Source organism: Cynocephalus volans, chromosome 8 (assembly GCF_027409185.1).
Source record: "Cynocephalus volans isolate mCynVol1 chromosome 8, mCynVol1.pri, whole genome shotgun sequence".
Lineage (NCBI taxonomy): Eukaryota > Metazoa > Chordata > Mammalia > Dermoptera > Cynocephalidae > Cynocephalus > Cynocephalus volans.
The window spans coordinates 20,410,746-20,481,332 of record NC_084467.1 but is presented as its reverse complement, the minus strand read 5'-3'; the positions used below and the strand labels follow the sequence as shown (position 1 = coordinate 20,481,332).

Below are 70,587 nucleotides of genomic sequence, written 5' to 3'. Positions count from 1 at the left end.
ACCCTGTCCCCACTACTGCCCCGCTGGCATGGGGCCGAGCATGCAGTTAACGTCTCTCCACTTATCTATTTGTCAAATATTTGCGGCGCACCTGCCAGGCCCTCCGCGGCTCACAGGCTGGTGTGACGGCGGACAAACTGCCAGGCAGCGTGAACAGGCCGGGACTGAGACAAACCCTGGGCTGCGAGAGCGGAAGGGAGTCTGAACTCATCGGGGGCGGGGACGAAGGTCGGGCAAGTCCCTGGAGGAGGCGAGGATCTTAAAGACAAGTAGAAGTTAGCTCCGTGGAGGAACAGAGCCCCACACTCCAGGTCAGGGGGTCGGCCCACGCACAGGCGCAACCAGCTCTGCGCAGGCGGCCCCTCCTACAGCTGCCGGGGGCGGGGACGGGGTGCGGCCCCGCCCCCCCAGGCAGCCACGGCTGTGATTGGCCAATCGGGATTTGACGTGTTGGCCGACTGCTGCCATGATTGGTTGTCCGATGTTCCCCGGAGGGGCTGAGCCCGCCGGCAGGTGCAGCGCGCCCCCTGGGAGCGGGGCTGGCATCTCCGCGGGTCCCTGCTAGGGCTTCTCCAGGCTGCGGTACTTCTTGCGCTGCACCGACACCGGGTCCTTGAACAGCACCGGATCCAGACGCAGGCGAGAAGACACTAGGGGCATGTGGCCAAACCCTGCCGCCAACTGGTTGATACAGTCCTGAGTTGCCGGCTGCGGCTCTGGCCCTCTCCCGGGGACCTCAGGAGGCTAAGGAGAGGAGAAATGCGTTAATGGACTTCTCTGTCCTTCCGAACCTCCACCCCACCCCTCTGCAGCAAGAAGGATCTGGATTAGACAGTGAGAGGAAATACCCCCTCCCTTCCTCCTCCAGCCAGTGCCCTCCTAGTACCAACCCGCCCCCCTTGGCCCCTCACCAGTGGAGCGGCCTCCTGGTGCCGCTTGCCATAGGGCACCTTGATAGGGGGCAGCTTGGTGACTGCCGCTACTAGGAAGTTCATCAGGATGTCAACACAGGTGGGTGCCTCATCTGCCAGGGTCCTCAGAGCCTTGGGCAGGGCATGGGTGAAGAGAGTGTGGTAATACCTGGGCAAGGGGGGAGGACAGGGAGAGGCTGCAGCCAAGCTGCCCCCACCCCCCCACCCCATTCTCCTTCCTGATCTCACCTCTCCCTTTGACCCCAATCCGCAAGCCTCTTGCAAAAACCCTGTTCCCCTCTGAGCCCTGCCGGCCTCAGAGAGCTCCCCTCCCTAGTATGAACAGCTTTCCACTGTTTTGTGCCTTGTGGCTCTTCTGCAGCCACTCCCTGCCCATTCTCTCACGGCTCCTTATGGCCCCCACTGCTGGGCTCTGAGCTCTGAACTCAAGACAGCGCCACATTTCAGGGGGGTAAGGGGTGGGATCAGCTGGTTCCAAAGCCATCAAACATGGTAGCCCAAAGACTAGCTTCAGGAAGGCTGTGGATTAACCTGCTCCAGGTGAGCCACACTTCACATGGCTCACCCTTACAGGACAACCTGAGCCCACCCTGCAGACATTAGGGTTATTCTTCACTTCTTATTCACTGAGAATTCCCTGCAGAGCTCTTGGGTAAATCTACAAGAGGTTCCATGTTACACATATTTGATTTAAACACGTTTAAAGAACCCCTCTAAAGAAGGCCTCCAGAATTCAGTGCCTGCCCCAAGACTGGGGTGCTTCAGGCAGCTTCTGGAAGGTCTGAGATGGCCCCCAACCCCTCATACCACATTTATAAAGCATCAGGACCATTCCCTTGTCACACCACCACCACCATCAAACCCAAAAACTGTCCTTACCCACTGTATGGCTCTGCTTAAAATAACACTAGCTACCCTTTGATGAACATCTGTGTGCCAGAGACTTCCTCTGATGATCACACCAGCCCTGTGAGGTGAATACATCCCATTTTACAGATGAGGAAACTGAAACTCAGAGAAGTGAGGTGACTTGCCCAGAACTACACAACTGGGAAGTGACAGATCTGGGCCTCGAGCTTGGACCTCTGGGATCTAGGCCACCCTGCTCCTGGTTCAGGGAGGGGGTCTCTGTCCCTGTAATTCCCATGTCAGGGCAGGCATCTGTACCTATGGTAGAAGGCAGCTGTGGTGAGAACCATGGAGAATTCATTGGCCCTCTCAGCAGTGTAGCCCCAGCTACCCTGGGCCTCGTCCCAGAAGTGGCTCCAAGTCAGAAAGCCCACCATCCGCTCTGGGAAGCTCTGCCACACCACAAAGGCAAAGTCCACCTGGGGAGGGATACAAGTGAGCTGTGAGAAAGGACTTCCTGACCAACCAAGAACATCCAGAGATGTGGAGGCAAGGCTGTCTTGGCCGAGGGGCTGGACTCAGGGGATAGCCTCGGGGGGGGGGGGGAGGGGAGCCATTACTTGGAACTGGCTAGAAGGGTAGCATGAAAGTTGCGCAGAGATGCTTAGGGAAACTTTTTCAGCTGGGAGCCACAAAAACAATGTTCTCAAAAGAGTCTGTGGAAAGCCCGTTAGATTTCTAAAGATGAGGTTGACTGGCTTGCTGGGGTGGTTTTGAAAGCGAGAGCTGGACCTCCCAGCTCCGGCAGCCCCTCAGACAGAGCTCCTCCATTCCCACTCCCACTGGGCTCCTGCTGGGCCCAGCTCTCACCTCACTTGTGGAAAGACTGCTCTGGGCATCGAGGCTGAGGACGGCATCAGTGCTGATGGTGCTGTACGGGAAGAAGCGATCACTGACCTGCAGTGGAGGGTGAGGGTGGCTCAGCTGTGGGACCCCCCCCATATACAATAAGCAGGAGCCCTTCAGGAATGGTGTAGAAGGAAAGGCCATGAATATAGCCAGCCTGCCCAGAACTTGCTCTGGGACCTGGGCAACTCATTTTACCTCTCTGGATTTGTTTGCCCTTTGCTAAAATGGGGCAGTAGTCTCCAGGGTCCCTTCCAGTTTTAACATCTTGAGATTCCTCTATTGCCACATTAGATACTCACGTCAACCCTGGGAGGGGTTGTCAAACATCCTTCACTTGAAAGAAACAGGTCCAGAGAGATGAAGGGACTTGCCCAGAACCACACAGCAAGCAGGTGGCTCAAACCAACCCAGGTTCTCAGAAGCCACCCCTCCCTGTCTCAATTTGCTGTCCTCTGCCCATATTTCTTCAAGATCCCAGGTTTCTCTCCTGTCCCTCATCTGAGACACTGATGTACCTCTCTATCTTCCCTCAACACGTAAACCCCTATGCTCTGGAAGCACAATTCACAAGGCCCAGGGAGGAAAAAGAATCATTACTATTAGACCTTCAGCTGAAACCTACTATGTCATTTCTTCAGGTTCAACTTGAAGTCCAGCTTTTGCTCAGGCCCAAGTAAAACACTCCGCGTGTGCCCTCCCCAGTTCCCAGCATGAGCCCCCTCCTTCCATGCCCCTCCCCATCCCTCACCTTCCTGTGCCCCTCAATGACTGCCAAGGGCACTGCTGTCTCTGGCCATGTGGATGGGAGTGGCCTCTCGCTGCTCCAGAGAACCAAGATCTAGGAGGAAAGGGGGGTGTTCCTGATGTCTGGGGTCTGGGGCAGAATGGGGGTTCCCAGGAGTGATTTTTCTCAGGGTAAAAGAAGTGTGGGAGAGCAGCTGGATATGTGCATATGGGAGGATGGCTTAGTTGGATCCAAGGTCCTTTCACCACTGCCCTGCCCTTGCCCTGGGCTTCTTGAAGGCAAGTATGCTGGTGACACAAATGTAGCTACCTGTGGCGTTAGAACTGAAGAGTCGGTTGTGGTAGCTGCTGGCCTGACTCCAAGCCCCATCCCCATCTTCTCTCTAAGGTTTTCATGCTCCTCCTCCAGTTCCTTTATCATTCCCAGCCCAGCTCCACTGTCTCCTCTGTGACACTGTTCCTTCTGTGCCCTGGCTGAGCTCACTGCTTCTTTCCTCTGCAAGTACTCTCAAGAGTCTACCTGGCTTCTCTGGAAGTGAGATTTGACATCTGTGTGCCAGGGAATCCTGAGTGAATCTGAATCTTGGGACGGAATCTTTCCTGCTTTTTCTTTGCATCCTCACCATCGAGCCCAGGGCCTAGCCTCAGAAGATGACTGCCGAGTGAGTGAATGCATGAATTAATGAATGCTTACTTCTCCTGTCTCCCCAAGAGGCACTTGCCTTTTAGATGGTTCCATCAATTTCCATGGGAGTGGGGAAAAAGAACAAAAAACAAAGGCCCTTCCCTGTCCCTTGAGTCCACCCTGGATCCCCAGACTCCAGCTGGCAAGGGGGCAGACCTGGGCACAATGCTGAGAGCCTGCCACCGCCTGGATGAGCTTCAGGGGGGGCTGGCCTGGGGCCCCCACCCAGATCAAAGCGCTGAATCTGCCCTCGGGGCAGGAGCCTGGGAGAAGGAGACACAGGCTATTAGGGTGGGAGGGGACAGAACCCCATGGAGTGACCCGAGTGGGGGTCCCCAGGAGCCAGGAGAGATGTTGGGGGTTCCGGGAGAGTCTTGGTGGGGCTCAATGGATGAGGCTGGGGCAGACTTGGGGAGAGTTGAGGGGACTTCAAGTTGTCCCCTCCCCAAGGCATACCCTGTTGCAGGTGGTAGAAGGGGAAGTCGTGGAGGCTCCTGGAAAAAGTGGGCAAGGCCAGGAGTGCCCCTGGTGGGCTGTTCCACAGCAGTGAGGGGCGAGCAGATGCTCCAAAGACTCGGTCCTGAATAATCTGTGAAATGAGAGAAGGGCTTTCAGAGGGGGTGGCCAGTGTGGCCATGGCCACGCTTCCCCTTTCAGGCTCTGGGGAGGGTGGCAGACTCCTGGGGGCAGAAGGGTTCAGAAGCTGCAGCTCAGAGTAGAGGGCACTCTGTGTTGGGGCTCCAGAGGTGGCAGGTGGTGGTGGGCTTTCTGCCTCCCTTTCCTTCCCCACTCAGGGCAGACATCACTAACAGGTCATGACTTTCTTTCTGGACTCCGAATCCCTCCCAAAACAGAGCCCCAGGCAGGCACTGTGGATCAACTGGAGTTGGCATGTGCTTTGAAATCTATTTGCCACAGCTGTCCCCTCTACCGATGGGGAAACTGAGGCCAATATTGGAGAAGAAACTTGTCCAAGATCTCACAGCCATGTCTCAGATTCATCCCAGAAGCATCTTCAAGGGAGAACCCAAACACTGGAGCAGTAGAGGTGTTTGGAGAGAGGAGTATGGAGGAGGGACAGGTCAAAGCAGGAGTCAAGGGCCAGGGCCCCCATCAGGTGAGTCCCCTCACCTCCAGAGTGGTATGGATGACCTTCTCCACTGAGGAGAAGTAGGCATCCCACAGAAACTGGGTCTGCTGACGCAGGGCGAGGACCCGTGCAGGGGGCATCTCCTGGAGGGCAGCCAGGACCTGAGGCACAGAGGAAGAAAAGGAGGAAGTCTGGGACCTTGTCAGGCCCTGACTGACCCTAGGAGGAGGAAACCTGGGGCCAGAGACCTGGGAACCAGAGCCCTTTCCCCATGGTTGTCCCAGTGGCTAGGGAGCAGCCACCCTTGGCCAAGTCCCAGGTAATATAGTAATCAAGCGTTCAGGGGTCACACAGAGCTGGGTTTAAACGCCACTTAGTAACCATGTAACTATGATCAAACCTCTCTGAGTCTCAGTTTCCTCTTATGTAAAATGGGGATAATAATAGTACCTCCCTCATAGGATGGTCATAAGGATGAAATCAGATGACAAGCGTTGAGTGCTTAGTACATTGTAGATGCTCAGTAAATAAATGGTGGCTGTCATTACCCCCTACACGGTTCTCACCTCTCAGGGGATTCAAGGCAGGCTTGCACATATGTTTTTCAGAACTGGGAAAAATTAGTTTCATCAGATTGAAAAGTCATCACACATTTTACTTTCCCATGTCAATCCCCACGGAGGTACTCTGATTTTGGATTTTTTTGTAGCTTTCTTTTAAATTGAATATTTAAGTAGTCATGGGCCACTGGAGCTAGGCCCATGGAGATCATTTGGTCTAACTTATCCCATTGTAGAGATGGGGAAACAAGAGTTGTTCTCAGAACACTTAGGAGTATCTACCTCTGTCTGATCCTATGGGAGCCCCAGAGGGAAGGTTTGGTGGTGGGGGAGAAATTCATCAGTATGCATAGATGGGGGATAGGAATGAGGACTGAGGCCAGCTTGGGGGCCAGGATTCTAGAGTCCCACCCATGTCCTGGGTCCAGTCCCCAGCCTGCAGGCAGGGCTCTGAGCTACCTGAAGTCGGAGCCTCTCATCAGCTACAATGGCCGCCTTGGTCCAGTCGATGACCTCGGAGAAGGGCAACTCCCAGCGGGGACTGAGAAGCACAGGGATGCAGCCAGCCTGGGGGGCAGAGGAGTCAGTGGGGAGCCCAATGCCCCCCTGCAATACCCCCTTCCAGTTCAAGTCAGCATCTGCTGTTGGTGGGGGCAAGTGGGAAAGAAAAAGGAAAATGTGTTTTTGGGGGTGGGGCGTGGGAGATGTTGTTTGCAGAGGATGCAGTAAACGTGGCCACAGGCACACCCGAGTTGCAGAGTAAAGAAGTGGGCAGCCCCCTGGCCTGGCCCAGAGTACCCTGCCCGCTCAGGAGTGTGGGGGGACAGGCTGGGGCATGCCCAAATTGGGGTTGTACCTGCAGGGCTTGCAGAAAGCGTGAGGCATCAGGAAGGTGGCCAGGGATGAGGCAGAAGGTGGCATTGGGCAGCGTTTCCCTGGAGTGAGTCCTAAGGGGGCACATGAAGAGGTCCCCGCACACAAGAGCCTGAGACAGCTGCCCCTCACCCCACTGGCTCCCTCAATGGCCCCCCCCACATCCCACACCAACGTTCCCAGATTCACAAGGTACAAACCCATCCTGGTTTTCTCATATGTTAATAAACACGCATACACATATACAGCCACACACTGACAAAAACAAAGCCTCACACTGGCCCCATATGTACAGTCGGACTAAGAGGCAGAAGCCCTGGGTTCTAGTTCTGCCTCTGCCATTGGTGGCCTTAGACACTTCCCTTCCCTTCTCTGGGCCTCGGTTTCCCCATCTACAAAATGGGAGGCGATGGGACCTGATGTTTCCAAGGCCCTGTCTGACTTGGATGTGCATGAGTTTGCCCTCCCTTTACCCTGCCACACGCAGACCTTTGGGCATCCTCTCCTGAGTGGTCTCCATGCTCAGCCTTCCCCTAAGCCCATGAAAGCCCAGGCCCATGAAAGCCTTCTCTGTCACGAGGTGGGCTGGGCCCCCAGCCTGAAACCACACAAGAAGCTGTTGCCCAGAAGCCTCCTGCCCAGAGGACAAGTCTCCTCTGTTCCTACACCTCCTCCCCCCAGCCCCAGGGCCACACTCAGGCTGTGCATGCCTGTGGGGGAGGGGCAGGACCCACAGCCTCCTCAGAGCCACCTCCCTGGGATTGCTCACCCAGGGAACCATTGTCCATGACCCAGTAGCTGGGAGGAGGCTGGGGAGGAGAAGCACCAGGATCCCTGGGCTCACAGGCCTGCTTAGAGTAGGACTGATCAATAGGGCCCAGCAGGTCCCAGGACCCTCAGCTACAGCCCATCTGGTTCTGAGCCAGGGGCTGGCCAGTTAGCTCATTTGGTTAGAGCATGGTGCTGTAACACCAAGGTCAAGGGTTTGGATCCCCATACTGGCCAGCCACAAAAAAATAAAATAAAAAGAAGAAGTAGACCTGGGAGTACGCAGGCAGTCTCTGGACCAATCCCCATGGAACAGATGGGGAGACTGAGTCCCAGAGAGACCCAAGGACTGACTCAGGGTGACAGAAAGGGTTGGGGCAGAGCTGGGACTAGAACTGACATGTGCCAACTCCTGATCCCAAGTCATTTGAACCACTCTAGAGCTACTGCTTAGGGGTCTCTGGAGGACCCCAGCCTTCTTTATCCTCCACTAGATGCTCAGATGTCCACCAGGCTCCTCCTGGAAGTAGCTATAGGTTAAACATCAGGACACCTTCACCTCATTAGGCCAACAGCCAACAAGCACCAGCCAACAAGGTGCAGCACCCCTCACCCCCAATAAAGCTCTAAGGGACTGAAAACCCCTAGGTTAAGGCTTCAAGGAATCCAGAGAGACAAAGCACCTACTGAATAAACTAATCCCCCATTCATTCACTCCCCCATTCCCTTTTCTGTGCCTTTGCGTATTCTTTTCCCTCACCCTTGACTGCCTCTCCCTGCCTGGCCAGCCTGAGGAATTCCTGCTACTCTTCCTTAATGTCTCAGCTCAAACATCATCTCCTCTGGGAAACCCTCCTTGGTCTCTCCAGAGAAGGTGCTCTCTCTCTGTTCCCACGCCTTGCATGCTGTAGTAGTAAAGATCCAAGCTAACCTCCACTGAGCACGTACTTGGCTCCAGGCACTGTTCATTCTCATAGCAGCTCTGTGAGATGGGAGGTATGTGCTGTTATTATCCTCTTTTACAGATGAGGAAGCCAAGGCCCAAAGAGATCACACAGCTTTTAAGTAAGGAGCCAGGCAGGCAGCTGGTGCAGCTTCTCTGCTTAACAATGTGTGTCAGACCATTGATTTGTCTGTCTCTCCTACAAGACTGAGCTACTGGAGGACAGAGGCCGTGCCTCCCTCATCTCAGTACCCCCAGGGCCTAGAAGAGCACCTCAGTGTGTGCTAAATGAATGAATGCTCAGTGTGGTGCTAGAGGGTAGATCGAGGACCAAGGGACCAAGTGTCTGGGAGGTCAATTTCAGCATAAATTCTAGTAATGGAGCTGGCTGAGAGTGCAGCTAGTGGGTGGCCTTGGGAGGTGGTGAGTTCCCCATTAGTAGAGGTAAGTAAACAGAGGCTGAATGAACACCTGTGTGGGGGGTAGAGGAGACTTATAGAGAGAACTTGGGCATCTGTGTAGTGACCCCTGATGATGTCTTAGATTTCTGTGACTCTATTAGGTGTCTGCCATAGTCTCGGAGCCTCAGTGCCCAAGGGTAGTCAATGTGGCTCTACCCAGGGCCACAGGGCTCTACTGGGGCCTGGCCATAGGCAGAGCTGCATTGTGACTCCCATGTTACTTCCTAGGCACTTTGGCCTTTGCAGCCCCTCCTGCTCCTGCCATAAAAAATATTAAAAATTGTAACTGTGTTGGTATTAAAAACAAACACTATTATATATTAAAACATTTTCTTCTCCCTAAAAGTTCATTTTTTTCCTGCCAATTTTCAAAGAAATGAAGACATTTTCATGGGCCCCTAAAAGTATCATGGACCCTAGACCCTTCTCTTCCTGTGCCCAGTGGATACAGGCTGGGCAACTTTAAAACGCACATTGAGTTTATGTTAAAAAAAAAAATGAGGAAGAAACTATATACATATTATTTGTACACGCACACAGTCTCTCAGAAAAGACACACAAGAAACTGGAAACTGTGGCTCCAGGAAGGAAAGCTCAGTGGACAGGAGACAGAGTGGGAGACTTTTACTGTATACCCTTTTGTACCTTTGGAATTCTGTACCATGTGAATGAATTACCTATTCATAAAAATAAATAAATAACAATTTAAATGGGTGGGGACTTATTCCAAAGCAACAGGAGACTGTTCAACCAAGGTGGAAAAACATGGGCTTTGGAGCCAGAAGTACAGGGTTTAATCCCAACTCCACTGCTTCCAGGCGCCTGATCAGAAAAGCGAGGGGGGCTGTGGTGAACAGAGAGCCTTGTCACCAAAGGCCCTTGGCTAGCTCGCTCACCTTTCTGAGCCTTGGTTTCCTGTTCTCTGAAATGGGGATAATAAAACCTCCCTTGAAGGGATTGGCAATGATTTAGGTAAAGTGTCTGCACAGCACAGCACTTGGCCCAAGGTGGGCACTCCCTAAATGTTAGCTTCCTCCCCTCCCCCTCTCCCACCTTCCTGCCGGGGCGGGCGAGTGTGGGACAATGGCAGCCACTGTGAATTGCCTCTTTCTCTGGCCAGGCTTGTGTACTCAGGCTACCTTCTGCGCCCCCAGTGGTTGTAGGCCTCCCTCTCTCACTCCATCCCTATACTGTGTGCTTGGCCAGGCAACTGCCTGGCACTTCTGAGAAACTGAGGCTCAAGCTACCCCAGAGATTACAAGTCCTGTCACCTGCAAGCCAAAGACAAAACTCCTTGAAGTTGAGAGGACAATGAAAGTCTGCCAAGCTTCACACCCTGGAAATAAACTTACCAAAAATGCTACTTAGAGAGGGGTGACCCACACTGATGAGAAAACCATGGCCCATTCCAGCCAATTTTAGATCCATCAGTAAATATTTAGTGAGCATCTACCTAGTGAGTGCAGCTCCCTAACTTTTAGCTTCTCGGAGAAGTTCACACTGAAATAGCTTTCAGACTCACCAACCACCGACTGCACTTAGTGTACCTAAAGTCAGCCAAAAGAGGAACTTTCTGCAAGCAAGAATAGCTGAGTGCCTTATCAGAAATGTGATTGAGGGTACGATGAATGGAGAACCTTGTCAACAAAGGTGACCTCTGTCTGAGCTCTGAGCTTGAGAAGCCTGGGGGAGATCCCTGACTTTTCAGGTTATTGCCAAGGATGCCCACTAGGGATGGGTCCCAGCAGAATGGCCCTGGGGCTGACAGGGCAATTCCATTCTTACCCCTGGCTGTGAGGGCTCCCTGGAGGCCTCCAGGTGCCTTCAGTAGGTTGAGGGATTCCATTCCCACAGGAGCCCTTTGACTGAGAGAAGCCCCAGAGCCCCAAGCAGAGGCAAAAACAGAGCTTGGCAACGGTGAAGAATTCCTGGGAGGGAAGCAGAGCTCAGAATAGCCCATGTTGTCCTAGCAGAGAACAGGGAGATATACCGAGTGGCAATTTCCAACTCTGGTCGCCCCTGGGAGGATGGAGAGGGAACCTTTTGCAATAGGGTCCCTGGACAGCCTTTGGAGACTGCTAGCCTCCTGGGGATGCACAGGGGTTAGGGTGCTTAGGGGCTAACTGCTTTATCACCTGAGGTGTGTCACCCATCCAACCGGCACAGGTGGAGAGAAGTTTCTGCACAAACTCACCATGTCCCACAGGCCCACATCCCCATCTCCTCTTATTGGCAGGAAGTTCTTTAAATCTGATCTAAATCAAATTTGCTATAAATAAAGGCTGTTTCCTTGAGAGGTTAATCCCCAGAATTAGACACAAGAACAGCTTCCAGCTGTGACCACTTACTAATCTCCATAGCTCCTTGGAGGCGTTTGACAGGGGATGATCATAGCTCTTCCTTAAAACTCAGAACTCTCATATTGAAAGCTTTGGAGACAGGCAATTCTGGATTAAAATACTCCTGTGCTCTTTCTGGCTGGGTGGCCTCAGATAAGTTATTTAATCTCTCTGAAGTTTAGTGTCTGGTACACAAACACTGAAATGATAGCAATTAGGGCCGGCCCGTGGCTCACTCTGGAGAGTGTGGGGCTAATAACACCAAGGCCACGGGTTCGGATCCCTATATAGGGATGGCCGGTTGGCTCACTTGGGAGAGCGTGGTGCTGACAACACCAAGTCAAGGGTTAAGATCCCCTTACCGGTCATCTTTAAAAAAAAAAAAAAATGATAGCAATTAGTATTATTTTATTATAATCATTATTTATATAAAAGTGCTTAGCACAGAGTAAGCACTATACAAGTGTATGTTAAAGAAAATATTAGGGTAGGAAGATTGGAATAAGGGAGAGGGAGTAAGTAAGAGTAAGTGATGTTTTATGATTTTTAAAGACCCCCAAGGGAGAACTGTAAAGTCTGGATGCTCCTTGTGGCAAATCATCATCCTGGTGGAAATGCTCTCTGCTGTCTAACCTGACTCTCTCCTGCTGCAGCTGAGGACTAAGTTTGCCAGAACTAGCTGTTTTCCCATCTCAATCTCATCCTCAACCCTGGTCTCTGGGCTTGATCCTATCACGGTCCCACTCCCATCCAGCCCCCAAGGGGAAAGGCTCACTTACTGCTCGGGTCCAGGGTCTTGCTCACAGCGCCCATCCCAGGGGCAGGCAGAGGAGTTGGTGCCTGCTGTGCGCCACCCACCCCTCTCTTCTGCCAGGGCTAGCAGGGCTACCCCAGGATGGGGGCTGTGCTGCCGCAGCTGGCCAGAAGCCCCACCTCGCAACGGGTGGGCTTTAGGAAGAAGCGGGAGGGCCACATCAAAGCCGGGTCGAAAGATGTCCACCGTGGGGCTGGCCTCAGCCACCATAGCTTGTCCCAACTGGAAGGTCCGGAGGCAGGTGGCTGGGTGGAGACCGAGGACCAGGTGGTTCCTGCCTCTATTCCATTGCAGAGGCACCGAGCTGCACTCGCCAGTGGAGGTGTCCGAGATAAGGAGCAGGAGGAGGCAGGCCTCAGCAGGGCTGAATGTGTGGTAGCGGGAGCCTTCAAGAGAAGCCAGGATCCTGCGATGAGTCTCAGAGATTGGTCCAGCTTCTGGGTACACGAACACCTTGAGGCCATCACCCCTGCACTTTGAGGTGTCAAAGCAGGCTCCCCAGTTGCAGCTGCCACCATGGGGGGCTTGAGGAGGTTGAGGGGCATCTTCCAGGAGCTCCCCAGGCTGGGAGAAACTCTGCAGGAGATCTGCATCCAGCCAGCGGGGCCAGCCTTGGGGGACCCCTGGCCGAGATCTGGGGGGCACTGCCAGGCGAAGAAGGGGGAAGATTCCCAGGAAGCTGAGGAGGAGCCAGGAAGCTGACAGTGCCAACCAAAGGGACTTTCTTCTCCACGACTGCATGTGGCCACCCACAGCCAGGGCTGGGGAAAGCTGGGAGGCCTCTGCTGGCAAGCTGGAAGAGCGAAGACCTGAGGGTGGGAGACTCAGTCTTCTAGCCCAGCCCTCTCATGGTACAGATGGGAAGATTGAGGCCCCTCGAGAACAGGCTGCCTGCCTAAGGTCAAATAGCAAGTCACCAGCCAGGCATGAGCAGACCAGATAGGACCCAGCTTTCTGGACCTGCCTTCCTGTGCTCAGGACTTTGCTTCCTCTGCCTTTGGACAACCCAGCCAGGCTTTGCCCAACCAGCAGGGCCCCCTGCCCTTGGGTACTGCTCAGGCTGATGCAACCCCTGTCCAGACCGCAAGGCCGTGTCCCTCTGCCCTCCTGGCTGCATCCCCTGACCTTGCCCTTGACCAAGAGGAAGGCTGTCTGCCAGGCCATGGGGGACCAGTCAGGGCTCCCATGGGAGGCAGCTTGGCCAGGAAGCGGGGCTGGAAGGAAGCAGGACTTGTCTCCCCACTTGTCCCCCTGTCTGAGCAGCCCCAGCTGCCCCTGTGCCCGCTGGCAGCCACTCCTGGGCTGTCAGCCCTGTGGCTGGAGCTAAAATTAGACCCTGTGCCCCATGTGGACCAGCAGTGTCAGCTGAGGTCAGGGCTTGGGTGCAGCTAGTGTCCCCCACCTAGAGGGCTGGGAGAGCTTAGAGTCCTGGTCCTCTCCCACTCTGCTTCCGCCCCCAGCTCAGGCACCTCAGTCCCTCCTTCCCCCAACCCAGCAGCTGGCCTGCACCCTCTGGCTTGGGGCTATCCTGGTGCAGAGGCCAGGGCCCTGGGGCCAACCCTCTGCCCCAAGCCTTGCCGACAGGTCATCTCCTGTTCCCTCCCCAGGAAGCATCTGGCCGGTCTAGGTCTCTTTCCTAGCTGCATCCTGGCTCCTCCCTGGCCAGCCCTGATTTGCTCCTAGCTGGGAGGCTGGGTCTCCACTTAACCCCTTCCAAGCCAGTTTCCTCTATTGCTAATAATGATAACCAGCAGGTACCAGCCTCACAGTGGGTCATGAACTATCACAGCCTCTGTCTCTCTGAATCCTTCAGCAACCTGCCAGGGCAGAGGTTTGTCTGTCATTTTTTACAGATGAGAACAGTGAAGCTCAGAGAGGGGATGCCCCAGCTAAGAAGAGGCAAAGCAGGGATGTGAACCCCGAGCTCCTGACTGTTGGTGCCCCAGTTGGCTGTGTGAACGTGGGGAGTTTACACATCAGCAGGTGAGAAAGTCAACAGACGAGATAAGTGCAGAGTTATGGGGTGGAGGAGCGAGTTGGGTAAGGTGTCCTCGACTGTCCCCAGGATTGGTCCCCTCTTCCTTCAGCACCCCCACCCCCAATCTCATCCAGCTCAGCCTTTTGTTCTGGTCCATATGGGAAATTCTTCCTGAACTTGGCTCTCCATTAGTCCATGCTCCATGGAGGTATTCCCCTGGGCAGTTCCTTGGTCTGGTCTGTGCTTCGTAAGGGAAGTTCAAATGGGTGATGTCATCCACTGAGGAATTGCTGAGGTGAGAGGGGAGACACAGACTCTGGCCACCAGGACCCCAGTCTGATGAGAGAGGGCACAGGGAATCAGAGGACCTGGAGCAGAACACTGCCTCTGCCCCTGTTGGGCTGGGTGGTGTTGAGCCTCTGTCTCCTTATCTCTAGAATGGAGATAATCTCCACCAGGAGACAGTTGCCAGGTTAAATCCAGGCCTCTCCCACGGGGGCCCTCAACAGTGGTGGCCTCCTTTCCCTGCTCACCTTCCCCTGATCTCAGAGGGCTGCTGATCTGATGAGGGAGCCACCATGGAAACCTTTTGCCCTCGGTGAGCAGCCAGTCTGAGGGTGGCGCACAGTTCGTACACCCAAGAATGTCCTCAAAATGGCCAACAAAGGGGAAACTGGCCTCTTGGCACTAATGGGTAGTCACTCAGTGCTAGACTGCGTTCCAGCACTCATGGGGCTCGCTCGTGCTAAAAGAGGCCCTGGCACAGCTGTCTGCTGCTCCTGCTCTGCACGCCTCCTCTGTTCCCTCGCCTGGCCAGCCCCTTCTCAGACTGCAGGAAGCCTCCCCAATCTCCTCAGGCTGGGCTAGGGACCCCCTCTAGGTTCTCATGCCATTTCTTCATCCCTCTATCCCCACACTCATTCATCTAACTTATGAGTATTCAATATGGGCCAGGTTTTGTGCTAGGCTCTGGGGATACAACATTAAGAGGAACAGCTAACATTCACATTACACTTACTATGTGCCAAGCACACTCCGAGTGCTAAAGTGTTATTAGCTCATTTAATCCTCTCCCCACCCCTGTGAAAGAGATACCACTTTTATCCCCATTTTACAGATGAGGAAACTGAGGCCCAGGTAGCTCAAGTAACTTGCCTAATTTCCCACAGATTAGCCCGGATTTGGACCCACACAGTCCGTTCTTTTAACCACTGCACCATCCTACCTCTTGAGTGAGACAGACATGCCCCGCCTTTGCCAAGCTCGTTGTCCAGGGAAAAAAGAGACCAGTAACCAGGGGGTCTGTGGGAGTGCGCAGAGGGGCTGCCTAACCCAGGGGCCATGAAGACTTCTGAGGAGTGATACCCACCCTAAGATTTGAAGGACAGCTATGGGAACAGACAGGAAATGGCAGGAGTAGTGGCAGGGGCAGCTTTTTTTACTGGCCTGTCACCCCATGAGTCACTCACTCATTCAACAGCTATTTAATGAGCCACTGCTGTGGGCCAGGCAGGTGCTAAGGGCTGTGAACAAAGGAGACAAAATCTTGCCCTCATGGAGCTTACCTTCCAGGGAGGGGAAATAGGCAAGAAGCAAAAGAAACAAACAAAATATCTCATGTGCTATTTGGCAGTAAGGGCTGCAGAGAAGCAGGGGGTGGGGTTTGCAATGTTTAGTGGAGTTAGTGCAGGCCTTGCGGAAAAGCTGGCATTTGAGCAAAATCCTGAGGAGGTGAGGGAGGGAGTTGAGGGTACTTCGGGGGAAAGATCATTCCAGGCAGGGGGAACAGCCAGGGCACGGGTCCTGAGGCCGGAGTGTGTCTGCTGTGTGAGAGGCAGGAACTGACCTTGCTTTCACAGCCCAGCTCGGACTCCAGGGAAGAGGGAGGGACAGGAACCCCAGCCAGGAGCCCTGTTGAGCCAGCTGTGGTGTAAGTGAGCCACGATGGTGGCTCGGACCTGGGTGGCAGGGGTGGAAAGAGTGAGAAGTAGTTGGATTCTGGATATATTTTGAGTCAGGGCAAAATGACAGATTTGCTGATGGATTGGATGTGTGGTTTGGCTGAGCCACCAGGCAGGATGGAGTTGTCATCAACTGAGATGGGGAAGACTGAGGGGGAAGTTTTGGGGAAGAAGATCAGGAGTTGGTTCTGAGGCTCTCATTCATACTTCTCATCCCCAGCTTGCTGCATGACTGAAGAAGTAGATGGATGGACAACATCGGGATGGAAAGGAGGCCAAGGCCAGCTGGTTAGGGGACTGGGGGGACACCTGATCCTGCTCCAGCTCGCCGTCCCCAGTCTACCCTGTCTACCCAGTCTACCCTGGTTGGCTCGTGTCCATGCACATCTGTGGACACACACAGGCCTCCTCCTACCTTCTTCCCTGCAGGGAGGCTCTCAGGCCAGCTAGAACCCGGGCTTGTCTGGACTGCGATTCACATGGGGAATTGCAGCTGACCCGGGGAAGAGAAGGTGGGACATCCTGGCAGGCAGGGATGAGCTGCGCTCATCCTAAAAATAAATCTCGGGGATCTGCCAAGGACTCTGGGCGTCTATTAGGCTCTCCAGTGCTCATGAAAGCCATCAGAATTCTCCATCTTGTAGTTGGACTCTGATCAATGGGACAGAAACCAACACTTCGGGGAAATAGGAGTGGGCCAGGGCAGGAAGGAGAGGACAGAAGTGAGGAGGAAGAGAAGGCCTGGACTCTGGTTCAGTGCAAGAGCCTTCCTGGAGGAGGCAGAAGACTTGTTTCCTGCAGGGCAAGGGTTGAAGCGGGCCTTTGCTGGATTTGAGGACAAGGAGGTGCTCCGGATGGCATCCCGGAGCTCTGAGCACTGCAGTGTTTGTTTCATAGCTGTGGTGGTGTCACACCTGCCTGGCAGCTGCCTGGGCATGAAGTTGCTTCCTGCCTGAGACACCAGGTATCATTATTAGCGCCCGGGCAGAAAATGAGGGCTAACAGCATCATGTCTGATCTGAAGTGTTCCCTCTCTGCCCCCTGCTTGGGCTTCCTTCTCTCCTTTCATTCTTTTCAGGCTAGACCTGAAATCTCTAGAAGGAATGGCTCTAGTCTTCAGAGGGGAAGGGACCTGGATCACTATATAGTGTGGTTAAGAGCACAGCTCAAGTGCTGTTAACAAGCTGTGTGTTCCTGTGCAAGTTACTTCACCTCTTTGTGCTTCTGTTTCCTCACATGTAAAATGGGGATGCTAATAATAGCTCCTTCCTTAAGGGCTTGCTGGGAAGAAGATTAAATGAGATAATGAACGTATAGCATTCAGCACATCATGCCTGGCGCAGAGTAGGTATCTGACAAATGGTATCCTCTGTCCCTCTCCAGACCCAGGGAGGGGAGATGACTTGCCCAAGGGGCACTAAGCTGTCCATCTGGGGTAGATCAGGATCAGGACTTGAGTTTCCCCCTCTTATCCCCTATTCTTTTTGCTTCATCTCCACCTCCCTACAGGGAGAAAGAAGACACTTGGACTCCAGGCGATGATCACCGTGGAAACCCATCTGCTGCTTCTTGCCTGCTGCCGTTTGTGCCTCCAGCTCTGGGTGTCTCACTGCAGAATTATCAAGTGTGGCGGGTGGAGGTTTTGGGAGGCTCTGAGGTCTCAGCTCTCCCTTGCTTGAGCACAAAAAACTCCAAACCACAGGGCTCCACCAGCCTCTGCGTAATCAATCAATCAGCCCCAGCTGGAGTGAGTCTGCCCGGCAGGCCCCCTCAGGATGCAGAGCAGTCCCTGCTCATAGTGGGGAACACATACCTGGGCCCTGCCTGGTGCAGGACTGGGGAAGCAGCCCAGGGGACCCAGGGAGCGGGGGTGGGAAAAGCAGGCTCTGGCTCTGCTCCTCTCCCAGGCACAGCTGTATGACTTTTTTCTGGGCCTTCACTTTCTTATCATCAGCCTAAATGGGTAGCAGGATGAGGCTATCCAGAGCAAAAATATGTGGAATTCTTACAAGTAATCTTGATCTAGGTTGGAAGGTCATGCCTTCCATTTCCCATCCTGTCAACACTTGACTTTGTTAAGGAGAATTACACACAACTTGGAAGTGAGGCAATGAGGAGACTGTGTGACTGTCATTGTCCCTCTGGGGCATGTCTAACAGCCCCCAAGTGCCATGTGACTCCCTAGGGGAGGGCCACTGTGTTTGACTTTTTACCCCATATGCATGGGGGCCCAGTCATTTCATAAGTCTGAGAACTAAGATAGTAATTTATAGAAAACAAATAAGATACAAATGGTTTCTGACCTGTAGACATCATCCCTAAGGTTATAGGCCATGCACTGTAGAGCATTTGCCAGTTTAGAATCCATTAGCAATTGTGTTCCAGCATTCTCTGTGCTTCATTCACTGTCATCAACGAGTCCTCGGTACCAGCTTCAGCGTCCTGAGAGTTTCCTCATGAATGAGTGAAATACAGCTGTGACACCTGCTCACTATGTATTTGTATGAGTTGTTTTTTTAACATTTGGAGGATTATAATTTGGAAGCTCACTGAGCTGCATTTTCCTCTTCTATAAAAAGGGGAATTCAAGGGATGGGCTGAGACATTTGCTGACCACGTGCCAGGCACTATTGAGCTCCTTAAATCTGTCATTTCACTTAAGCCTCACAGCAAACCTGGCGGGGCAGGTGGCTATTCCCCCCATTTTACAGATGAGGCAAGTGAGGTTCAGAGAGGTGAATTGATGGCCCCAAGATTACACAGCCAGTGAGCAGCAGAGCCTGGATTTGAGCCGCTGCATCACAGGGGGCTAATTCCCTCTTCCCAGGTGTACTGTGGGACTCTGGATGAGACACCATGTGTGACAGTGCTTGGCAAATTGTGCAGGTGTGTATATATGTGAATAACTACAGTCGGCCCAAGCCTATCTTCCAACCAGCCACACCTAGACATGGCCAAGGGTCTGGGCTCCCCTACCCTGGGAGGTGAGTCTCTGCTTCCTCTAAGGTGGGTTTCTGTTACCCAGAGAAAGCCCGAGGGGGTTGAGATGAGCAGCCGTCTCCATCCCCGGTTCAGCCCACCCCCCCATACACCGGACACTGTCTGTGCCTCCAACTGCAGGCTGAGCTTCTAGCCCTGGCCACTCCTTTGGGGCCTGTGCTCCTGGGGCAAGGGTCTGGGGAATAGCAGGACTGGACAAGCTGAGCACAGTACATCTAAACCCTGACCCTGAAGTCATTCTGCTCCATTGTCCAGAATGTTTCACTTGAATGAGACCCTCCCTGAAGGCTCCAAAAGCCATGCCCAGCTTCCATCAAGGTAGTCCCAGGACCATCCCAGAGCAGCCCATGGGCAGACACCTCCACTGCGGCCCTGGGTGCCAAGGGGTTAATCAATGGAGCCAGCCTGGCAAATGTTTACCTAGCAGGCAGGCTGCTGTGAACCCCAGGCAATTAGCAGTCTGCTTCCCAAAGCCAAGGCAGGAAGATTTATTTCTCCTCTCCTCCCTTCCTAGGGATGTGGCTTGGCAGCTTTCTGCTGTTGGCTCTTTTTGGAGATGCCCAGAAGAGGGGTGGGAGCTGGGGGGACGGATCGGGCCTGGGGAGAAGCAGACCCAGAGGTGGGCTCGGGCTCTGAGGAGATGAAGGGAGCTCAATTCCACTGCTCTCTGTCTTGGCCCCACTTCAGGAGCCTGGCCCCAGACTGATATTCCTTAATAGGTGATAATTACCGCTGTAATTGATGGCCCCTGCAAAGGCTGGGCCCCTTACATACTCTGCCTCATTTAATTCCCACACCCACTAGAGGAGCTAAGTGCTCTTATCTCTGCTTCCAGATTAGGGAAGGGAGATGCAGAAGTGAAATCACTTATATGGGGTTACCCAACTGTTGGGTGGTAGAGCAGGGACCCAAGGTCTGTCTGACATCAGATCTGCTGGATTTTCTACTTTCCCTTATGGGAGAAAAAGCAGTTGATTTGTTGAGTACCTGCTATGTGCCAGGCACTATGTTGGACACTTTATGTCTATCTCTAATCCTGGAGGAATCATTTCCTAGAATCCCTGTACTAACCATGAACATCAGAAGACTGAGCTCGTGCAGACCATAACCCGGGAAGGATGCACAGGTGTGAATCCCCAAAATAAGAACAGATGCAGCTCGAGTTGCCTCTTGCAATCTACCGGGCGTCTTCGTTGGATGTTCATCAGGTCCTGACAGCCCCACCCCCAAATGAACCCTGAAACGAGCCTCACTCCCACCTCCCTGCCCCCACCCCAGGCGAAGCTGCCCCCATTTGGCGCCTAGATCACTGCATGGGCTTCTGGTCTCTGCTTTCTTCTTGTCCCACTTAAATACTTTCTCCTCACAGCAGCCAGAGGGCCTTGTTAAAATATAAACCCATTGCCTCCTGGGTTTTGACTGTGTATTAGCCATGTCTTTTTCTTTTCTGTATTTTGATGCTTTGACACCAGGGCCTTGCTGACCCTGCACCCTGCAGGGACTGCTCCTCCCAGAGCTATCCAATTCCTAGAGACAGTAAGCAAGTGACCCTGGCGCGTGCCTGTCAAATGCAAGCCAACCAATCCAGGGCCCACACCTCAACCACCTCCTCTATTGGGCTCTCGCACTAAGGGCCACTAGTCCCCTGCCTAATCACTCCAGGGCCGGATACCAGACAACTAGGAGCAGCCCTATGCCCCAGAGCCTGCTGAAATTATTCAAACTAGTCAATCCTAAGCCTGCTTAGCTGCCTTGCCCATTCTTTCAGAGGAAACCGCAATAAAGGCTCTGGCTCACGTTTTCCCCTGGCTCCCTCTGCCTCCTGACTGGTCCTGCTGCTTCTCACGTGGCCCCCTGTGGCATGGTGTGCCCTTCCAGTTGTCTCCTGATCTGTTGGCCTCACCACACCTAAATGATAATAAAATGCATATTTCAAAGCAAGCCTCTAGTGGCTTCCATCATACTTAGAATAAAATTCAGGCTTCTTTCCATGGCCTAGAATGCCCTCTGTGATCTAGCGCCCGCCTGACCTCCAGGACCTTGTTTCCTGTGCCCCCACCCCACCCCCCACACTGTGCTCCAGACTTCTTTGTGCTCCTCAGACCCAGCAAAGCCGTTTCTGCCTTAGGGCCTTTCCCCTGGCTATTTCCTCTGCCTGGAATGTTCTTCTCCCAGAGCTCAGCATGAGTGGCTCTTTATGGACATCCAGGGCTCACTATCAGGGAATAATAGCAGCTAACACTTACTTCTTAGGTGTTTTCTATGTGCCAGACACACTATTTTATATACTTTCCATGTGTTCACTCTTTGAATCCTCACAACTCAGTCAGGTAGGGATTATTTTTGCAGGTGAGGAAACCAAGGCTCAGAGAGGTTAAGTGACATGACAAAAATCTCACAGCTAGGGCTGCCTGGTTAGCTCTATTGGTTAGAGCACAGCCTTGTAAGACCAAAGTCACAGGTTCAGATCTCTGTACTGGCCAGCTGCCCTCTCCCCGCAAAAAAAATCTCACAGGTAACCAGCAGGAGAGCTGAGACTCAAACCCCACAGCCAGTTTCCAGAATTTACGCTTGCTCAGACTCACTGTGCTTCGTTTCCCAGCAGCTATTGTTATTACTGTTGTTTTATCAGAGGCTTAATTTTACCCACAATTTTCTTTAATTGAATTTGAATTCCTTTAGGCAAATCATTCCCTGTCTAGTTTGCCGCAGTCCCCCCTGTTCCCTATTGTCTTACACCAGTTTTCCTGACTTGCATAGACCCTTGAAGGCATTTCTGTTTGCAACCCTTGCTCTGGGCACCTCTTACTCATTCACTCATTCTTTTAACTTATACCTGCGATGCCAGGCCCTGTGCTAGGCCCACAGAGATGAATAAGAAGGCATCCTTGCCGTCGAGGAGCTGTGGTCATGTGGGCAGGCAGACCTATGCAGGGGTCGCTTCACTGCATTGCTGTGTGCTGTCATGGGGACATCGGTGAGTGTTTGTGGAACATTCAGGAGCATAGAGGAATCAGCCAAGGAGGATTTCCCAGAGAAAGTGACATCTCTACTGGGTTTGAAGACTAGATAGGAAGCAAACGAGAAGGGTGCAGCACAGGCACATGCAAGGAAGTGGCTGGATGCTGCATGGGTGTCTAGAGACTGGCAGGTCACACTGGATGTGAAGGAGGAGTGGATCTGGCGGGCTGAAGGAAGTTGAGCCAGATCTTGAAGGGCTTCTGGTAAGGACTGTAACTTTTGTCATGGAGGCTGCAAGCAGTCCCAGCAGGATTTCAAGCAGGGATTGACACAGTATTAGTGGAAAGGTTTCCACCCCACTGTACTCCAATCCCACCCCCTTTCCCCAAACCTGCTGGGGAACTTGGTACCCACCCAGCCAGCTTGTGTCCTGCAGGCTGGCAAGTCTTTATTAGGCATTTGATGGATTTGATGATAACAAGGCTGGCAGCCAGAAAGAGGAGATTAAGAGCGGGAATTCAGGCCCGCCTTGGCCTCTGGGCATCCCCAAACTGGCACAGCTTCAAAGAATCATTTTTGATGAGAGATTCTGGGAAGAAGGACATTGCCGAGGCCAAGTAAATTCCCAAACGCTTGGGAGGAGCCAGAAAACAAGGGCAATGCCCTCCCCAGCTTCCTTCTCCCTGGTGGGGGTGGGCAGGTGCCCAACCCCTTTCTTTTCAGGAAGCCCCCTCAGCCTGGCCTCCTTCTCTGTGCTCTGTAGTCCCTGCTCCTTCCAGCTAGGGCTTTGGCCCTAGCTGCCTAGGGGGACCGCCTTGGGGGGACATCCCTCCAGTTTTAGAGTTAGGCCCAGCAGACAGGGAATGTGGGAGTGGCCTCAGAGACCCCAGTTCCTGTCCTTTACCTCCAGCTTGGTTTCAGGGTATAGTAACAGAACAAGTGAGTCTGGGTTTCCATCCTGGCTTCACCAGTCATTAAACTACAAGACCTTGGGTAAGTCACCTGGCCTCTGTGTACGTCAGTTTCCTGGCCTGCATACTGGGGATGGTGCTATTCACCTCTCAGAATTATTGTGCCAATTGAATGAGATCAGGCATGCCAAAAATTTGGCATATGCATGTTCCTTCCCAGTGCTGGACACTGGTGTTCAGAGTTCATCAGGAGGAGGAGGGGCAGGGTGGACCTTGGATGGACCACATACACTCAACACATATTTTGGCAAAGAAGACAGCACTTCCAAAGGCATGGAGGGGTGACAGGGCATGGAAGGATGGGAGAATGTTATGTCCCCAAGAAGCTGAAGGCCATACTGGCCAGCTGCCAAAAAAAAAGCAGAAGAGAGGGCATGGAGAAAGTACGATAGGGAAGAGAGAAAAGGTAATAAAGGATACATTAATGTGCGGGTTGCAGCCGGCAACAACTGGGTTCCGTTCTGCTCGGGACCCTCTGAGGGACAGTGTGAAATGCATCTCAGAATCATCCTATCTGAGGATGGGGAGGCTGGGCATTTATGCATCAACTCCACTGATGGTTGAAGGTTGCTCTTGGGGTGCATAACATGCTGCCCCCCCTTCCTGGTTCAGAGATACCTAAGAAAGCCCTCAGGTAAGGAAGCCGTGAGAAGCAGGCCCTTGTGTGGAGGGGCTCTCAGCATGCTGGAAACTACTGCCTGGCCAGGGAACTCAGAGAAGGGATGAGGAGATACGAAGCAGGTATCAACAGCATCTGCTATTACCTCTTTGAGCCTCTGCTCCCGCATCTTAAAACTGGAAAGAATGTGACACACTCACAGGAGGATTAAATGAGATGGAGCATATGAAAGTACCTACTGACCTGTCTGACACATAGTAGATAATCAATAAATGGCAGGTACGGTGGGGCTCCGCTTAAAGGCCAGCTCCTCAGAGAATCCTTCCCCGACCACCCTATTGACAGTAGCTTACTCCCTTCATTGTCCATCCTACGTCCTGAAGAGCGTTTAACATAGTATGTAATTATCTCAGTTACGTGTTTATTTTTTTGTCTCTTCTAACTAGAATCGAAATACCATGTGGGCAAGCGTAGGGCAGATGCTGGACATAGCCCTGTTCCCCCTCCCTTGCATAGCACAGTTCCCCCTCTGCTTCTCCCATGGAGGCTGCCCCTGGCCAAGGCAGTCACCCAAGGAAAGGCACCTCCCCTTTAGACAAACAGAAGGCTGGAGGAAGCAGAACACTGAGAAAGTGAGCAAGCACTCTGATGCCAGGAGATTAGCTGGGAGATTAATTTATCTACCTAGCCATATCTTGGGCACGCCCTGAGTTATGTGAGCTGGGTGAGGGTCCACACGTAAGCCTGAAAATGATTTACATCCCTACTTTGATCTGTTAACCCTATAACTGCTATAGGTACTCTGTGGATGTCCAGGCTTCTTACTGACTGGCTGCATCGCTGCCTCTCGTAAGTCTAATAAACCAATGCCTTTCCCTGCTGGACCTCCAGGTGATTTCTTCTGAATAGGCAAACACTGTGTGAGTGACTCTCAGATTTGGGGCTCCCGCATTACAGCAGGGAATTAGTCTCTCTTATTTACTGCTTTATACCCAGCGCTGAGCATAGTGCCTGGGACATACTAGTGCTCTTTGAATACTTTTTGAGTGGAAGAATTATTATAATATCATAGAGAAGGACAGTTCCTGTTCTTGACCTTTATTAAGCACATACTCTATCTGTTAACAAGAGGTTCAAGAGGATTCCTCTGGACTCCACTTGGGTCCCAGTGCTGAAAATAATAGGCGCAGCTATGCGCAGAACCTAAGGAACTAAGTCAATTCCTCCATCACTAGCGCATTGCCCACTGACTTCCAGGCTATAATACAAAAGAAAGAGCTAAGAGTACTCAAGCAGGTTTCAGCTAAGGGCAAGGGTATTTTGGGAGCACTTTTTTTGAAGGCAGTGATTTCCAAAGAATAAAGCTACTGTATAATTTTGCCCCTTCCTAGAGTCAGAGTTATTGAGAAGCTAATGAAGTTAAACATCAAAGCCCCTTCTGAGATCCTGGGAGGGACCTGGTAACGTGTGCACACTGTCATATACTTTGTAAATTTTGAAAAAGTGAGGCATTTAAAAGTTCTTCTTAAAGAGGGCCCCCCAAAATTGTGTAAGCTTCAAGCCCCCAAACCTGCAACCACCTCTGCCCCCTATCAAGTCCAAGCCATTTAAGTAATCAGTGAACCATGTTTAGCTCATGTAAATCTTGCAATAACTCCGTAATGTAAATGCTCTTGTCATCCCAATTTACGGATAAGGAAACTGAGTCTTAGACAATAGTCATTGCTCAAGATCTCACAGTTGGTAAGTGGTAGAGCTGGGATTTAAACTTGGGAGCTACCAACACCCACTCCTTTATGATTAAAAGCTACCCCTTCATTCCTTCTTTTCCCTAATAATTCTTTCTCCTTTCTTCCCTTTCATTCAACAATTCTGATTGAACAAGACCGCTTCCTGGTGATAACCACCGAAGCCAAATTCTGAAGAAGTCCTAACCAGTTTTGACCGAACCAGGGAGTTTGCATTCTAGTCTCAACTCTGCCCCTAATTTCACCTTTTGACCACACAACACGAGCCCCCCTTCATTTTAATGCTTAAATCTCCACCTCCAAGGGAACATGAATTGCATGTAACATACATGACACTACACTGCGCATGCATGCTCATCCCCTCTTAAATATGTATGAAAATAACCAGCCCCTGTTAAATATGTATAAGTTCCTGTAGCTAGATCCTTAGTGAAGAGCTTGGTTTATTTTAGGTTATGAGACTGACCTTGCTCCTGGCTTGCACAACCCACAATAAAACCCCTTTCTGTCAAATTCTCAGATTGTTGCCTTTTGTGTTTCTACTGGCATAGACAATAGATAAGGAACTTGCAGGTGTTTACCCAGGACAACAAAATCAGTAGCCTGTTTTCAGAGATCCTTAATTATAGTGCTTTAAGGTGGTATATATATGCTTTCCCCACTAACCATGAAGTCCCCGAGGACACAAAGACAAGTCATTTCTATACACCCCACACCCACCCCAGTGGAGAAATTAACACGTTAGTACTGTTATATAAAAATTACAGGAGGCCATTATTTTGGACTAAGTTCCTGCACTAGATCCCAAAAGACCAGAGTAAAAATCAAAATGGAGTCACCCCTGCTAAGTTCCCTGTCACTTAGGCTGTGATCTAACCTTACAAAGTCAGGAGATCTGCTTTAATCCTTACACAAAAGAGATAGCCTGAAGTAACCTGATTTTATTTTTCTATTGTTCTGTCTTCTTGTCCCCACCTTACAAGGAAAGTAACTTTGGGGCTGGCCGGTTAGTTCAGTTGGATAGAGCAGGATGTAGTAACACCAAGGTCAAGGGTTCGTATCTCCTATTCTGGCTGATATGAGAGACTGTTGCTTCTTACCTTTGATGGCTTTGGCCTTGGTCTAGTCTTCCCTCTTTCCAGATAAACTTCATTAAGACACCCAGTCATCAAATTACCCCCACTTCTTGGGAGCATCCAATCCAATGCAAAGCCCTGCTTCCTTCAACCCTCCCCCAAATTATCTAACAAACACCCAAATTCTGTAAGTTTTTTCCCATGTTTCCCTTAACTGAGATGCCCCACGTTTCCCCATCACATGCTTGTCCCTTGCTACATGAGTAATAAATGCAACTTGTTTAATTACAGGTGTGTTTCTGGTGGTCTTCAACTGGAATGGCGTTAACACAAGTATCATCCATTGATGAATCATTGAGCACAAAATATCATTGTCAAGAGTTACAAAATGTGCCCTGCACTGGCCAGCACCCCCGCCCCCCGCAAAAAAACTTACGAAATGTTGCTCCCCAAAACTAGTTGATGGTGACAGAAGGAAAAATAGTGGTTCCCTCTGGGGAATGGAGAGTGATTGATTTTAACCTGAGAAGGCAAGCTTTCGGGGCATTGGAAATACTACATTTCAAACTAGGTGGTAGTTACACAAATGTTTAAAAAAAAAGTTAAGCTGTGTACTTAAGATTAGTGCTCTTCACACAGTTTATTGTAAACTATCATACCTTCATTTTAAAGTGTTCTCCACCAACTTCAGCAGGTAGTGAGAGAACAGGAAATCCAAAGTTGATTGACCAAATAACCAACTTAAAGTAATTTATCAACAAGGTAAAGGCCGGGATTGGGATGGTATTTGACCTAAAGGGTACCTTGTGCTATTGGAAGACGAGATCTATGATGAAAGGCTTGAAAATCAATGACTTAGGGCTGGCCTGTGGCTCACTTGGGAGACTATGGTGCTGATAACACCAAGGCCACGGGTTCGGATCCCATATAGGGATGGCCGGTTAGCTCACTTGGGAGAGCGTGGTGCTGACAACACCAAGTCAAGGGTTAAGATCCCCTTACTGATCATCTTTAAAAAAAAAAGAAAAGAAAAAAAGAAAATCAATGACTTGCTGAAAACTTAAAGGCATTTGGGTTGCTTATCCCAGAAAAGAAGTAAGGAAATATAATTGAACTCAACCATTTTATTTTGCAACAGGAAAAAGTTTGATTTGGCCCAAGGAAGATCTTCCTAACAGTGACAAAGGATGTAAAGGAGGCTGTGACATGCCCATCCCTGGCAAATTTTAAACTCAGCTGGCTATCAAATGGCCCCAGCATGGCCTGGTCTAGAAGGAGGAGACTGGAAGGAATAACCTCCAGCAGTCCTTGTCATGACCAGGGACTCTGGTTTCTCAGGAGTGTTTTGGGCCAGCTGCAAAGCACTGATTAATTAGCCAAAGGGAGCTGCTCTCTGATCTGCACTAAGGTTTCATGTTCTGCGGCCACTGCTACCAACCACAGCTGTAATTAAATCCAGGGCTTAATTACCACAGTGTGGTGCTGCCATCACGCTCTCCTGGTGACTTTATCTTGGCTCCTGGAAGGATGGTGGTGCGATAGTGTGTCAGGAGGAGAGGGTGAATCTAAAGAAGCCTAGAGTAGGGACTCTGGACACTGGTGATCTGGCAGCTTGGAGTGGGTGGGTGGAGAGAGCAGCTGCAGGACTCACATCTGACCTGAAGGAGCTCAGCCTAGGAGACAGCACAGCACAAGCAGTGTGCCTAACCCCCCAAACATACGAGTACATACAAATGTCTCAGAAACTGAGAAGGGGCAGAGGTCCTTTGAGACTGGAGGGGTCAGGGAAGCTTCATGCAGAGGGAGGACGGAGAGCAACTTTAAAGGAAGAACGGGATTAGCCAGCCCACCAGGCAGGACTGAGTAGCCAGTGGTTCCCTACTGGAAGGAACAATGAGAACCTGTCTCCTCCTGAGAATGGTGAGGAGCTACGTGCAGCCAGGGGCAGAGGAGAGGGGGTTCCTGTCGGGGATCGGCATGAGCAACACTCCCGGGGGTTGTGGGGGGCCAGGTTGGGGAGAACTTTAATGCCAGGCTAGGAAGCTGGGACCTCATTCAGTAGGTAATAGGGAGCCGTTGAGAGTTTTTGAGCTGCCTGAATGATCCAAATTCCTTATGGAAGTTTACAGGACTCTTAAGGATGGTACCCTGCCGACCTCTCCAAGCTCTCTCTCTCTCTCCATTGCACCCCTCACACTCTGCTCCAACCAGCAATGAACTTACCACATTGTCTGAAACATTCTTCACAGTCCCTGTACTCCGGCCCACTTCTTTCCCTTCAGGTCTCAATTGTAACCTCTGTCCCGCAAAGAAGCCTTGCTGACCTGGCTCCCTTTCCCCAGGCCCGGGCAGGCGCTCCTTTGCAAGACTCCCCTGCCACGCCTCGTGCTTCCCTCGCTAGAGCACATGTTACTGTGCTGTAATCATTCATTTGTCTGAATTCTCCTGGACTGTGGATTCTGTCCAGGCTAGGACGGCATCTCGCTCAGCAGCGTGTCCCTAAGAACCAGCACAAGGTAGTAAAGTGGGGGTGGACGGAGAGGCCGGGGCTGGGGTGGGATGTGAACCAGCCGGTCTCTCAGGGTCCTCCCTGTGCTCTGCCAGTGAGTCTCTTGAGACGGACAATGGAAAATCACGGGTGTCAACAGGTTCAGGTTGGCAGGGAGTGTACCCTTAATTTGAATGCAGTCCATTATTCTCACAGGAAACAAAGTGTACGGAGCTCGGGTGGCGCAAGAAACCTCCGACCTCCTTCCCATCTCTCATAGTAAAGCCCAGCCCCGGCTATTTCTAGGCACACCCGGGAACTATTTGAGGGACGGTGAGGCGGAGGGCTACTAGTCGAACCACAGATAGGAATCCTCCGCTCGAGAACTGTAATCGTGGCGGTTGTCCCTACCACCACCAGGGGGAGAAGTCGTCCCGCATCTTGGCCCTGGGCAGTTTCACTCGAAGACGGCGGTAGCGTAGAACTCTGGGAATTGTAGTCCTGGGGCTGTAATGCGCGATCTCGCGCGGTGCACCTCGGTAGTGGTAGTTCCTGACAAAGAGGCGAGAAATGCTTCTAAGCGCCTATGTTGAGTCCTGGAAACTACAACTACCAAAGGACCACGGGCTCCTAGGAGGTTTCTCGTTTTCGTTGAGTAAAAGGTCTGGGACTCTTCTGAGGGATCAACTTGACTGGGTAAGTGTTATTGGAGAAAGCTCCTGTTCTGAACCGTTTGCAGACTTTCGTATTCCATCTGGTTAGGGGCCTCCTCGTCTCTCAATCCCCTGGACCTGCACATTAACCTTCATCCTTTCTGTTTCCTATTCAGACACCTCCAGTATCTACTCATACCCTTAACCGTCCCACCGTTGTCTCGCGCTTTCCCTCCTGGCGTCCCAGGAATCCCACCCTGAGATCCCGCCCCAGGACCCAGCCCCCGCAACCCCACGCTGAGCCCACAGCTCTCCCCAGATCCCCCAGCCCCACCTCTCCCTGAAACTTGGATTTATGCTCCTCCACACTTTCTCTGCGCTTCACTCTTATCCTCACCTTCCTGTTTTTCATCTGGTGGAAGAAGAAGGGTCCCCTTTCCTTCTCCCCGGTCCGCAGAAGAGCTGTGAATTCGAAGTCAACAGACCCGGGCCTATCCAGCCCTGCCTCTCACTGTGTGACCTCTGGCAAACCATACAACCTCTCTGGGACTCACTTTCTTCATCTCTAAAGTGGAGATGACAGTTGCTCTCTCAGTCTTAGGGTGAGGTTGTGCTATGGAGTCAATAAGCTAATACGTGTGAAAGTGCTTTATGAACTGTAAAGCCTTCACAAGCGACAGCGATTATTTTTATTACAATTATTAATGCTCTGGAACACCCTTATCAGTCAGATCTGCCACCTTGTAGTTCAAGCCCTTCCCTTGAGCGCTTGGTGTTCTTTACAAGCAGTATGGTATTTCCTCACTTCCTTTCGAGACCAGAGGTCAGACCAGTGAGCTTTTAGTCTCCAGAGAGCTTTGTCTGAAAGGAAGCACCAGAGAAGTGCTTATCTTGGACTCTGTTCTCAAATAGCCAGTAATGAAAAATCCACACAGCTGGTAGAGGGGCAGCAGAAACAGGGCCCCAGCAGGAGAGGACAGCTGCAGGATAAGCCCCATCTATTCCCTCTGGGCCCTTCTGGGACTGTTTGGTAGACTCTGGCTTTGGTGGGAGTGTGGCAGGCCTGAAAAATCTGAGAGGAAATAATCCATTTTGCCAGGGAGTTTAATCCAGGAAAAATGAAAGAGACCTTGGCTGGTTATGATGAAAGACAGACATAGCATTGTTAATGAAAGAGAGACATAGCATTGTTGAGGTTCCTGACATTTTATGAGCACTTAAAATGTACCAGGCCCTAGGCAATATCAGTTTTCATATTTAAAGTTCACTGATGAGATGTCCCCATTTTACATAGAAGGAACCTAGGCTCAGAGAGTTCATGCAATTAATTAAAATAATTATAGTTATCGCTACCTTCTATAGTTATAATGTCTTCTATATGTCAGGTGCTTTACATACATTATTTAATTATCGTTAACAACCTCATGAGTAGTTATTTCCATCATGTGGATAAATTATCAGAGGTTTAGAGTTTAAGGAGCTTGCTCAAGATCACACAGCTAATAAGTGGCAGAGGTGGGATTTAGAGTCACTAAAGCCTTTCTTTTCCCACTATCCCATATAGCCTTATTTTTAGATTAAAAAAAGTCAGAGATTAAAGACAACTGAGAGGATTTAAATCAAAGCCAAGTGAAGGAACATTTATTGAGTCCCTACTATGTGGGGAAAGCATGTGTATAGATGGTTTGGCCTACAAAGAAGTATAAGCACAGTATTTACCCCTGCAGTATATCTGAAGAGATAAAGCATAAGTATGTAAAACAATTAAATAGCATTCATTGGATAAATGACTGAAACCAGCTATTTGCAGGACACTACATTAAGCCTAGTGACTGGCAGAAACATGCTTCTGGGTGGCCAGGGGGATCACACAAAGTGAAATCTCAGTCATGAGAATGGTGGACCAGAACAGTATGCACTCAATAAGTGTTTGTTGCATGCACACACCTGAAATAAAAGCCCTTTCCACCATCTGGACCAGAAGTTCTCAAACTTTGCTGATCTGAAACACCTGAGAGGCTTTTAAAAACCTGACTGAAATAATTTTAAAAGAAATTTTTTCTTTCTTTCTTTCTTTTTTTCTTTTTTTAAATTTAAAGATGACTGGTAAGGGGATCTTAACCCTTGACTTGGTGTTGTCAGCACAGCGCTCTCCCAAGTAAGCTAACCAGCCATCCCTGTATAGGGATCTGAACCCGTGGCCTTGGTGTTATCAACACCACACTCTCCCAAGTGAGCCATGGGCCGCCCCCCCCCCCCAAATTTTTTTAATTTAAAAAAAAAGGAAAAACCTGATTGATCTCTGGGAGTGGGGGCCCTAGAACATACATTTTTGAAAGTTCCCCTGGTGATTGTGATGATAGGTTCAGGAACTTCTCATCTAGCTCCTATGTGGACCACTGTTGCAGGTAAGTCACTGATTGAAAACTGCTAGAATAGGTACAAATCCAAGAGCTGCCCTAAGGCAGCCTGTGATTGGTTACCAGATGAGGGATATGGACAGTGCTCAGAATTGAGAGGAGGAAAGGCTGGAAGGACTTGGGAAAGCTTCACAGAGGACTTAAAGATTTCACTGGGCCTTGATGGATGAAAAGTCTTCTGGACGAGCACCATCATGAATTGTTTAGAGGTGAGCAAAAGAAGGTAGAGACACCTGGACTGATTTCCTTGGAAAATTCCATGGCATTTATTAGAAATGACCCTGGAAACTCTGTATGTTCTTTGGCAGAATTTGCAAGTAAGATTGGATTTTCCCTACCCTACTTGGGCATCAGTCAATGCGATCCTAGGAAACACAGATTCATTTTTGTGTTAGCCTCACTCTGGCCCATTAGCTTGTTTAGTTTTTATTTATTTCCAAACAGAATTTAGTTGATGATCCTCTCAGAAACTTACCAGGACCACCAGAGAGTTCTGCTCCCCTCTGGCTATTTTCAAGTCCACTTATCCTGATTCTTATTCCAAGCATTGTTCTCTGTGCCGGGTGAGACAAAAATCTCTTCCCATAAGAAGCTACTGTTGTCCTGGTCACCAAATCCTGAAACCTGACTCATCTTTGGCTCTTCCCTCTCCCTTGACTCTCCAAATGCACTCAGTTGCCAAATTCACTCAATCAACAAATATTTCCTGGATATTTCCTAAGCATCGGGTACTACACTAGGTACTTTGAATGCATTCCTTCACTTTATCACCATAGCAACCCTATGAGGATGGATAGTATTCACAGTGTACAGATGGGGAATTGGGCTTAGGGAGATCAGATAACTTGCCCAAGGTCAGAAAGCTAGGCAGCAAAGGAGCTGGGCCTCAATTGTGGGTCTTTCAGGCCTCATGTCTCTTATATCCATGACCTCATTTCCAGAGTGGATTACAACTCCTGAGCCTAGCACTTGAGGGACTGCAACCCTCCAAGCCTGGTCACAGCTTTCTTGTCTTTCTTTTTCTAAAAAAAAAAAAAAAAAGGATAACTGGTAAGGGGATTGTAACCCTTGACTTGGTGCTGTCAGCACCACGCTCTCCCAAGTGAGCTAACCGGCCATCCCTATATAGGGATCCGAACCCGTGGCCTTGGTATTATCAGCATCAGCACCACACTCTCCCAAGTGAGCCACAGGCCGGCCCAGCCTTTCCTATCTTCGTGTGCCCTCTATCCCCAAGTGAAAGGAGCTTTCTTCTCAGAACTGTGGCATTTTATATACCTCTTTTATAACAGAACTTGCAGCTGCTTCATTGTCATGTAGGTGACGCATGTCTCGTGGCCCCAGCTATACATCTTCTGTGTGGACACCCTCAACAACAAGGTGGGATAAAAGGTCAGGGTCTGAGGCTAAGCTGCACTCATCCGTGTTCACTCTGGCTAAACAATCCATGACTGCGTCAGGAGCTTAGCTTCTTTTTTAAAAGAATTGGGTTTATTTTAAAATTGGCCTTAGAGGAACAAAATGAGGAAGTCAAGTCTGTATTATCTTACAAAGTTACATAGAATGAGGTTAGGATTATTTGCGGTTTTCCATTAAACCAGGCAGGTGGCAAGCAGGAGACCTGTGCATAATAACAGTTGCACTTGTGACCTTGAGCCTCTCACTTAATCTCTCAGGACCTTGGTTTCTTCATCAATAAAGCACATGTATGTTCTGGGGCTGAGGAGAGATGATTGTGGGGAGGATTAACAGAAGTGATCTCTAAGGTCTCTTCTTGCCCAGACATGCTTTGAGTTGAACTCTCTGATCCCTTCCAGAGCATCTTAAAGGAAGCAGAATAATGCAATGATTAACAATGTGAGCCTGGGACTCAGTGTATCCATTTTGATGCTTTGGTTACAAGCAATAGAAGTTCTAAATTCAGTTGGTTTGAACAGGAAGGGGAATTTATTGGCTCATGTAGCTAGAAAGTCTAGTAGTGGGTCAGGTTTCAGGTATGGTCTAATCCAGGGATTTTTACTTTTCTTTTTTTTTTTTAGTGGCTGGCTAGTACAGGGATCAAACCCTGGACCTTGGTGTTATCAGCACCATGCTCTAACCCACTGAGCTAACCGGCCAGACCCCCGGGGATTCTTAGTGTCTTCACGAGTAATGTGACTTCATTTCTCTTGTGATTCTCCCAGCTCTGCCATCCACCATGGGTAGCTTCATTGTCAAGGTGGCAAAGTGGCTGCAACAGTACAAGGCCACTTGACAGGTGACATCTCTACATCACACTAGTTCAAAACAAGAAAGAGCTTTTTCTCCCCTCAACATCAAACCAAAGTCTTGAGTTTTACTGGTTGGACCACATTAATGTCATTGCCCACTCTTCATCCAAATACTAACCAGGGGGTAACAAGGATTGATTGGTGAGTGTTAATTAAGACCCAACTCTAGAGGTTAGGGAGGGGTCAGCCCCACCCAAATCACAAGGTAATGGATACTGGGAGGTTTGACCACACTTTCCAGTTACAGCCACATTGCCCATGTTCAAATCCTGGCTCTGCTAGTTTTATGTTCTTGGGTAAATTACTTAACTTTATCAAGCATCAGTTTCCTCATCTGTGAAATAAGATGATAATATATCTCAGAGGATTGTTGTCAGGATGAAATCAAATAATATATGTAAAGCACTTAGCATAGTTCCTGGCACAGAGGAAGTGTGATGATGATGATGCTGTTTGTGATGATGGAATTGAAGAAGGATGGGGAGCAGCGGCATCGGCCCGAGCTTAGGAAGCAGCTAAGTCGTAGGAATGTCATCCAGTCGGACCTGGGCACAGCTGTCATGGCGAAGGCTCTGATCTCCTGCCCACATCATACTTCTCCTTATCTCTACCTTTTTTTGCTTCTATATTATGTCTTATCTAAAAGTGCTTTCCTCCTCCTTCCCTGCCTCTCTGAACTTCCTCACCTTTCAAGGCTCACTGTGGTGAGTGACTTGAGGTCAGTGACTTTGTATATGAATAATTGAGTCTCTGCATGAGCAGGATCAATAATGGTTATGAGCTCAGCTTCTGCACTGACAGACCTGGGTTTGCCACCTATAAACAAGGTAACTTGGGAAACTTATTCAACCTCTCTGTGCCTTAGTTTCCTCATCTGCAAAATGGGGCCTTTTTTTTTGGTTTTTATTTTTGGTGGGAGGGATCCTTGGCACAAATTTACTTGATTAGGTGGATCTGAAGCTGCTTCTTTTAGGCACTTAGTAAGGTGGCATTTTCTCCCTTTTAGAGGTAGGTACCTGGCATATTGTGGGCAGTCATTGAATAAAAAATTAATAAAATATTTCCCATATGTGTTCCCTTTAAATACACACAGTTTGAGAAACTCCTAGTGTCTGCAGGGTGAGCAGTCCCTGCAGTTAATCCATGGGATGAATGTGATGAGTATCTCTATTTATCTCTAAGAAGAACACCACTGAGGTGGCTCACTTGGGAGAGTGTGGTGCTGACAACACCAAGGTCGCGGGTTCGGATCCCTATATAGGGATGGCCAGTTAGCTCACTGGGTGAGCGTGGTGCTGACAACACCAAGTCAAGGGTTAAGATCCCCTTACCGGTCATCTTTTAAAAAAAAAAAAAAACACCACTAATGGTTTTGATCATGACACAATCTGGAATTCTTCTTCCATTAGTTTCAGAGGCTAGGAAGTCCATAGTCCAGGGAACACATCTGATGAGATCCTTGCTGGTGGGTAGTGATACTTCACAGCAAAGCAGGGTATCACGTGGCAGATGGCAGAAGCAGAGAGCAGGGTCTTAACAGTACCTACTTCAGAGAGTGGTTGAGAGAATGAAGTGAAGTAATGTATGTAAAGGGCTTAGCACAGTGCTGACAGTAAATGATAGATCTTAGTGGTTTATTATTATCCTCTTGAGGGCAAGATCTGTGTCATATTCTCTGCAGCAGTCATTGCTCTGCTGGGCACTTAGTAGGTGCTGAATAAACACTTGTTAGTGGATTTTGAATAGTATGGAATCTCTCTCCTCTTTATGACCATCTCCTCACCCCACCAAACAAAATGAAAGCAGCCCCTAAACTTTGGCAAAGTCAGTGTGGCAAAGTCAGTGTAGCAAAGTAGATGATGTGCAAGTTTTAATGAGTGACTGGCAGGGAGGTTGGAGTGACAAGGAGGGCTGGACAGGGTTGGCAGAGGACACTATGAGCAACAGGAAGCCAAGAGGAAACCAGCAAGAGGCTGTTCTGTGTTTCACCCTCCAGCCATCAAGTTCAGCACTGCCCGAGTCATTTGATTCAACTGACGATGAAATGGGGATCAGCCAGTCCGTGGGCTTTCCACCTGTCACAGGACCCCACCTCGTGGGCTGTGGGGATGTGATGGAGGGCCACAGTCTCCAGGTAAGTGTCTTCAGCTCTGCCCCTGCACATCTCCACTACTTCTGCTTGTAATGTGACTTATTGATTGAAAATCTGATTGTGCAATTCCAGGTGGGGGAAACTGAGTTAGAGCTGGTCTGGATTTGCTTATCAAGCCCCCTGCTTCTCTGACCTTTTTCTTCTTTCTAAGTATTAGAAACATCCCAATAGACAGAGATGGTGGGTACTTTTTCCAGCTAGGAGGCAAGGGGTGCTCTAGCTTCAAAGGCAGCTCACAGGTCCTCTCACCTGTTTTGAGGGCAGATGCCTGATTCTGGAAAGGTTTTTCATCTCACCCTAATCTGAGTGTATGGGAGGAAGAGCAATGGGCATGTGCCATTGGCCTTTGACTCCCAACCTGGGTAGGAGGACAGTCTCCTTTTTTCCTCTCCTGCTTTCATCTGCTTTCCCCTCCTGCTTTGACCCCTGGACTTGTCCTCCATCAGTTCCTAGGTCTTTCCCTGCTGGCCCTCGTACTCCCCCTTTCTGTGTGAGAGGCACACACTTCCTAGTAACCCCTCACCTACTCCAATGTAAAATGAGTGTGCTGCTGCTTACCAAGGGCCAGCCTGGAGGAGTGGCCCGGGTGACTCACTGATACCACCCTGTTCAGTACAAGGGCCAATGTCTAGCTCCTGGGGCTTCTCCAGGCCCAAGCTCAGGGCCAGATTTAAATCTTTCAGTGTCCCAAGCACTCAAAATGTTTTGGGTGCCATCCTCCAGATGTAATTCAAAACATAGTTGGCTATTCGAAATAACATAAGCCTTCTATGTATGCTAAAAATGAAATTGCTTCTTTCTGGATTTTCTGAATGTAAGTTTCCCCATTTTAGTGCCTGCTGAGTGTGCCTGTTGGGAAATCTAGCAGGGCTTGAGCTTCTTGTCTGAGCAGCTGCTTTTTTCTTTCCTGCAGGGGAGTTTCTTTCGACTCTTCTATCCCTGCCAAGAGGCAGAGGAGACCACGGAGCAGCCCCTGTGGATTCCCCGCTATGAGTACTGCGCTGGCCTGGCTGATTACCTGCAGTTTAACAAACGCTGGGGGGGGTTGCTGTTCAACCTGGCTGTGGGTAAGGGCTGGCCTGATCCCTGATGATTTCCCAGTTGCTTGGGAGACTTCCAGCAGACACAGTACCTTAAAGCTCATACTATCCAGCCCGTTTGTAGTGGGGCATCCATTAGCCAGTGTGATGTCAAGAGTTGGAAAAGAATTATACATGTAAGAGTTTTCATTATCGAGTTAGACTGTTCTTATCATTTGTTACCTGTGGGCCTTGGGCAAGTTACTTAACCTGTCCAAATACCTACATTTGCAGGGTTGTAGTGTGGAATGTATGTAAAGCCTCTTATGCAGTGCTTGGGACATAGAATGTGTTCCATAAATGGCAGCTATTACTCATTTATTCAGCCTGTATTAATTCCCACTCTCTGCCAGCAATTGTGTAGATCAAAGAAACATTCTTAACTATCAAGGAGTATACAGTCTCCTGCAGTTCACCTCCAGTCCTCCCCTCTTCTGGATAGGGCCACACTGAATCATCCATTTCCCCCAAAGGCCCCACTCCTAGAAATTCTACCCACTGCCTTGGCATATCAGTGATTTACCCCAGTACTGTCCCTTTGGATTTATCTTCTCATTTTCTATTGTGTTTATTCTCCTGATGGAAGAAGAAGGGAAAAAATAGGTGCTTGATTACCCTGGGCTGCTCAGGGGTGAATGGTGGTTTTCCAGAGGGAAGGAACACATGTCCCCACCTATGCCTATGCCCAGGCTGCCCTTGGGCTTACAGCTTTGGGGCAACCAGAGGTTCTATAGTTCATGTCTCTGCTAGGATCTTGTCGCCTGCCTGTTAGCTGGAATGGCCCTGTTAAGACAAAGGACTCTGGATACCCCTTGATCATCTTCTCACATGGCCTGGGAGGCTTCAGGTAAGACCTTCTCTCCCCCAGACTTTGCCATATTCCTTGCCTAGTGACAGCTGCTGAGTCTTAACTTATTCTCAAAGGGCAGAAACACAGGCATTTCTTTCTGCTAGCTGTCTTATCACCCATCTGCTTCTTCCCATAGCACTGGGTCTGTCTTCTCTCGATGGCCTTTCCCGAGCTGCCTTCACCTGGTGGAGCCTTTCGGCAGCCTTCGCATCCCGCGCTTCTCATGTTCCAGCATTGATGTAGACACTTTTAATTTTCTTCCTGGATAACAGCCCAGAAATACTAGAAGGCACTTGAGGTTTATAGTTGGAGGGTCATTTATTCAACATATGTTGAGGGACGACTCTGTGTGTGGCACTGGCGCAGTGGTAAATAAGATAGACTTGCTGCCTGCACTCATGGAGCAAGCGGCCTAATCTGCAAATCTCAGCTATCCTACTTGTGCTCTTGTGAGCTTGGGAAAGTTGTATAACTCTCTGGTGCTAGATTTCATCATCTGCCAAGGGGGGATGCTGCTCCAACAGGGTGGTTTGTGAGGATTCGGTTAGGTTGGCACCTACTAGGTGTACACCCATGTCACTTCTCCTCTCCCTTTCTCTGCAGACAGGGACATGGTGAACTGTAAAACCTCTTTACCAGACTTTAGGAAACTGGCTTAAGTTTCATAATTCAGTATCCATTCAGAATTCTTCCCATGAATTCTGATTTCTACACCTTGCTGTGTTATAGAGCTTAATAATTGTAGTACATGCATTCCTATTTAAACTTGTGAGTGTTCTCTCTGTTCATCTTTCAACATATATGCCTAGTTGGTGTCCCAGAATGTTACACATCCCAAAGGCATCTATTTTTGCCTCCGCATCCTGAAACCATTGTCCACACTGTAGCCAGGAAGATAATCAAATATAAACTTGTCATTCCAGCCCCTAGAATAGTGCCTGGCATATAATAGTGCTCAATAAATATTTGTTGAATAAATGAATGAATGTTCCTCCCCTACTTAAGACTTTTAAATAGCTCTTTGAACTTAATTCAGTTCTTCTCATGGTCTTACCTGGATGCAGGTCCAAGAGAAAGTTTCTAGCCTTGTTTCTTGCTCCTTGCCTGACTCGAGCTCTCTAGACACACTGACCTTCTTTCACTTACTCAAAAGCAATATTATTTCCTGCCTTGGAGTCTTCATCTGTGCTGTGCTTTCTGGCTATTTCCTTTGCTGGAATAATCACTGTTCTGCTCTTCTCTTCCTCTTTCCCTCTTTCTCTTTTGCCTGGCTAATTTCAAGTTACCTTCAAGGTCTTAGTTTGGATGTCACTGTCTTACGGACACCCATCCTGACCCCTATATTATATTAGGTTAAGTTTTCCAATAATGTGCTTCATAAGACAATCTGTACTTCTCAGTACTTAACATATTTATAATGAATTAATTATTTGTATAATTATTTATTTATTTATTTATTTATTTTTAAAAGATGACCAGTAAGGGGATCTTAACCCTTGACTTGATGTTGTCAGCACCACGCTCACCAGTGAGCTAACCGGACATCCCTATATAGGAATCCAAACCCGTGGCCTTGGTGTTATCAGCACCACACTCTCCCAAGTGAGCCATGGGCTGGCCCCGTGTAATTGTTTTTTAATGTCTGTCTTTCGTACTAGATGGTAAGCTCCATGATGGTAGAGAATATGTCTGTCTTTCATTGCTACCAGGACCTAGGACAGTGACTAGAAAGCGGTAGTTCCCCAATAGATATTTATTGAATGAATACAAAGGCTGTGTTTTGCTAGGTTCTCACTCATTCAGCAGACATCTGTTGAGCACCTGCTCTGTGCCAGCCCCTTGGCATGAGAGGAAGGTGGGATATACAGAGGTAAACAAATCAAGGAAGTTGCATCTATATTTTAGAGGAGCCAGAATATAGACTCACATAACTATAGCCCAGGCAGGAATTGAAGCATAGATGTAGAGATGAGGCTAGAAAAGCAAGTAGATAGTCTTCAATGTTGCTTTTCCCCTTTTTTCTTTTTTTGGTGGCTGGCCAGCAATGTGGCTTTAAGGTTGCATGAATTGAGTTCCTGCTTTGTGCCAAATTTGGGCATTCAGCAGTGGGTAAGAGTCCCTGACTTTAGGAATATTATAGACTAGCAGGGAAAAATATCATTTCCTGCTGAGCCCACAGGTGTTTATAGAGAGAGCAGATGAGCACATGACTTTGGAGGTGGTCTTTTGGGTCTAAGAATCTTTATTGAGACTTTACACCTCAGTAGACCTGGGTGAGCCAGTATAAATATTCTTCACTAGGGCTGGTTGGTTAATTGAGTTGGTTAAGCATGGTGCTGATAACACCAAGGTCCAGGGTTCAATCCTTGTACTGGTCAGCCACACACACACTAAATAAATAAATAAATAAATAGATAAATAAATAAATATTCTTCACTACCCAGAGTGAAATTCCAAGAAAAAGGGCAGGGAGGATAAGTGACATTGTTTCCTCTTGTTGCATCTGTGGTTAGTTTGGGTTCTGAAATCCTTCCTGTGGGTCATAGGACTATGTTTTCCCAGCCCAGGGAGAAGCATGTGCATTTAGATACTCCCTAACCTAGCCATTTGCACTGAGCCATTGTCTCATTTGGTTCCCACACATTCCTGTGAGGCAGGCAGGTGGGGATGCATATTTTAAAGCCGAGCAAACAGGCTCTGAAAGGCAGACTTGCCCAAGGTTACACAGTTTGAACTGGGAAGAGGTCAGAAATCTCTCTGGCTGTTAAGTCCAGTTCGCTGCCTCCCCCAGAAAAGTGGGAGAAGGAACTTAAAAAAAAGAAACTTAAACTGACCTTTCTGTATCAATTAGGATGTGGGCAAGTTGTATTTAACAGAAAATCCCCAAGTAACAGTGACTTAAACATGATAAAGTTTATTTCTCTCTCAGGTAGAAGAAAGCTAGAGGTAGATAGCTAGGGTTGATATGGTAGTTCCATGATATTATCAGAGAACCAGCCTTCTCTTATAATCTTGCTCTGCCATGCGTGGCTGCCATTTCCAAGGATGTCACATGACCCAGGGTGGCTTCTAGCCATTGCATCCACATTCCAGGTAATAGGAAAGGAGCACTGTCTTTTCTAAGGTGATTTCCTTGAAAGTTCTTTGTGACACAACTGCTTACATCTATTGTCTAAAACTACTCCGTCCATTATAGTGACTTCTAGCTTCATGTAGGTGTGGAACACTTGAAATTTGGCTGGTCCAAACCAAGATATGTTGCAAGTGTAAAATATACACTGTATTTCAAAGACTTCATATTTAAAAAAAGAATATAATATTTAATTTCAAAATTTTGATTATATGTTGAAATTATATTTTAGCTATGATAGGTTAAATAAAATATATTATTAAAGTTAATTTCACCTGTTCCCTTTTACTTTTTAAAATATGTCAACTAGAAAATTTTTAATTACTTATGAGGGTAGCATTATATTTCTAGTGGACCATGCTGGGCTAAAACTTAACCCCAAAGACAAAGCTGGCAGTAGGGGAGGCTGGGCAATATAATATTTTGATGGTGTGGTGTTGACTTCAGCTGAAAATCAGATTCTGTTATTAAGGAAGAAGGGAAAAATAGGTGTTTGAAGTAGGCAATTAGCAGTGTCTGCCATATTCCTTTTTTTTTTTCTTTTCCTGGGAAGCTGGAGGACAGGCAAAGAATCCACCTGCTAAATTACAGATGAGTTGCATATTAAAGAAATAGCCAGGCTGGCTGGTTAGCTCAGTTGGTTGGAGCACCACCTTGTAACACCAAGGTCGAAGGTTTGGATCCCCATACCAGCCAGCTGCCAAAAATAGTAATAATAATAATAAAGAAATAGCCAGAGTCCCTCTCCTCAAGGAGCTTACCAACTAAATTGGGAGACATACAATATTTAGATAATAAAAATGCAATTGAAGCAGCCAAAATATATTGGGAATGGGGCTGGGCTGACTCAGTGTTTGTATGGGGTTGATTTGCAAATACGTCCTGGAGGAGGACTCTGGAGCTTAGGTGAGAGAAGGGCTGTGCTGGCTGGAGAGGGCACCTGGAGGAGAGCCACCCCACCTGAAGCTTCCTCCATTCAGTCTTTTGAGATGGCTGCTAGCAGAGCATGGGTGGAATGGGGGTGAAGCCTGGGCCGTTCTTTTGATCCATTCTCCTTGTTCCTTTCTGAATCTCTAGGACGTTGTATTCAGCCTTCTGCATGGAGCTGGCCTCCCGTGGCTTTGTGGTTGCTGTGCTAGAGCACAGGTGAGGGGTGACAGTCATGAACTGTCATGGGTTGGGTGCCTGCTGTGAACTAGGATATAGGCTAGTCGCCTATCAATATATTATTTCTAACTTCCCCACAACCATACAAGGCAGGTATTATACACATTTTAGAGAGGAGAAAAACCAAGGTTCAAAGATGTTAACTAACTTGCCAAAAGTGACACAGCTGAGTTGGGGATCAGACCCAGGTTTGTCTCTAAAATCCATGTTTTTTCTTCTCTCCTATGCATGCCACCAGGTCTCCTTCCTTAGTAGCCAAAGGGTGATCCAGAGTGTCTTGGCTGAGGTCCGGCCCGTGGCTCACTCGGGAGAGTGCGGTGCTGATAACACCAAGGCCCCGGGTTCGGATCCCATATACGGATGGCCGGTTCGCTCACTGGCTGAGCGTGGTGCTGACAACACCAAGTCAAGGGTTAAGATCCCCTTACCGGTCATCTTTAAAAAAAAAAAAAAAAACAGAGTGTCTTGGCTGAAAGGGAGGAGTTAGTAAAGGGGAGAAATAAGTTCAAGAGTGTCTTCTGGGCTGACTGGATAGCTCACTCAGTTGGTTAGAGTGTGGTGCTGATAACCCCAAGGTTCAAAGCCCTTTACCTGCTAGCTGCCAAAAAAAAAAAAATGTCTTCTGGTTTCTCTCTGATGACCTGTATTTCAGGGACCAGTCAGCTTCAGCCACCTATTTCTGCAAGCAAGCCCCGGAGGAGAACCAGCCTAGCAGTGAGTCACTGGAGGAGGAATGGATCCCTTTCCATCGAATTGGGGAAGGAGAGAAGGAATTCCATGTTCGGAATCCCCAGGTAGGCTTGTGCCAGTCAGGGAGGGAGAATTAATAAGCCTGTCCTCTCTATCCTATACTCACTAAGCAAGACTTTTAACTAACCCTCTCTTTCAAAATCTCAATCATTGTGGGTCTGAGTTTGCCACATCAATGCAAATAAATGGGGTATTAATCAGGACTCCTATAATAGCCAGTGACAGAAACCCAACTTAAGATTGCTTAGGCAGAAAAGGGAATTGATTGGCTCTTATAAATAGACTATAAGAAGAACAAGACCACAGGAACCAGACTCAGATGCCATCGGGACTTGCTCTTCATTCTCATCTTTGTCTCTCTGCTGGTTGATCTCATATGCAAACTGGCTTTCCTTCTGAGGTTAGAACCACAGCCCTTGAGAGCTCTGAGCTTGCACATGTTCAGCCTCATCATCTGAAAAAATACGGTTGTTTAGGGGTTATTCCCTCAGTCTCCCACCCCCGTGTGAAACTGTAGTTTGAAAAGTCCTACCACCAAAAAAATAAAATACTTAGGAATTGAGTTAACCAAGGAGGTGAAAAATCTCTATAATGAGAACTACAAACCACTGCTGAGAGAAATTAGAGAGGATACAAGAAGATGGAAAGATATCCCATGCTCTTGGATTGGAAGAATCAACATAGTGAAAATATCCATACTACCCAAAGTGATATACAAATTCAATGCAATCCCCATCAAAATTCCAAAGACATTTTTCTCAGAAATGGAAAAAACTATCCAGACATTTATATGGAACAATAAAAAACCACGCATAGCCAAAGCAATGCTGAGCAAAAAAAATAAAGCTGGAGACATAACACTACCTGACTTTAAGCTATACTACAAGGCTATAATAACCAAAACAGTATGGTACTGGCATAAAAACAGACACACTGACCAATGGAATAGAATAGAGAATCCAGAAATCAACCCACACACTTACTGCCATCTGATCTTTGACAAAGGCACCAAGCCTATTCACTGGGGAAGGGACTGCCACTGCCTCTTCAGCAAATGGTGCTGGGATAACTGGATATTCATATGCAGGAGAATGAAACTAGATCCATACCTCTCACCGTATACTAAAATCAACTCAAAATGGATTAATGATTTAAATATACACCCTGAAACAATAAAACTTCTTAAAGAAAACATAGGAGAAACACTTCAGGAAATAGGACTGGGCACAGACTTCATGAATATGACCCCAAAAGCACGGGCAACCAAAGGAAAAATAAACAAATGGGATTATATCAAACTAAAAAGCTTCTGCACAGCAAAAGAAACAATTAACAGAGTTAAAAGACAACCAACAGAGTGGGAGAAAATATTTGCAAAATATACATCTGACAAAGGATTAATATCCAGAATATATAAGGAACTCAAACAACTTTACAAGAAGAAAACAAGCAACCCAATTAAAAAATGGGCAAAAGAGCTAAGTAGGCATTTCTCTAAGGAAGATATACAAATGGCCAACAGACATATGAAAAAATGCTCAACATCACTCAGCATCCGGGAAATGCAAATCAAAACCACACTGAGATACCATCTAACCCCAGTTAGGATGGCTAAAATCCAAAAGACCCTGAATGATAAATGCTGGCGAGGTTGCGGAGAAAAAGGAACTCTCATACATTGTTGGTGGGACTGCAAAATGGTGCAGCCTCTATGGAAAATGGTATGGAGGTTCCTCAAACAATTGCAGATAGATCTACCATACAACCCAGCTATTCCACTGTTGGGAATATACCCAGAGGAATGGAAATCATCAAGTCGAAGGTATACCTGTTCCCCAATGTTCATCGCAGCACTCTTTACAATAGCCAAGAGTTGGAACCAACCCAAATGCCCATCATCAGATGAGTGGATACGGAAAATGTGGTACATCTACACAATGGAATACTACTCAGCTATAAAAACGAATGAAATACTGCCATTTGCAACAACATGGATGGACCTGGAGAGAATTATATTAAGTGAAACAAGTCAGGCACAGAAAGAGAAATACCACATGTTCTCACTTATTGGTGGGAGCTAAAAATTAATATATAAATTCACACAGACACACACACACACACGGTGGGAGCTAAAAATTAATATATAAATACACACACACACACACACACACACACACACACACACACACACACACACACACACACACACACACACACACACACACACACACACACACACACACACACACACACACACACACACACACACACACACACACACACACACACACACACACACACACACACACACACACACACACACACACACACACACACACACACACACACACACACACACACACACACACACACACACACACACACACACACACAAAGAAAAGTCCTGTAGAGGGATTTCTGGCCTGGGGAGAAGTACCAAAATGGGATGTTCTCACCAGAAATACATTACCATAAATACATTGTTAAATTTGTAGGAAGAGGGCAATCCTCAAAAGGCAAGGTTAAGGGGCTGCGGTGGTAAGTGCTAGGCAGACAAAAACAATAGATGTGTGCTATAAATGGGTAAGTAGAATCGAGTACTGGATTGCTAATAAGAACACTCTTGGGCCGGCCCGTGGCTCACTTGGGAGAGTGTGGTGCTGATAACACCAAGACCACGGGTTCGGATCCTATATAGGGATGGCCGGTTAGCTCACTGGGTGAGCGTGGTGCTGACAACACCAAGCCAAGGGTTAAGATCCCCTTACCAGTCATCTTTAAAAAAAAAAGAACACTCTTAATTCCTTTTGTTTTCAAAATGCTTTCATGTGCACCGTATCATTTAATCCTCTTGATAACCCTGTGGGTAGGTAGGTAGAGTCTGATTCGCAGGGCAGACTCGTTAATACGGTGAGGTGGTGCTTATGTGAGCTGCGTGGGAGCTGTCCTTTCTCAGGATGTGAGGCCCACAGTGCTTGCAGAGATGTGGGTGGGCAAACTATCCCTGCTCTGTAGGTGAGTGAGATTCTTGCTGGGTGGTTGTGGAGTGTTCCACCTCCCACTAGGACTGTGTCTGTTGCAGGTGCATCAGCGGGCAAGTGAGTGTACCCGGGTGTTGAAGATCCTGCAAGAGGTCACTGCTGGGCAGAATGTCCTCAACATCTTGCCTGGTGGGTTGGATCTGATGACCTTGAAGGTATGGCAGCAATTGGTATGACCCAGAGCCCACGTATTCATCAGGACTTTCTTGGTTATGAGTAACAGTTACCTAACTCACTAGCTTAAACCAAAAGAGAATTTATCAGCTTACTTAACTAGGAAGACCAAAGCCTGACTTTAGGCCAGTGTAGCTAGATCCAAGATCTCAGACATTATCATCAAAGTTCTGGCACGCCTCTCGCCCTTCTCCTGGCTCAGTTTCTGCTTGTGTATGTGGGCTTCATTCTTACCAGATAGTCTTCTTTAGCCAAGAAAGAGGTTGCTGACAGCTCGAACTTGCATGGCAAGTCACAGCTCCAGATTTAAAAAGAAAAGAGACTCTCTTGGCTTCCACTAATCTGGGAGGGTTGTGGCCCTACTTGGATCACATGTCCTTTCTGGGGCAGTCACTGTGCCGGAGGGAGAAGATATTTTGATTGTCCTGCCCAGGTTATATACCCACTTCTGGGTCAGAGGAACTTGAGCACTGGGATTGATGGCTCCACCAGGACCACACAGATAGGGGAGATGCTTCATTCCCCAAAGGAAGGACTATTGAGCAGCAGACACCTGTGTCTATTACAGGCTAATTCCTTACTTTGAAGGGAATCCCAAGAACCTTCCCAGGAGGATTTGAAGGTATCCTAGCTATGGAATTTGGTGCCTATGAAGGTGTATTCTCCACTCCCTACCCCCTACCCAATCTTTTTTCCTCCCTTATTTCAAAAATAGCTCAGGCTCTAGTCAGAGAACTCTGAAATCAACAAAAGCATGAAGAGAAAAAAATAATTTTTTTTATATTTTGATTTTGACGTTTGTCTTTCCAGTTCCAGACACTCAAAAACAGTGTGTCTTCTCATATTAGTTAATATTTTTCTATGGCATGGTTTTTTGTTTTGTTTTGTTTTGTGTTTGGTGGCTGGTTGATATAGGGATCTGAACTGTTGACCTTGGTGTTGTCATCACTACACTCTAACCAAATAAGCTAATCGGCCCGCGCTGGTGGCATGGTTTTTAATAGCCATGTAACATTCCATTGTATGGGTAAGAATGGTGTGTAGACACACACACACACACACACTCACACTCACACTCACACACTCACACGTATATTAACAATTGCTGCTTTATGATACTATGATAAAAGCTCCTCACACAAAACTTATGAAGTAAGTATTGTTACCTCTTTACATAGAAAGAAACCAAGTATCAAAAAGGCTAAGTGTCTACCCAGGATGACTCAGCTAGGTAAGTGATAGGGTCAGACTTTAAACTGGGGCTTTTTGGTCCTAAAGCCTGTGTTGTTGCCCCAAAGCCTCTTTAGAAAATGTCTTTTAAAGGCTTTGGTAATGTCTTCCAGGGAAAGGTATCTGCCGTGATGGCCAGTAGGTAAGGCAGAACCTGTAATCTAGAGTGCTTTACCAAGTGTTTGTGTCATCACATTCCATCCTTCCCCAGATGAGCAGGGGCTCTGGGCACTGAAGTCCAGGCCTGCATGCCTGGGAGCCCGAGACAGGCATTGGGGAATGGCAGGCGACTATCCAGTTGGATTAGTTAAGAGGTAGCCTTTTGGGGGAAATACAGAATTTAAAAAGCTAAGTAAATTTTCACCTATCAGATTGATAAGATCCAAAAACTGATTACTCACTCTGTTGACAAAGATGTGGGGGAGTAGATATTCTCCTCCATTGCTGGCGAGAGTACAAATTGTCCCATGATGGGCAGTTTGGCAATAGCTATCAATAGTACAATTACACATATTCTTTGATCCAGCAATTTCCACCTCTCGGAATTTATCCTACAAAAACCTGCACACCTGCAACAAGATGTATGTACAAGGTTATTCCTTCCAGTGTTGTTTGTAATAGCAAAAGATTGATAGTAATCTAAATGCTCACCAATAAGGGAACTGGTTTAATAGATTATGGAGCAGTGGATGTTTGGGTATTGCTAATTGCCGTAGCACACACACCCCATATCTCAGTGGCTTAACACAATAGAAATTTATTTCTCTCCTACGTAAAGTCCACAGGGTGCTCCTGTGCAAGAGGTAACTCTGGGATCCAGAATCCTTTCATCTTATGGCTCTACCCTCTTTCACTGTGAATCTCAAATTTGCTGTGTGCATTCAGCCAACAGAATAGGAAAGGGCATGAAGGTTTGTATGAGAGAGTGTTTATGGACCAGGCCTGGAAGTGGAGATACCACTTTTTCTCACATTCTGTTGGCTAGAACTCAGTCACAAGGCCACATCTAACTGTTGGAAAATAATCTAGCCATATGTTCAGGAACAGATTTGGTGATAAGCTACCTGTCTGTACCATGGTAAAATCAAATGTAGCTGTAAAAAATGGGTAAGGAAGCTCTTTATGTTCTAATATTGTTATACAAAAAAAAGTAAGCTACAGTACTACTTGTGTAAAAAGAGGGGAAAGTATATATTCATGTGCTTTTGTTTTTGGCTGCTGCCTGTGTGGGGATCTGAACCCTTGACCTTGGTGTTACAACACTGCTCAAACCAGCTGAGCCAAGCAGCCAGCCTATATTCGTGTTTACTTGTATATGCATAAACAATCTCTGCAAGGGCACATAAGAAACTGTTACCTGTTTGGGAGTAGGAAGTGGGCAACTATGTGGAAAAGAAATGGGGTAGGTGGGAGACTTCTCTGCACACTTCTGATTTTAGAGGTATATGAATATATTAACCTACTTATTAAAAAAAAGCTGAAGAGGCCATCCAACCGAGTTGCTGATCTGAAGGAACTGAGTGAAGGGAGCAAAGTTAGGTACAAAGCCATGGGATGGAAATTGTGGAGAGCAGAGGAGAGCAAGGCTTCAGAGCAGAGTCTGGGCAGCAAAGCCAGGAGAGGTTTCCCAAGCCTCTTAGCAGACAGCTGCAGTGGCTTTTTATATAACCATGCCCTGAAAGCTTCTGGAGACAACCAGAAATAGATCCTTGCAGAGCAGGTTAGAATGAGCAGACTCACTCTCTCTTCCCCTGAGCTTTGGATAAAAATCGGGACGGACATCCAAAGAGGAAGTGGAACCTAAGTTGGTTCTGCACAGGCAGTCCTTGCTCAAGAGCAAAATAGACGGGCAGCAGGAGGTCCCCCATTCTACTCTCAACTTGGTCCATGTGTTATCTCCTCAGGCCAGTTAATGGAGACAGCTTATTCTTCATATGCTCATAGACTGATGGATCAGTGTGGAATTTGACAGTTTTCTATACAATTACAAAACTAAGGATGAAAAACATGCTTCTCAGAATTCCTGGTTGCAGAAGTCTGTTCAGTCCAAGGGTTGCCAGTAGGCAAGAGGTTCTTACCGTGTGCTTTTGGTGGGCTCACCAACTGTACTGTGCCTTTGGCTTCATTGCTTCACTATTTCTTCCTCTTACCCCCGAGGAACTCCTGTAAAAGCACCCTGAGTTTCTGACGTGGCTAAGTTCTCTGCTTTCCTCAGGGGAGCATCGACATGAGTCGGGTGGCTGTGATGGGACATTCATTTGGAGGGGCCACATCTATTCTGGCATTGGCCAAGGAGACCCAATTTCGGTGAGTTTCCCAGTGATGCTGCCATTAGCTCCACACACCATTCATTCATTCAGCAAGTATTTGTTGTACATTATGTTCTAGGCACTGTTTGTAGGGCTGGGGATCCAGTGGTGAACAAGAAAATAATCTGATTCATGGAATTATGTTGTTGTGGGAGGAGACAGATTAAAGTTAATAGATAAGAAAATCCCCAGCACCCAAGTGCAATGAAGAAAATAAAACAGGATGATACATTAAGAGTGTCTGGAGGCTTCTCAGAGAAAGCGATATAAACCAAGACTGGAAATGTAGAGAAGCCAGCCATGTAAAGATCTAGAAGATCATTCCAACCAGCAGGAACAGCTAGTATACAAGCCCTGAGGAGGAAAGAAGCTTGCTCTGCAGTGGGGACAGAGGAAGCAATTTAAGGTGTGATCAGAGAGATAAGGAAGGGCCTACCTATATCAGGGCCTTTGGATCAAAGTGAGGAAGTTTAAATTTCACTCTTAAGTATCATGGGAAACCATTGAAGGATTTTAAACAGAGAAAAATCAATCTTATTTACATGTTAAAAGGTCCCTCTGGCTACTGTGTGAAGAATGGATTGGAGCAGGACAAGACTGAAAATTCAAGGCTAGTTAGAGGGAGGCTATTTCAGAGTCAAGGTGAGAGGTGATGGATTTGCATTAGGCTTGACTTAGTGGAATGGGGAGAAGTGAATGGAATCAGGATATGTTTCAGAGTGTTCAGGACTTGATGTATGAGATGAAGGAAAGAGAAGAAATCAAGGTTTTTCATGTGTATATCAATCATTTGAGTGGAAGATGATTGTTCCTTATTGAAATGGAGAAGACTTGGCAGAGGTGGGGCCTAAATATGAAGGCCGTACCTTTGTCCTTGGTAACATAGTTTTGCTGTTGGCACCAGGGAAGCTTTTTCTGACCTCCCCTGCCACGTATGCTCTGGGCTCACATAGCACCTCATACAATCAGGGCACTAAGCTGTATTGTTTTGTTGTCTTGTCTGTTCTTTCTCCTCTGCTTGACTGGGAGCTCCTTGAGAGCAAGAACTCTGTCATTTCTTTCTTTTTTTTCTTCTTCTCTGTCATTTATTTCTATATCCAAAGCACAGGGCTAAGCATGTAGTAGGTACTTAATGAATGTTGAATGAATGAATGATTAAATGGATGAAGTGCCATTCTATGTAATTCGAGTCAGGCACCTGAGTGTAGATCCAGGAGAAGGAGGCAATCTGATCCTTGCTCTCAGGGAGTATAAAATCTAGAAGGATCTTTGGTGACAGGTAAAAGTGATCCCTATCCAAGATCCTAACTGAAGGCTGTGGGCCCTGGTATCCCCTTCCTGGCTTTCTGAGCCTTTAGCCCACCAAAGGGAAGAACTCTGCTCCTTCCCCCACCACCCTAACTGTTCTTGCCTGGGTTTCTGCGTGGCAGTTTCAAATGTCTGGTCCTGTTCCAGGTGTGCTGTGGCTCTGGATGCTTGGATGTTTCCTCTGGAACGTGACTTTTACCCCAAGGCCCGAGGTCCTGTGTTTTTTATCAATGCTGAGAAATTCCAGACGGTGGAGAGTGTCAATTTGATGAAGAAGATATGTGCCCAGCATGAACAATCCAGGATCATAACAGTCCTGTGAGTAAACCGAGGGTTATGATCCCAGTCTCCCCCTCAGCTGTGGCTCCCTTAATTTCATCTGGATTTTCCAGAACATCCTACCCGTTAATAGAATACCTGAATACTTCCTGAATTTCAAAACCTTAATTCCTTTAAAACCTCATATCTGCCCCTCTTCTCCACTTAGCTCTACCTACAGTGATGTCTTCAGTAGTTTATATAATGTTAGAACAGGATTTATCTGGTACTTTCTAGAAAAAGGGTATTATAGGATTGTGTGTTAAAGAAGGGGTGTGGTCTGGGTGAGTTCCAGAGATCTCTAGTCTCATTTGGGAATTTTATTGGGTCTTTTGAAAAGTGTGCATATATAGGGCCCAACCGTGGCTCACTCGGGAGAGTGTGGTGCTGGTAACACCAAGGCCACAGGTTCGGATCCCTATATAGGGATGGCTGGTTTGCTCACTTGGGAGAGCGTGGTGCTGACAACACCAAGTTAAGGGTTAAGATCCCTTACCAGTCATCTTTAAAAAAAAAAAAAAGAAAAGTGTGGATATAGTAGACCTTGACACTCACCAGATACATTTTTAGAGACCTTCATGAATACCTAAATTCACAGATATCACTCTAATGTATATTTTCTTTTATAAACCATCAATATTCTGGCCAAGAGAAACCACAAGCTCTTCACTTCCATCACCAGCACTATCAGTTGGTTTTCTTCTGGGAGCCATTTTTCACAGAGAAAATAATTCTTAGTGACTTTAGAAATATACTATGTACAGGAGGTGTTGAGCTGCAGATGCAAGGCTGAAACCTCACTGACTCGCCCTGCCCTGTTCTCAAGCTTAACAGCATACGTGCTTCAGGGATCCCAGTTCCTATTTCAGCAAAACAACAAGTGAGTGCATGCCACGGACCTCAGGAATCACTCAGGTGGTTGAAATGTCAAATCCAGAGCCCTTGGATGCAGGGGTTCTGCTCATAGCTGGTGGCTTCATCCCTGCTCACTTTGACCCAGGCTCTCTTCCATGGAGCTGGCCCCTCCCCTTTCATTTTGATTTCATGGTGGCAGAGGACTGCTGGAACCTTTCCCCAGGCCAGTCAGGTTCAGGATAATTGTGATCTGGAGGGAAGGAAGGCCTCTTGGGAAGGGGTACACAAAGGGGATTTAACTACTGGCAATGTGTTATTTCTTAAACTGAGTACTGGATATTCAAGTATCCAATATACTACTCTATACACATTTTTGTGTCTTAAATACTTGGAATACAATTTTTTTTTTTATACTATATTTTATTCAACCCAATATATTCTAAATATTATCGTTTCAACATGTAATCACATTTTTTTTTTCATTTTTCTCTCATTCTCTTTGTTTTTTTTTTTTTCTTTGTTTTTTTTTTTTAATTTTATTTTGTCGATATACATTGTGGATGATTATTGCTCCCCATCACCAAAACCTCCCTCCCTCTTCCCTCCCCTCCCCCCCAACAATGTCCTTTCGGTTTGCTTGTCGTATCAACTTCAAGTAATTGTGGTTGTTATATCTTCTTCCCCCCCCCGTTTTTTTTTTTTCTGTGTGTGTGTGTGTGTGTGTGTGTGAATTTATATATTAATTTTTAGCTCCCACCAATAAGTGAGAACACGTGGTATTTCTCTTTCTGTGCCTGACTTGTTTCACTTAATATAATTCTCTCAAGGTCCATCCATGTTGTTGCAAATGGCAGTATTTCATTCATTTTTATAGCTGAGTAGTATTCCATTGTGTAGATGTACCACATTTTCCGTATCCACTCATCTGATGATGGACATTTGGGTTGGTTCCAACTCTTGGCTATTGTAAAGAGTGCTGCGATGAACATTGGGGAACAGGTATACCTTCGACTTGATGATTTCCATTCTTCTGGGTATATTCCCAACAGTGGAATAGCTGGGTTGTATGGTAGATCTATCTGCAATTGTTTGAGGAACCTCCATACCATTTTCCATAGAGGGTGCACCATTTTGCAGTCCCACCAACAATGTATGAGAGTTCCTTTTTCTCCGCAACCTCGCCAGCATTTATCGTTCAGGGTCTTTTGGATTTTAGCCATCCTAACTGGGGTTAGATGGTATCTCAGTGTGGTTTTGATTTGCATTTCCCGGATGCTGAGTGATGTTGAGCATTTTTTCATATGTCTGTTGGCCATTTGTATATCTTCCTTAGAGAAATGCCTACTTAGCTCTTTTGCCCATTTTTTAATTGGCTTGCTTGTTTTCTTCTTGTAAAGTTGTTTGAGTTCCTTATATATTCTGGATATTAATCCTTTGTCAGATGTATATTTTGCAAATATTTTCTCCCACTCTGTTGGTTGTCTTTTAACTCTGTTAATTGTTTCTTTTGCTGTGCAGAAGCTTTTTAGTTTGATATAATCCCATTTGTTTATTTTTCCTTTGGTTGCCCGTGCTTTTGGGGTCGTATTCATGAAGTCTGTGCCCAGTCCTATTTCCTGAAGTGTTTCTCCTATGTTTTCTTTAAGAAGTTTTATTGTTTCAGGGTGTATATTTAAATCATTAATCCATTTTGAGTTGATTTTAGTATACGGTGAGAGGTATGGATCTAGTTTCATTCTCCTGCATATGGATATCCAGTTATCCCAGCACCATTTGCTGAAGAGGCAGTGGCAGTCCCTTCCCCAGTGAATAGGCTTGGTGCCTTTGTCAAAGATCAGATGGCAGTAAGTGTGTGGGTTGATTTCTGGATTCTCTATTCTATTCCATTGGTCAGTGTGTCTGTTTTTATACCAGTACCATACTGTTTTGGTTATTATAGCTTTGTAGTATAGCTTAAAGTCAGGTAGTGTTATGCCTCCAGCTTTATTTTTTTTGCTCAGCATTGCTTTGGCAATGCGTGGTCTTTTATTGTTCCATATAAATGTCTGGATAGTTTTTTCCATTTCTGAGAAAAATGTCTTTGGAATTTTGATGGGGATTGCATTGAATTTGTATATCACTTTGGGTAGTATGGACATTTTCACTATGTTGATTCTTCCAATCCAAGAGCATGGGATATCTTTCCATCTTCTTGTATCCTCTCTAATTTCTCTCAGCAGTGGTTGTAGTTCTCATTATAGAGATTTTTCACCTCCTTGGTTAACTCAATTCCTAAGTATTTTATTTTTTTGGAGGTTATTGTAAATGGGCAGGCTTTCTTGATTTCTCGTTCTGCATGTTCACTATTGGAGAAAAGAAATGCTACTGATTTTTGTGTGTTGATTTTGTATCCTGCTACTGTGCTGAAATTATTTATCAATTCCAACAGTTTTTTTGTAGAGGTTTTAGGCTGTTTGATATATAGGATCATGTCATCTGCAAACAGGGACAGTTTGACTTCATCTTTTCCAATCTGGATGCCCTTTATTTCCTTCTCTTCTCTGATTGCTCTGGCTAGTACTTCCAACACTATGTTGAATAGGAGTGGTGAGAGTGGGCATCCTTGTCTAGTTCTTGTTCTTAAAGGAAAAGCTTTCAGCTTTTCCCCATTCAGGATGATATTGGCAGTGGGTTTAGCATATATGGCTTTAATTATGTTGAGATACTTTCCCTCTATACCTAACTTATAGAGGGTCTTTGTCATGAATGAGTGCTGAACTTTATCAAATGCTTTTTCAGCATCTGTAGAGATGATCATATGGTCCTTGTGTTTGAGTTTATTAATATGGTGTATCACATTTATTGATTTGCATATGTTGAACCAACCTTTGGAATACAATTTTTAAGTCAGTTTTTCTGCATGATATCAGACTTTGGCATTTAGATTTTCCCTCCCTCATTGAATTGACTAATAAATTTAGTTATGAATAATTTAGCTCAATATGAACCTAGTGAGGATTTCACCTATGAATTAAATGTATTTAGTATCAAAGGACTTAACATTCTAACCCAGAAACCCCCTTTTACATGCACTCGCCCTCATTTTTCTGATTATTTAAATAAAGGCAAGTAATTCCTTTTCCCTGTTTGCTCTGTGGTACAGTTCCAAAAAGGAGCTAATAATATGTATTGTCGATGTTTGGAAAGTCACCAGGTGAAAGTCATGGAATAATAGATTACAACATAATAATAACAGGTGCTGCAGCCCTGGCCTCCTTGCCCCTATCCCCGATCCAGCCTGTTGAACCTTTTCCCTGTACCACCTGGCACACCTGGGTTCAAATCCTGACTCTACATGTGTAGCCTTGGGCAGATCATTTCTCTCCTTGAATTCTGTCAAAGGGGAAAATACTTCCCTTACAAGGTTGCTGTGAAAATTAAGTATGGTAATGCATGGAAGCTCCTTGCATATGGTAGGTGCTTAATAAATATTTGTATGCCCTAGCCTCCAGACCCTTACCCAGTTGTTTTTCTTTTCCCGTAGTGGTTCTGTTCATCGCAGTCAAACTGACTTTGCTTTTGTAACTGGCAACTTGATTGGTAAATTCTTCTCCTCTCACGCCCGCGGGAACCTGGACCCCTATGAAGGTCAGAAGCTTATGGTGCGGGCCATGTTGGCCTTCCTGCAGAAGCACCTTGGTAAGGAGAGAACTGGGGCTCATGGAGCAGCTGTAGGGTCCCTTAGATTTCCCAGCAGCACAGTGGTTTGTACTGACATGCCTGGGATCCAAGACATTTATGGCAAATGGAAAACCTGAGTGAAGGAGTGAGTTATATAGAATTATAGAACAGGGCTGGCTGGTTAGCTCATTTGGTAGAGCATGGTGCTAGTAACACCAGGGTCAAGGGTTTGGATTCCTGTACTGGCCAGTTGCCTCCCTGCCCCTTTCCGCCCCCCCCCCCAATAGAATTGTTAGAATTATAGAAAAAACACTTAACTGAAAGTTTGGAGATCATTATTCTGTCTCCTACTAGGCAGATGACCTTGGCCGAGTCATTTCATCTCTCTGAGCCTTGGCTTCCTCATTGTAAATGGAACATCACCTCTCTCTACTCCACCCCCTCTATCCTAATCCAAACTCATTATCACTTACCTTATCTGTATTGTGGGGGAGGTTATGATGAGAATTGGGCTAAATTTATGGAAGTGCTTTAAAGAAACTATGGAATGTCATACATCACAGACCAGCTAAACGGCAAGGAGGTCGTTGGTTTAGCCTCCACCCAGAGAAGGCATCCTCTTGTGTCTTCCCTGCCATACCGTCAAGGCCTCTTCACCACTGGAAACTTGAATGGCACTTCCTTCATGGTAACCACATGCAGCTGCTGTCTCAACCCACTCATCCTCTCCTCTGCTCTCCTGAGAGACTATTTCACACCTTCTCCTTTCTCCGCAAACCTCTGACACCTCTTCCCTTATCCTGTCCCTCAGCCGATTAACTGCCTCCCGCTTCCCTGACAGAGCAGGTGCAGCCAGCGCTGCCTCACACCCCCAGCGCCACCTCTGCCCACCTCTCTGCAGAGTCTCAGTCCACCTTCTGCATCCTGGACTTCCCTCCCCAGTTGCCCAACCAAGGCCCACCCCTCCACTTGCATACCAGATTCCATCCCCTCTTGTCTGTTTGAGATGATTGTGCCAGCAATTTTTTTCCTCTTTACTTTATTTATTTATTTATTTGTTTGTTTGTTTGTTTATTTTAAAAAGATGACCGGTAAGGGGATCTGAACCCGTGGCCTTGGTGTTGTCAGCACCACACTCTCCCGAGTGAGCCACGAGCCAGCCCTCCCTCTTTACTTTAGATCATCAATTCTTTCCTCTCTACTGATTCATTTCATGCTGAAGTTTCCCTTAAGAAAATCTCTCTCTTGTCCTCAGTATCCCCTACATTTCTCTGTTCCTCATAGCAGCAGAACTCCCCCAAAAATGTCTGTCTTCACTTTTCTAATTCATCTCTTCCCATTCCCTCTTAAACCCACTCCAGGTGGGCTTTTGCCTTGCAGTGCTCCATCAACACTGCTATTGTTCATGTCCCCAGGGACCTTCATCATGCCAAATCCAGTTGCCAGTTCTTGTTCCTCATCTTCCTGGAACTCCCAGAAGCTTCTGACAGTTGACGCTGCCCTCCTAGGAAACACCATCTTTACTTCTGAGACACCACAATAGATTTTCTCCTATCTTGATGTCTGTTTCTCTTTGGCCTGTTTTGCTACTTCCAGGGCTCAGGGCTTGGACCTCTTTTCTTGGCTTTAAATGCCACCTCTAAATTTCCAGTCTTGGGCCGGCCCATGACTCACTTGGGAGAGTGTGGTGCTGATAACACCAAGGCCACAGGTTTGGATCCCTATATAGGGATGGCTGGTTAGCTCACTGGGTGAGCGTGGTGCTGACAGCACCAAGTCAAGGTTTAAGATCCCGTTATCGGTCATCTTTAAAAAAATAAAATAAAAAATAAATAAATTTCTAGTCTTTATCTCCAGTTTCATCTCTCCCATGAAAAGCAGATTTATAGAACCCACTTCTACCCACTCAACATCTCTACTTGGACATCAACATCTCTACATAGACATAGCAAACAAAACCCAATTTCAACTGCAGACTTTCCCTTAGTTAATAGTAGCTCCATCCTTCTAGTTACTCAGATTAAAGTCTTTATCCTTGTCTCTTCTCGCACGTCCTATCCAGTCCCTCAAAATGTCCTATAGGCTCTACCTTCGAAATACATATGGAATCTAATCTCTGGTCACCAGCCCCTTGGCTACCATCCTGTCCAAATTGCCTCTCACCTAAATTACTGCAGTAGTTTCCTAACTGGTCTCCCAACTACCAGTTTTGCCCCTGAACATGTGTTTCTTAATACAGCAGCCAGAGTGATCCTTTTAGGATATAAGTCAGATCTTGTCACTCTTATGCTCAGAATTCTCCAGTGGCTCCCAGTTTCTCTGAGTCAAAGCCAGAGTCCATTGTCCTGCTGGGCCTATGTGAGGTGGCCTTCCAGTCCCCCTGCCTCTCTCCCTTGGCTTCCTTTACTCTTGCTACATGAGCCTCCAACACTCCAGGCACACTCCTGCTTTGGGGCCTTTGCACTGCTGCTCCCTCTGCCCGGAACATTCCTTTCAGATAGTCTTGTGGCTCACTCCCACCTCCTTCAAGTCTTTGTTGAAATCTCACCTTCTCAGGCCCACCCTGACCACTCTAACACACCGCACCCTCCCTTCCTCCCCTCATCCCCACCACCTGCCACCACCACCACTTCCCTTATCTCGCTTTGTGTAGTTTTCCCATAGCACTTACCCTCTTTTCACATCCTATATAACTTAGTATGTTTATTGTTTGTCTCTTCCCACTGGATTATGAGCTCTATGAGGACAGGGATTTCTGTCTGTTTTGCTCATAAGATGTATTTTTAGCACCAAGAGCAGAGTGTGGCCCATAGTGGGTGTGCTTAATATTTTTTGAGTTAATGAATGTGTAGCACTTAGGTATTGGGGACTTATTCCATGCCAGGTTCTTGGCAGGGCACTGGAGATCCACAGATGAATGAAGAGTGGTCCCTGCCTTCTGTCCCAGGTTTAGTTTTTCTTGAACAAGGACACCATTGCCTGCTCAGCTCTGTCCTACTCCCTTGGCACAAGGGCTTGGATCCTTTCTGACTGTTCTTGCCATATGGTTAGACCCATCTGCCTTGATCTTGAGTTATAACTGGTGCTATGCTGCTTCATGACATTGCTTCTCTCTTCTCTGAGGTGACACTGGATTTGAATCCACTGGTGAGATACCAGGGACCTCTTCTTGCTTAGCAGCCTCCTTGAGCCTGGAAGTAGACTTTTCATTTTCTCTTCCTTTGTGACCTGGGTTTGAATTCTGTCTCTACCACATACCAGCTGTAATGGCCTTGGGCAAATCATATAGCTCCCCTGAGCCTCAGTTTTCTCAACTATAAAAGAAGGCTAATAATAGTACTTGGCTCATACAGATATTGTGAAAATTAAATGAAACAATACACGTAAAGCATCTAGCACAATCCCTAGAATGAATTGTCCTTCAATAAATGTTACCCTCTGTTGTTATTATCATTATTCCATTGTCAGAGATTAAATAAGTCATTTGTAAAGCACATTTGTAAAGGCACTGAATACACAGCAGTTATCATTACACCATCACAACCACCATAACCAGTGCTCTTGGTATCCCAGGTGCTCCCCTCTCTAGGATGACCCATTAAATCCATGCTGGCTACTCTTTGACTTACCCTTACAGTGATTTGCCTAACCTTCGTATTTTTTTTCCCATTCAGACCTGAAAGAGGACTATGATCAATGGAACAGCTTCATTGAAGGCATTGGACCATCACTCACCCCAGGGGCCCCACACCATCTGTCCAGCCTGTAGGCACAAGTGGCGATTTGTAAAGGTCACTTAAGCTGAATTTCCATTTGGGGGCTGTCCAGGGGCCCCCATAACCTCCTATCAGGAAGTGGTCAACATGACTCTTTTTCATAGATTCAGAGGATGTAATCACACTGCTGATTGGATAGCTGGGTACTTTGATCTTGCACTTGTTGATTTTAAACTCACGTTGGAACTTGGATCACTTACTGATTGGCAAACCGACTCTCTGGGCCCTGATCCCTAATGGTGTGGGGAACAAACAGTGGGGTGGGGCTGGGGGAGAGCCAGGCCCTAAGCTGAGCACTGTAGGCCCAGACACGAAGACTCAGCCCAGCGGGTCTACTTCCTCGCCTTGGGCCAGTGTTGTTTCTGCAGTAGAAGAGGTAAAGCCAAAGGATGGAGTGAAAATCCTGACTTCAGGGCCTCGAGCCCAACCTGAGTCTATGTCTTCCTGCCTTTTAACCTTCTTCTTCTCCAGGGCAACTTGGTGGAGTGTGAGCACTTTAGGCAACTTTCAAGGATATGTACCATCAACAGATTTTCCGTTTTTTTCAAGTCTTTCCATTGCATGAAACATAGTACTGGGCACTTAGTGCTAAGTTATACTTGTGAGACCATAGTGGGGTAGACAGCACTGTTTCATGGTATAGGGAGAGAAGCTCAGGTACAAAGGGGTACCTCAGAAGCTCTGGTTATCTTTGGGGTTTTGCTAAAAATGTATCTTGACAGGAAACAGTGCAAGTAAGTTGAAATGAGGAAGATAGAATAGCGATTTCAAATAGCCATTTGCACAGGCCCTTGCCACAAGAGGAAGTACTTTGGTTAGTTAAAATTCAGGAGGCCACTCCTAGAGAGGTCTAGAAACACTTTGGTCTTGCCTCTTACCTCAAATATCATGAACTGCCAACTTGCTCAAAATCACGGTGCTTTAGTTGTCTGTTTTCTGGCTCTGAGGCCCTCGCCCCAAATTTAAGTCAAGATGCAGACCGAATTTTCATTCTGTTCCATTTATAATATGAATGGTATTAATACTCATGTTTGCCTAACGACATGTTGGAATAGTGTCTCTATTTAATCTGCATTAAAGCAAGATGGGGAGCCATCTGGAACTGACTTTTCCTTCTGTCTTTCTTTGTTTGCTCACCCTTGGGCGCATGTGCAAAAAAAATTTTAAAGGAAAGGCAGTCTTCCTAGGGATCTAATTAAAAGCTGTTTAGGAACGTCAACCTGAAATTCCCCTCTCTGCTACTCAAGACTTTTCACCTCAGTCCAACTAGGCAAGAGCAAAGGGAAATGTGTCTCTACACAGTAGGTCCAGTGTCAGGGTCAGCAAAGCCAGCTGGGACTAGTCTCCCCTCTCACCAGCTAGTCTAAGAGGTGAAACACCAGATCTGTTGAGGCTGTGGACCTCAGGGGGATCTAGGAATTCCAGTGAGATAAAGCACCAGAGGATATCAACAAAGCCCTGGGCTCTAGAGTTACAATAGTCTGGTTTTGAGTCCTGGCTCCACCACTGCTAACTGGGTAAATTGGAGCAAATTATGTTCTGTTCCCAATCTGTTCCCGCATTTCTAAAATGAGAGTCTACATTATGGATAGATTGAAAGGATATATAATCCATGGGCTATTTAAAAGTATATTTCCTACTTTCCAAACATATGAAGTGTTTCTAGTTTTCTTATAGTTATTATTTTCTAGCTAGTTGCTTTGTGGTCAGAGGAAATGACCCATATGGTTTCCATCCTTCAAGAGTTGTTGAAACTTGCTGGTTGGTCCAGAGTGAGGTCAATTTTGTAAATGTTGCGTGTATGCTTAAAAAGACTGTATATTCTGAAGTTGTTGGCTTACTCTTTACTCAACAACATATGATGGATTTTCTTCTACAAGAGCACATACAGATACACATTCCAGCAGCCACACAGGACCCAGGGCCCCTCAGTACTTGCAGAACCAGCCCTAAGCCAACTCCGATTAGGCACTACCCTTGTGCTGCTCCTGCAAATGCCAAGGGTCCGGTTCCGGAAGTAGTAGCACAGAAGACCTGGTGTGTATCTCAGACCTAGAAATCGTGCCCTGAACTGGAGACCTGGAGCCTCTCTAGAGAAAAGAGTCATTTAGAAACTGGTTCCCTCTATTCCATTCAGTTCATGTTCTGGTAATTACTCATTTATCCAACAACATTGGAGTAGGTGAATTCTCCAAATAATTGAAAATTATCCTTTAAGCTGCAAGATATAATACTGATTATTCTGAGTAGTATTCTACCAAAAAGATAACACACACTTCTTAACCAAAGTGAACTGACCTCGTTTATCTTTTTAGGATGTTTCAGTTAGGATAAACTAGATTATATGGTGGTAACAAGCAACCCACAAAGCAGCAAAAGTTTCTTGACCATGCTACTTACCTTCTGTGGGTCAGCTGTAGGCTCTGCTCTGTGTCATTTTTATCCTCACTCTAGGATGCAGGCTGGCAGAGCTGCCACTCTCTGGAAGCATGGCTGGCCACCATGGTGGAGCTGGAAGAAAGTATGGTAAAGCACCTACAAGCTCTGAAAGCTGCTGGCCAGAAGTTGCTCTCGTTATTTCCGTTCATGTCACCTAGCCATTCCTACCATCACGTGCCATCCTGAGAGAGCCAATATATTTGTGACCAGGTCTCATGTGAGAGAAGTGGTGCCCTCTGTACTGTGAAGGCATGGATAGCTGTTCGCACCTATGCTACGTGGCCCCCAGCAGCTATCCTTGTGGTTCTTCACTGCTTTTCAGAGTTGGCATTGTTTCCCTTGTCAGCTGCCAGCCATCGCTCTTCACTCCGTTTAATGTGCCAGTTCCTAGCAGCCCTCCCAGTTCACTTCAAATTTGTGACTTCTGATGTGGCTGATTTCTTAGTCCATTGCGCATTACTTAAAACTTTATCTATAAGAAAACTATGTAGTCACAGAGAGGGCTTTAGGGAGTCTCCTGCAACTAAAACATGTTGCCTTTAGTACATCGACTTTGTGATCCTTCCTCTGACTGCTCAAAAGGGGTATCACAGGCCTTTGGTCCTTTGTTCTGGTTTTTGGTTACCTTCCAGGGAATCAAAGGACACCACATAAGTGGCCTTTAGATAAGCAAGGTAATCCTGATAGTAGTTGGCAAGTACTTATAAATTGCATTCTAGTGAATCCTATCCAAAAAGATGTCTTGAGTTTCTTTTGCATCTTCTCATTCCCCATCCTGCTGTAGGACTTTGTACCCATGGAAGCCTCCTAGTGGTATAATGTGAAGTTTCTGTGCTTGGGATGGATGCACTAAATGGCCCTGGATCATCTTGGTCTGAATTCTTATTCCAGCTTCTCCAGTTTCACAGTCACCTCACTGGCATGAAGCCTCCTAACTACCACTCAGCTACTGCCAGTGTTCTCATGTCAGTTTGGAAGGAAGCTAAGTAATACAGGATGGAATGAGATTCCTCATCCCTCTCACATCCTGGACTTGTCAGCTAAGGCTGGTTGGGTTCTTGCTGTGTCCCCAACACAGTCCCTAAGCTCCTTTCCACTGTGTGTCTTGACACAGCTGCCCCTCTTGCCTTCCTCAGGAAGGGTACTGGGCTCTTAAAATGTCAAATGATGGACTCCACCTCCATGTCTTGACCTTAAGGGGACCTTCATCTGCTCACTTTTTCTGGAGCACCACTTAACCCTAGGCCCACAAAGTGACAGAGGGACAGGAGGTGCTTTGAGTATACTCGGGACTCATCCTCATTAGGAAGCTCACGTTCTGTCCCATCACAACCAGATGCAGAGGCCAAGTGTCCCTGGCCATAGCTGCATGGCACAATGACAATGACGATAATCACCAACGTTTATTGGGCCCTTTCTGTTTGTCAGGGGCTGTGCTAGTGCTTTGCATGCAGTATTTCATTTACTTCTCACAGTAACCCCGTGAGGTCATGTGGCACTAACCTCATTTTATGTATGAGGAAATAGCCTTTGAGAAGTGATTTCATCAAGATCTCAGCAAAAATTTGGCAAGGCTGGGACTTAGGCATCAAAATCTGAGCTCTTAATCACTGGGCAGTAGTGCCTAATGTACATATTCAGTTTTGCACTTTCCCCTGTATATTAGTCAGGGTTCTCCAGAGAGACAGAATCAATAGAATATGTTATAATTATATGAGAGGGATTTATTAGGGGAATTAGCTCATGTGGCTATGAAGAAAAGTCCCACGATAGGCCTTCTATAAACTGGATGCCGGTAGCGTGGCTCAGTCCAAGTCCAAAGGCCTCAAAACCAGGGAAGCTGATGGTGTCCTTGGTGTAAGTTCTGGAACCCAAAAGCTGAAGAGTCTCAAGCTCTGATGTCCATGGACAGGACAGAAGAGAGTATCCCAGCTCCAGCAGATCAAGAGAGAGAGAACTTCACTTCTTTCCTCTGTCTTTTGTTCTCTCCAGACCCCCAGCAGATTGGATGGTTCCCACCCACACTGAGGGTGGGTCTTTCCCACCCAGGCCACTCAGACTCTCACACTAATCTCTGCTGGAAACACCCTCATGGACACACCTGAAAAGATCGCTATACCAGGTTTCTCAGCATTCCTTCATCTAACCAAGTTGACATCTAGAATTAACCTTCACAAGTCCACCCCTTGTCAAGTTGGTGTCCATATTATCTCCTTAAATCACACTTAATTGTCAAATGGTACAATAACATAATAGTTTCACCTAACATGATACGTTATCCTGCATACAACCGGAAACACATTAATCCCTTTCCAAGAAGAAAAAGTTAAGGTCCTTAAATGATATTTACCCTTCTCCCAATAGCCCATAACTTAAAATTGCAAATACTATGAAGTGAGGTTAACAACATTTAAATGCTGGTATAAAGTCAGTAAGTCTCATGGTACATGATAGAGAACAAGAGGAACAAAAACAAGATAATTGCTTAATATGTGTACAGTATATACACATAGAGACATATTCTTAACACAGCAGGGAGAACAATTACAATCCTCGTTTCTGTAACTGGTCATGTGGTCAAAGCTGGTATTTATAACTTCCTTCTTCTACTACCCATTCTGTATTCCCTTTGCCTTCAGTGAGCACCTCAGCGGGTCGTGGTTCTTTACCTGGTGGAGTGACCCAAACCTTCATCCCTGAAGAGTCTAGGCCATTTGTAGTCTTGCCTGGACTTGGTTGTTGTAATTTTCCATTGACTTTGATCACAGGGCTTGGTAGTACTAAGAGACGTCCCAAGGGATCTCCTGTATTCCAGATATAATCTTCCTCACCTCCATTGTTAAGTAGGAGTCCAACTTGCCCTTGGTAGTCTGGGTCAATCACCGCAGCCAACACAGTAACTCCTTTCTTAGCCTGTTGATTCAGAGTCATGAGGAGCCCAAAGTGGCCAGGTGGCAGCCTTAACTTCCAGTTCAGTGGGATCATTTTTTTGTCTCCTGATGGAAGCATTCCTCCCTCTGGAACTAAGACCTCTAGACCAGCAGAGCACAAAGTTGGGACAGGAAGCAAAAATTTTGCTAATGGGTTCCTAGGGGTAATGGTTAGTGGTGCCACTTCTGTTTCCACCCCTTGATTCCTGGACCCGTGAATCCTGGCTATGGGAGAGACAGTACCATATATTGGGTGCTGATTTAGAGCATATACAGCCTGCTGGAGAACTTTGCCCCAGCCCTGCAGGGTATTGGCACCAAGCTGGGGCTGTAACTGTGACTTCAAAAGGCCATTCCACCGTTCTGTCAGACCGGCTGCTTCAGGATGATGGGGAACATGGTAAGACCAGTGAATTGCATGAGCACGAGCCCATTGCCACACTTTAGCTGCTAAGTGAGTTCCTTGGTCAGGAGCAATGCTGTGTGGAATGCCATGACGGTGAATAAGGCATGCCACGAGTCCACGGATGGTAGTTTTGGCAGAGGCATTTTGTGCTGGGAAGGCAAATCCATATCCAGAGTAAGTATCTATTCCAGTAAGGACAAAACGCTGCCCCTTCCATGATGGACGTGGTTCAATGTAATCAACCTGCCACCAGGTGGCCGGCTGATCACCTCGGGGAATGGTGCCCTATCGGGGGCTCAGTGTTGGTCTCTGATGCTGGCAGATTGGGCACTTAGCAGTCGCTGTAGCCAGATCGGCCTTGGTGGGTGGAAGTCCATGTTGCTGAGCCCATGCATAACCTCCATCCCTGCCACCATGGCCACTTTGCTCATGAGCCCACTGGGCAATGACAAGGGTGGCTGGAGAAAGAGGCTGACTAGTATCCACAGAACGGGTCATCCTGTCCACCTGATTATTAAAGTCCTCCTCTGCTGAGGTCACCTTTTGATGGGCATTCACATGAGAAACAAATATCTTCACATCCTTTGCCCACTCTGAGAGGTCCATCCACACACCTCTTCCCCAAATTTCTTTCTCACCAATTTCCCAATCGCGTTTCTTCCATGTCCCTGACCATATGGCCAAACCATTGGCGACAGCCCATGAATCAGTATATAATCGCACATCTGGCCATTTCTCCTTCCAGGCAAAGTGCACAACTAAGTGCACTCCCTGAAGTTCTGCCTATTGAGATTTGCCCTCACCACTGTCCTTCAGGGATGTCCCAGAAAAGGGGCGCAGTGCCACAGCTGTCCACTTTCGGGTGGTGCCTGCATATCGTGCAGAACCATCTGTAAACCAGGCTCTAGCCTTGTCTTCCTCTGTCAACTGATCGTAGGGAACTCCCCATGAGGCCATAGGTGCAGTCTGGGGAAGAGAAGTCAGTGTAGCAGGAGTAGGAACCATGGGCATTTGAGCCACTTCTTCGTGTAACTTACTTGTGCCTTCAGGACCTGCTCGGTCCCGATCACGAATATACCATTTCCGTTTGATGATGGAGTGCTGCTGTGCACGCCCAACCTTATGACTTGCTGGGTCAGATAACACTCAGTTCATGATGGGCAGCTCAGGTTGCACGGTAACTTTGTGGCCCATAGTCAAGCGTTCACTTTCTAATAAGGCCCAATAGCAGGCCAAGAGCTGTTTCTCAAAAGGAGAGTAATTATCTACGATGATGGCAGGGCCTTGCTCCAAAATCCTAAGGGTCTCTGCTGTGATTCACCTATAGGGGCCTGCCAAAGGCTCCATACTGCATCCCTATCTGCCACTGACACTTCAAGGACCATTTGGTCTACTGGATCATATGGCCCAAGTGGCAGAGCAGCTTGCACAGCAGCCCGGACCTGTTGCAGAGCCTTCTCCTGCACAGTAGATGGGCCAGAGTAACATACCCTGTTTCTTCAAACTATCAGGGTATGGGGAATGCAATTTCATGATAGATTGACTCAAAAATGTCAAAATCTCCAGCAATCTCTGTGTAACCTGTTTGGAGTTTCAGTGATATCCTCACTGCTACTGAGAAATGGGTTGGGAAAGAATGAGCTTCAAGAACTTGGGCCAGGTGCTTTGCTGATTTAATAGGTGCAGAAAGCAGTTCAGAGATTAAGAATGTTGTCCTTGAAATCAGACAGCTCCACTATTAGCCCTGTGACTGTATGCTAATTTAATAACTTCTTTATTTATTTTTATTTATTTATTTTTTTTAAAGATGACCGGTAAGGGGATCTTAACCCTTGACTTGGTGTTGTCAGCACCATGCTCACCCAGTGAGCAAACCGGCCATCCCTATATGGGATCCGAACCCGTGACCTTGGTGTTATCAGCACCACACTCTCCCGAGTGAGCCACGGGCTGGCCCTTAATAACTTCTTTAGTCTTCAATTTTCTCATTTGTAAATGGAAATTCTAATAGTATTTACCTCATAGGGTGGTTGTGATAATTGATTGAAATAATGCATGTAAAGTGCTTAGCACAGCAGCTATATAAAGGGCTTAAGAAACAGCTATTTTAGCATTGTTTCATTTGGTCCTCCTTGTATACCTTAAGGCTAGTTATTCAGTCATCCCTCAGTATCCATGGGGGTTGGTTCCAGGACCTCTGAGGATACTAAAATCCACAAGTGCTCAAATCCCTAATATAAAATGGCATAGTATTTGCATATCCTCCCGCTTACTTGAAATCATGTCTGGATTACTTACAACACCTCATACAATGTAAATGCTATGTAAACAGTTATACTGTATTGTTTTTTATTGTTGTGGTTTTTTTTTTTTTTTTCCTGAATATTTTTTGATCCATGGCTGGTTGAATCCACAGATGCGGAACCTGTGGATACTGTAATTTTTCTTTGCACTAAATGGCCCCAGATCATCTTGGTCTGAATTCTTATTCCAGCTTCTCCAGTTCCACAGTCACCTCCCTGGCATGAAGCCTCCGAACTACCACTCAGCTACTGCCAGTGTTCTCATGTCAGGGTGGAGCTAGGAGAAGAGACACAGCTTCCCATTCTCTTTGCTCTGATTTCCCTGCTCCTCACATCAAAAATCAAAATCCAAGGCCGGCAACTTAGCTCAGTTGGTTAGAGCACAGTGTTATAACACCAAGTCCAAGGGTTCGGATTCCCATACCTCCAGTTGCAAAAAAAAAAAAATAGAAAAATAAAAATCCACACCATATTTCTAGGCTTGCAGGCTCTCTTTACCACTGGAAAGAGCCCATACTCTTTAGTTTCACACCCGATCTTCCAAACACACATGTCTATGCAATAGAAGCAAACCAAAGGTCCTAAAATGTTGAATGGGAGAATTGGAGGAGGAGGTCTGTGTAGGGGTTGACCAAAGGGAAGGGAATATGGGGATAGGAAGTTTGTAGTTGCATTAATTTTTGTCTGCTGCCTTTGAGGCTAGGGTCAGGGGGGCATAATGCCTTGTGACTGCCCAGGAGACACCCCCAGGCCTGAGAATGGCCTGTGAATTGTCTATGCACAGCTTTCTCCCTCACTCCTACCAAGTCCTCTTGTTTCTTTCCCCTTGGTGGTTCTCACGCCCAGCCCATCCACTCTCTCCATCAGCTCACCCCTGGACTGTAATGTCTCTTTCCCCCTGCCTTCTGCTGCCAGATCTGTCTGAAACAGAACTTTTCTATCACGATGCCAGCCTGGCAAAATGGAAAGAGTCCCAAACTGGTTGTCTGGAGCCCTGGGTTCGTGTGCTCTGTGACTCTCTCCCTCTCTCCCTCTGTGACTTTGTGTGTGTGCTTCTCCACTCTTGACTTCGGCTTCCCTCTCTGTAACTGGGATGTGGGGCAGTAATTGTTGAATTGGCTGATCTCTAAGACCCCTTCAGTTCTGGCATTTCATGTCTCCGTCATTGAGTTGTCAAAAATCTCCAGGACTCTCCTTTCGCGTAGAATGCACCTCACTTCCCCATTCTGTCCGGCCTTGCCCTTCCTGTCCTGTCCTCAGCTTCTTGTCATGCTCTCCTCATTTTCCACAGTCCCCTTAAGAGGCCCACCCAGGCCCCAAACAAACATTTGCGCCCTTTCTCACGATATTTTTCTTGCGTGCAGGGCCTCCGCAACCTCTTTTCTGTATATCCAAATACTGCTAATGCTTTAGGCCCAGTTCAAATTCCACGTCTTCTGTGAAAGCCTTCTTACTTAAATTCAATGAACATTTGATCTCTTGGTCTCCTGCTCCCCAAGAGAAATACAGTCTGTGCCATATTTAGCATGTCATTTTATTACATTACTCCAGGAGCAGGGCCCATCTGTGGGATGGGGAAGAGCATCTTCCTGTTGACTGACATGGGGAGCGGGGATCCCAGCCTCCCAACCCCCATCAGCTTCTTGTCCCCCAGCCAGACTCAGGAACAGCTGGTGCTTGTTCAGCCCTCTAAAGTCTCCAGCTGCCCCTGCTTCCTTTTCTTTTGGTTTTCTCAGACCCCAGCTGTGGGGCCAAGGCAGAGCCAGTGACAGTGCAGCCAAGGGCAACTGGACCAAACTTCTGAGATACATGGACAAGTAGCATTTGGGAGTTAGAAGGAGGGCAGAGCTGAGCACAAATCACACCCATGTTGAAAATGAGGGAAAGCAGTATGCCAGCTTATTTTTTCCCATCTTGCTTTCATTTAAAAAAAGAAGCTGCTCAGAAATACATTCCTCTTCAGCCCGCTAAGCCAGATGGTCCCCTGGATGCTCAGCCTGCCAAGTGTGTATATATAATTATTCATCTTCATGGAGTCACACCCAGGTTTGAATTCAGACACTGACATTTTCACTGTTTGATTTGGAGTCTGTGAAACCTTCTGAGCCTTTGTTTCTTTTCCTGTAAAATGGGGTCACTAATGTCTGCCTCACCCACCTCAGAATTTTTTTTTTTTTTTTTTTTGGTGGGATTGGGGATAAATTCAATGTAAAATGTAATAGCACTTTGTAATCTACAAAGCACTGGACAAATATATGTTGCTGTTAATAATTATAAGGGCCATATTTTGGTTTTGCTGTAATGTGCTGTTACTTAATGAGCACTTATTCTGCACCAAATACTTTGCTAAGTGTTTTTCATTGTATCATTTAATCCTGACAACATGCCTGTAAGGTAGCACACGTTATCTCCGTTCTACAAATCAGCAAGGTGAGGTTCATAAAGATTTGCTAGCCCAGCCAGGTCACACAGCATGTAAGTGCTGGAGCCAGGATTTGGAGCCTGTTGGGCTCCAAAGTCAGTCCTCTTAACTCCGGTTATTACTATCTCACAAAAAGAAAGAGGTTCTTGACCCCATGTAAGCTAAAATCACCCACA

At 47.2% G+C, this 70,587-nt stretch overlaps 2 protein-coding genes across 4 annotated transcripts in view; one reads left to right on the top strand and one right to left on the bottom strand.

Moving 5' to 3' along the window:
- EXTL1 (exostosin like glycosyltransferase 1) overlaps window positions 1-13,580 on the bottom strand; it is a 14,171-nt gene extending 591 nt beyond the window's left edge. Inside the window, exons 1-11 of the mRNA XM_063106262.1 lie at window positions 11,933-13,580; window positions 6,626-6,716; window positions 6,229-6,336; window positions 5,251-5,370; window positions 4,576-4,708; window positions 4,276-4,382; window positions 3,439-3,528; window positions 2,652-2,738; window positions 2,100-2,260; window positions 912-1,080; window positions 1-744 (exon numbers count right to left, since the gene is read on the bottom strand). The exon at window positions 1-744 is cut by the window's left edge and continues 591 nt beyond it. Coding sequence (XP_062962332.1) covers window positions 562-744; window positions 912-1,080; window positions 2,100-2,260; window positions 2,652-2,738; window positions 3,439-3,528; window positions 4,276-4,382; window positions 4,576-4,708; window positions 5,251-5,370; window positions 6,229-6,336; window positions 6,626-6,716; window positions 11,933-12,708 — 2,025 coding nt within the window. The 5' untranslated portion in view covers window positions 12,709-13,580 and the 3' untranslated portion in view covers window positions 1-561. The remainder of the gene's footprint in view (window positions 745-911; window positions 1,081-2,099; window positions 2,261-2,651; window positions 2,739-3,438; window positions 3,529-4,275; window positions 4,383-4,575; window positions 4,709-5,250; window positions 5,371-6,228; window positions 6,337-6,625; window positions 6,717-11,932) is intronic.
- A 15,811-nt stretch (window positions 13,581-29,391) lies between these two features.
- PAFAH2 (platelet activating factor acetylhydrolase 2) lies at window positions 29,392-61,032 on the top strand. Of its 3 annotated transcripts, none has more exons than XM_063105416.1 (11): window positions 29,392-29,465; window positions 36,109-36,246; window positions 37,178-37,331; window positions 38,094-38,190; window positions 42,401-42,469; window positions 43,143-43,284; window positions 46,323-46,436; window positions 49,901-49,992; window positions 51,450-51,620; window positions 55,999-56,153; window positions 59,810-61,032. In XM_063105416.1, exons 2-11 carry the CDS (start codon window positions 36,157-36,159, stop codon window positions 59,902-59,904), a joined length of 1,179 nt encoding a protein of 392 aa, XP_062961486.1. In that variant the 5' UTR covers window positions 29,392-29,465; window positions 36,109-36,156; the 3' UTR covers window positions 59,905-61,032. The 3 variants fall into 3 exon arrangements, with proteins under 3 accessions (XP_062961486.1, XP_062961487.1, XP_062961485.1); XM_063105415.1 differs by lacking the exon at window positions 29,392-29,465 and adding an exon at window positions 31,775-31,830; XM_063105417.1 differs by lacking the exons at window positions 29,392-29,465; window positions 46,323-46,436 and adding an exon at window positions 31,773-31,830.
- The last annotated feature ends 9,555 nt before the right edge of the window (window positions 61,033-70,587 follow it).

What these genes read in the sequence shown, in the direction of transcription:
- PAFAH2 (XM_063105416.1), top strand. Translation starts at nt 36,157, where the DNA reads ATGGGGATCAGCCAGTCCGTGGGCTTTCCACCTGTCACAGGACCCCAC. An exon ending in TGGAGGGCCACAGTCTCCAG is followed by an intron (nt 36,247 to 37,177) that starts GTAAGTGTCTTC and finishes TCTTTCCTGCAG; the next exon opens with GGGAGTTTCTTTCGACTCTT. An exon ending in GCCAAGGAGACCCAATTTCG is followed by an intron (nt 49,993 to 51,449) that starts GTGAGTTTCCCA and finishes GTCCTGTTCCAG; the next exon opens with GTGTGCTGTGGCTCTGGATG.